Raw genomic sequence first — 72,089 nt, 5'->3', positions numbered from 1 at the left:
TAGATGCATACAAATTTCTACTTTTAGCCTTCATCATCTCCACCATCTCCTCTTGCTCGTATCTATGTCTCCACCCCCATCTCCACCCTCCAATACCACCACCATCTCTCATATTCTCCATTAATCTACTCCTCACCTTATCCCTTCCCTACTATCTCTTATTTTTCACTATTACCAATGCTCTTCCAATTCCCAACCAACTCAACCACTCCATTGCATTGTTATCTCTCTGCCATTGCCATCATAAGGACAACCACCAAGCTACCAAGCTAGAGGAGGAGCCACCAAATGGAAGGATCATTAATTTGGGTTTTTTACTCTTACATTAAAGAAGAAAGAGAGAAAGAGGGTGGGGGAAGTGCTGGTGGTTACAACAAAAAGTGTGTTTACCTCATAAATCAATTACTGCAAATTGTCATTTTGGGTTGTTGTCTTTAGTATGTTGTAGACTTTGTGTAACTGAAACCTATAAGTTATTAGCCTCAATTTATCAAACCAAAACTCATCAAAGTAAAACCTATCAACCCAAAACTTGTCATCTTGTGAACTTGTCAAATCAAAATTCACAAAACTAAAACCTATCAATCTAAACTTGTCATTGTCAATCCAAACTCATTAACCCAAAACTTGACAATCTAAACTTGTCAACACATTCAACCTGATCTTGTCAACCTAAACATCTCAATCTCAATGCAAATCATCCACCTTTGCCCGTCAGCTCTAACTCCTCAACCTATCAAACAAAACTTGTTGGTTTGAACTTGTCAATCATCCCAACTATCACACCAAAACTCTCAATTCAAAGCTTATTGATTGAAACTCATCAATGCAAACCTATTAACATAAGAATCAAAATCTATCAAACTGAACTTGTCAATCCCAAATCGTAAACTTGATCTTGACAAACTAAAAGTTGTCGATCCCAAACTTATCGATCCTGATTCGTTAATGTGAACTCGTCGAGATTAAAACTCATTAATCTAAAATCATCAACCTCACGTTGTCAGTCTTGGGTGAGAGAATAGTTAGGTGGTATGAAAAAGTGGTGTCACTGACAACATTTTTCAAGTGGTTTGTGGAGGTTAGTTTGAAGACTCTAAATGAGGAAAATATTTTTAAAAAGCAAAAAACTTATTATCCATATTTTTTTTCGTATGTTAACTATCCAACGAATTGGGCCACCATCACTCCTCTCACTCTTGTCAGCATAATTGAAAGTGTACACACACACACACACACACACTCTCTCTCTCTCTCTCTCTCTCTCTCTCTCTCTCTCTCTCTCTCTCTCTCTCTCTCTCTCTCTCTCTCTCTCTCTCTCTCTCTCTCTCTCTCTCTCTCTCTCTCTCTCTCTCTCTCTCTCTCTCTCTCTCTCTCTCTCTCTCTCTCTCTCTCTCTCTCTCTCTCTCTCTCTCTCTCTCAAATCTTCCATGTGTATGTTGCAAGTGTTCAACCCCAACAAAATGGATGTTCAACCCCTCTCACATCTTTACCTAGTGTTGAATGCTACTATCATGAAGGTGAAGCTCACTGCGATGACCAATATATGGTTAGCCTCTTTCCTTAGATGTAGAAGTAAGTGGTTCAAGTGGCAACAACAAAGGAGATATAGAAGCCATATGAAATTATTGGGCTACAAGGCAATAGGTGCATCAACCAGCAAAGAAAAAAGAATATAATTCCTTAACCATGGTATCAAAGAGAATATCTACAATTGTCTATAAATTGTTCGGCAGACAAACACAAGGCAGCATCGATATGGAGAATTAGAAATATATTTTCAAGGATCTCTCGAAACATCCTAAATTGAGGGATTTGCAACTGGCAATATTGCAATATAATGCAAGATTTATGGCCAAAATCAAGAGGACATTGTTTTACAAGAGAAAGGCATAAATCAAAAAATGAAATTTTCTTAAAGAGATCAGTTTATTTTTCCTTGGTCAACACTGATGACAATGGTATAAAGAAACTAGTCATCATAGCAAAGGCTGCAAAAGATATTAGTATCCACAAAAGAAATCTGATTGTAGCAAGTTCCCAATTACAATTTGAAGATGATGGAGTATTTCCCTTGGAGACATGCCAAAGACAATCACCCTTAAATCACATTATCACAATTGATATCTAGCATTTTATTTTACTTTTTGGACAACAAAGACACATGTATCCCCAAACAAAAAAGGCATTTGTTGTAAGCAGATTGGGAGGCATGCAGTTGTCACACATATTGTCCACTTGCTTAATGAACCTCAGGTGGTGATCATTTTTGCATGTTCTTACCCTCTTTCTATGGCTTCATATTTGTTTGGGAGCGCAAGTAGCAATACATTGTAAATTACATGTTAAGCGTGACAAGTGGAGAAAAAGCAACTAGAATCGATTATTATCTCCCAAATTCACAATTGTTTATTTTTTAGAAAGATACTCAACTTTTCAAACCTAATCCAACATCTTATTGGGCTAACGATATTATCGACACATTGACAAACAGACTACATGAATGCCCAATAGAAAAGGCTCACCTTACATGCTTACTCATCAAAACAAAGCCTTATCAACTAATCAAAATACAACTATATATGCTAGGGAATATGTATATGCAAGCATGAAATCAAAGAAGTGCTACAAGAAGCACATGTGGGAATAACTGAAGGCCACTTCAATGACACAACCATGATACCTAAGGTTTTACAATCCCAAATATGCTGGCCAACTTGATTCAAAGATACATTGTGATGAATGTCAATACACGAAATTTCCTATCAAGAAGGATAGAATGGAGCTTATACTAGTACTCACTCTCAACAATCCTTCGAAACATGGGGAATTGATTTAATGCGACCTATCAACCTTGCCACACAATATTTCCAAGAAAAACACATCAGTAACTAAATGACAAAATGGGCTTAAGCACACATAACCAGAAAGAACAATATTTATTGATAGACTACCATGTTCTACCAAGCCCAACCAACTAGTAATGGCTAGTAAGAACAATCTTCCAATAGCAAATTATTGCACTCATCTTGACAATACATTCAAAACACTCATTCAAGCATATGAAATGATCAACCTAAGAATGGTCGATGACCAAATGAGAGCTTGTCTCCCATTGGAAGAGTACTTGGGAGGATATTGAACTTATCTTTTGCAAGTGTGAAGCAATTCAAAAAAATATTGACATGATGCTTTCTAAGAAATTCTCTCTCTCTCTCTCTCTCTCTCTCTCTCTCTCTCTCTCTCTCTCTCTCTCTCTCTCTCTCTCTCTCTCTCTCTCTCTCTCTCTCTCTCTCTCTCTCTCTCTCTCTCTCTCTCTCTCTCTCTCTCTCTCTCTCTCTCTCTCTCTCTCTCTCTCTCTCTCTCTCTGAAATCTTCATTCTCCTTGTAGCTCCAACACAACTGGTATCAGAGTAGAAGAGAGTCTCAAGCCAGTGTTGCTAATTGAAATCTTCATGATCTCTATTTTGGACAAGAGTTGATGTACATAAAGAGATCAATAAATTATGAATCAAAATGTTTGTAGTCAAGGAGCAAAAGATACTGCAAATGACAAAGCATTTTCATTCGTCTTAAGGACATGTGTCTAAGGTAACAATGCTATAACGATACATGTGGTATGTCGGCCATAGCTAAAACATAGTTAATAGACCCATATACAAGCAAGAGATAGAGACTGCCAACCTTGGCACCTTGATTGTGTAAATGATATTCTCATTTACACAACTGTCCAATAGAGAGTAGGATTTTTGTCAAAGACAAAACATGGCATACATCATGCAAAACAAAAGTGTTGCCTAACGCAAATTGCAATCTAACATCACCAATGCTAGCAATATCCAATGCTAAGTCATTTTCTAGTCTCACAAAATCTATCGTGTTGAAATAGGAATGAAATCAATTTCTATGTAGGGTAACATGGAAAGAAGCTGCAAAATTAAGCAACCAATACTAAGAAAAAGTGGACGACAACTAACTAGCATTAAGAGAAGAAGCTACCAAGATATAATCATCATCAAGCTCAAACTCCAATGTATTTATCTCCTCAATTTTTACACTAGAATTACTAGAAACAATAATGCGATCATCAAACTTATCTTGCACTTTGCCCTTGTCTTTCTCATTGTGCTTATCATCACACATATTATGGCACTATGGCTTAATATGACCTTGGTTCCCATACCAATGACATGTGAGAGAGGCCTTATGACCACAGGACTTGCTGCAAGACTGAGACCTCTATGAGTTTCTACCACGGCAATCATTACTTCTCTTGCCATCATGTATGTCCCTAACAATTAGTACATGAGAAGTATAAGTTACATCCACGTTCTTTCTATTTATCTTCTTTGTGAGTAAGGCACCCTCAATGACTAAGCACAAACCACTGATACCAAAGTTTGTCACACACTCAAATTGTCAATAAGCCATACATCCCATAAGCATATACATCACTAATAGATAATTGATAGAGGTAAGTGCTAGTGTCCAAAGTGTATAAAATCAAATCATCCCACAAGTGGAGGTAACTACATCCAATAGCCTACAAGAGAACATATACGTGAACCAAGGTTCCCATTGTCTCAAAGAACCAAGCTCTGCCAAGTAAGTACAAGCATCTCCCACTAGAAATGAATCTAAAATGCAAAATGAGTAAGCAAGGCTCAATACATATAGATCAAAGCATCCAGGAAGCCCAAGCACATCACAAATACATTCAAGAGCACGAGTCAATACCCATAAGTGAGTAACCATAAAAGCTCAAAACAACTAAACAAAGCCCAAGTACATTAAATGTCACTCAAATCCAAGTTCCAAAGCATATCATGTCCATAAACGGGCTTATATATCAATGCCAAACATCACCATAGACATGTAGCATACCCAAGATACCATGTGGGCACAATAGGCATTCACAAAGCATAAGGCTCACTATTGTATACTTGTTGTCTAAACTATTATGACAACAATAAACCTTTGCAAAACTAAGCTAATCAAGCTCTAAACAATTCAAATAGCATCCCAAAGCATAACCATACTATACGGGCACCAAAATAGTATTCCTGAAGCATCAAGCATACATTATAAATTTTTCTATTTTCTATCCAAACCAAAACCATTTTATTCTATGTAAAATAAAGAATTGAAAATTATAGAGAATCGCTATCTAAGTGATCAAATGTATAGCTCATATGGACTTCATTTTTCGCTATATAGAACACTTAAATCTGATGTCATATACAAAAGTTACATCCAAAATATGAAAGTGTTGTCAAACTTTCATAGTTGTCTCCACAACTTCTACAACATGCTCTGTATCCACTCAAAATGGGTAGAATAGCCACCCCTCAACTCGATAAGCACTCAACAAGGCTCATCTAAGCCTTGAAAAGCTCCTCAATAAGTTGAGAACAAGTTTGAAAAAGCCGAGAGAAGGAAAGACTCAATACATACCTCAAGAGGAAGAAGCAATGGCTCCCATGAAACCTAGACCTGAAGCTTTAAATCCAAGATGAAGCAAAGAATGAAGAAGCTCCTTGAATACCCACTCTAATACTAGTTGATAGGTAAAGCCCGAATGGAAGCACACAAGCGGAAGCAAGACCTATGGCAAATAGAGTAAGAGAGCAAGAGAGAGAGACACCATATGTAGAAACTCTAATAGTCACAATATATGATCAGCCTTCCCTTATTCAACAATCATTGAAAGAATAAATAATAAAGTGACAGTGATGGGTGTCCGCTACTACAATATATAAGTATGTAGTCATGATAGGAAAGTTCACCTACCTTGGGCTTTGATGATGGAGATACCCCTAAGGACTAAGCTAATAAGAAAAGAAGTAAGAAGGAAGCAAAAATAATAAAAGTCAAGATGAAGGATCACACTTAGAATATTCAAAGGAGTATGTGTGCTAAGCAGAGATAGGAAATCAACCACACTCTTGTTTAACAAATTCAAGAAATTATGGTAGAGAGGGGAAAGGTAAGTCGAGCAAAGGAAAAGAACATCCCATTGTTGGGAGCTCATAAAGCCTTGACCTAGAAGTGCTTTAACAATTAATTCTAACTAAAAGTTCCATGGAACATATCCTTATTGTATATAGCTAATATTGAGCATAAGCCCCTCACATTTGTGTCTAAAGATAGCTACAATAATATTCTTATTACTACAATAATGTTTGAATTGAGGGTCTTATTGACATTAAGATATCTTATTAATTAAAATGGATTTGATAAAGGTATCTCAAAGAGAACAAGTTCAAAATCCTAACAACTTACCACATATGTCATGAAAAAGGTAATGTCCATTAGGAGTAAAAGTTTGATTGACTTAAATTATTATGGGCTCCCTTTAAGCTTAAAACATGAGCCTATTTTGGTTAAAATGAAAACTAACTAGGTTGACACATGCAGCTACGTTTAGGTAGTGGTATTTGTTTGTTTTTTATTGTTGCATATTATATTAGTATAAGAATGCATGCTTATGCATGAGAATAGTATGATTGTATAATTAAATATAGCTTTTTATCTTAGTTTGTATGTAATGTGTTTCTAACCATATCTATGAAAAATGAAATGTCTCTTTAAAGCTATGTGTTAGATAAACAACACTCACAAGTTTTTATTAAAGCAAATCAGCTTTGCTTTTACTTGTTATACAACCTAAAACACCATATAAACAAAGAGTACCTTGCAAAACATGAAACAAAAAACTAAAAAGTTGCTAAAGCTATTGATGACTTTCACATATCTCTAATTTATTTGTCAAGACTTATAAGTTCATAAAAGCATAGAATAACACAAAAAAGCACATAAATATGCTCTATAAGCAGTGTGTGGAAGAGCTAACATAAGTCTCTTCGTGGTTTTATGATTATGGGAAAAGGTGTCATTTTTCCATCTTTCAAGAAGATGTACACTTTTCTTTGCTTGTCTTTACTTTCCTTTATTGTTCATTATGAGAAAAAAAAAAGATTCTAACCTTACGAAAGATAACATATGAAGGTAGCTATTCCCTAAAGCCTACAATGATGAAGAATAATCGAATGAGTAATCTACATTATCTCTAGGTACAATAATTATGACTTTCACATTCAAAAATAACCACCAGTTTTATTAATTTCACATTCAAAAATAGCAATCAATTATGAATTACTTGATGATACATAACTAATTTGATTAAATAACTACATATCTATTTCTCTCTAACTCATGCACACATATAGACCCTCTCTCTTTTTTATCACATATTTATTTTACTAATTACACTAATTAAAATTAAATTATATTGAGTTGAATATCTCTATATTACACACACACACACACTCTCTCTCTCTCTCTCTCTCTCTCTCTCTCTCTCTCTCTCTCTCTCTCTCTCTCTCTCTCTCTCTCTCTCTCTCTCTCTCTCTCTCTCTCTCTCTCTCTCTCTCTCTCTCTCTCTCCAATGATCTTAACTTGAAGTCACAAGTTTTCAAACACAATGCAATTCCTTATTGCCAAGGAGAAGTAGCCCCCTTATTAGTATGAAAGAGATGTGAACATTACAACATTCCCAATAAATATTAATGATCTTGAGTCAAGATGTTTGACCCTTTGCCTTGATCAATATACACTAACTTTTACGTGGTAAGGTAATCTATGACTATCAACTAAAACATCCTCAAGCTTAGGCACCAATCTTAATTCACAATTGTTGCAAATCTACTTTTGCAACTACTCCTAGGTAAATTTCATTCAAAACATAATCTTGTTGAGCAATCCACTTTGATATCCACAAGAGATGAGTGCATCAATAGCCCATGTTGTACCATAAGCTATTTCATATCTTCAATTTGTAGGCTAAGCCAAAAAACAACACCTAGAACATATTCTCCTATCTTTATTCATCATAATCCTAGGATGCCAATCTCATAAAAGAGAAAGACACAACTGAAATTTCAATCATCCCATTCCGATTGTCAATATGTAGCTATTGTCTTGCTTTCTCAAGTACATGATATGATATATGTTGGGGGTAAAGGCACCTCTACCTAACCGCCCATGTATTACTACACTAACACTACCCATGCTTGCCAATACATTGCAGGTGACGGGTGCCTATCACTATCACTTCATTCTTTATTATTTTAGTGACATTTGAATAAAGGAAAGGTTGATCGTACATTGTGACCATTGGAGTTCCCACATTTGGACTCTCTCTCTCTCTCTCTCTCTCTCTCTCTCTCTCTCTCTCTCTCTCTCTCTCTCTCTCTCTCTCTCTCTCTCTCTCTCTCTCTCTCTCTCTCTCTCTCTCTCTCTCTCTCTCTCTCTCTCTCTCTCTCTCTCCTACTCCTTCCACCATAGCTCTTGCTTCCATTTATGCTTCCACTTAAGGGCTCACCTCCCTTCAACTAGTATCAAAGCCTTCTTCTTCGTGAGATCGAGCTTGGTTCATCACACTCTCAACTTCTATTCGAATACCTATAGCAACAGTCATCTCTTTGTTGGTAGCCATAGCCACTCCGTTTGAGCTTCCTATCGGTTGCATTCTTCTTGGGCACTCTTTGAGCCTTCTTGAGCAATTTGGAGCATCCCTCACCCTGTTGATGTAGCATCACGTTGTGTGGAACATGCCTTTTTTAGCAGCAACTCACGTTTTTCATCTCCTACAGCATATCTTCTTCATTGGGTAGCTATACAAGCACTTATATACTTTGATGCTTGGAATTGATCCTTCCACTCTTGGCATTCGATTTGAGTGTTAAGATTCAGTTTTGGACTATTATAATAGTCCACAAACTTTCATAAAACAGGGCAACACTTATCTTTGATGTCTACACTCATTGGCATTGGCTGGATGATGCTCGCTTATGCCCGGTTGATGCTTATATATTTGGGGATGCTATGTCATTGCTTGGAGTTGATTTTGAACTGATTTAACCACTTCATTTACTCTAGTTTAGCTAGGTTTGTTGGTTGGAAATACAAGGTAGCACCCTATTTAATGCTTCTATTATTAGCTTTGTTGGTCTTATGATTCCTAGTTATGCTAGGGTAATGTCTACATGTAGTACACAGGGATGCTATGCTCGTGTTATGGGTTGGATTTGGAGCTGATTTTGGTACTAAAATAGCTTGGTTTGATAGTGTATTCACTACTATATATAGTAGGGTTGAACCTCTTTTAATAGGGATTCTATATGCCTATTACTCCTGGCTATGATTCAGGTGTTCTATATGCACTACTGATGTGTACCATTCTTGAGGCTGGTACACTGGTATATCATATCCCCATGATTTGAGGTGGCTTTGAGCTTGATTTGAGGATGATTTACTTAGTTTTGACAGTGAATCTACTGTTGTAATAACCAAGGCTGGAGCCTATTTGGTCAATGTATGCTCTACCTATTACTTATGTGTGCTTCCTAGTTGATTCATTTGACCATACAAATGTATATGGAGGTTGAAAAATGCTATTTTTTGGTTCTAGAATGCTTTCGAGCAGTGATTAAGCTATGTTTTAGTCTACACTAACTGGCATTGAACTACATTTAGTATTTTTTGTGACAATTTATACCTTTTGCCTATACTTGACATCTAGGCTTCATGCTTTGATGCTTATGTCAAAAATGGATGCTACTTGGAATGTCTATGTCTGACCGAAATTTGGGGCTTCATTTGTGATTACATTAGAGCGTTTTGGAGATCTTTGATACTCTATTTGGTTGCCAACTACTTGACTTTGGAAGCTTCAATGCTTTAGGCTTCACGAGCTTGAGCTACTTTGGGATTTATGCTTCGGATGTACCCTACTTGGATGTCTGATGTTTGATGTCTGATGATATGTACTTGATGTATTTGATCAATGCTTCCTCCGTTTGCATTTGACTTTCCTTCCAATGGGAGATTCTATCCTATTTGGATGTACATAAAGCTTTGATTTTGCAGTTGAGCTTGAGATCGTGGGACATTGACATGTATCTGCCCTCTATGTGCTTCATTTATGCAGTTCATGCTTAGTGGGTTGATCTGACACTAGTCTTGGGCAGGCACCTACCTCTGTCATGGTGTTGTCAGTTATGTATGCATCTTGAATGGCTCTGTATTGAGCTTTACTTACACTTCTCTATCAAAAGTAACTGTGCTTGATATCATTTGTTACCTCAAACTTGTTACATGCATGAATTTTATGTCTATGAGATGTATCTTGTCTGACCTTGCTTGGTTGACAGTTCTTGGTGTCCATTGCTCAGTTTCACTAACTATTAGATGTATTTACTTCCTGGGCAGGTTGCAGTTGGTCATATATTAATGATAGCTCCACTTTTGGCTTCTTTTACCTTCTGTTGTGATTTCTTACATCAAGCTATAAATTGCAGACTATGAGCATTTATTGAGGGAAATCATTACTGTTTGACACCATTTTGGTTGTATTTGGTGGGTAGCTTGTCATTTTAGCAGTTTCTCTTATTTTTAGCTTATTTTGGTAGTGGTTTTGGCCTATTTCCTACTAATTACAATAGCTTGTTTTCTACATCATCTACCTTTGTTTGACTCATTATGACTAGTCATCTCAAAGATACAGCTTGTTTAACATTGCCTAAATTGGATGGCACCAACTATGGCTATTGAAAGTCTCAAATATGGTAGGTTTTGATGCAAAAAGTACATTTAAGCCACTAAGAAACAAGGGCATTAAACCTAGAACATGGATGATGATGACTGGGCTAATTTAGATGCAGTATGCAAGTCCACTATCATTTTATCACTATTTGAAGAGGTCCACAATAATGTTGTTGAAGATGAAGATCAGAGTGCATAAAATCTATCGAAAAACATTCAGGAACTTTATGCAAAGTAAAGCCCTGCTTCACAGATGTATTTGCTTAAACAATTGATGGATCTTCGCATGAAGGAGGGGATCCGATTGTCTACTCACTTTAGCCAGTTTCATTCTATCGTGAAGAATTTGCTTCAACAAGGTATTGCGTTTTAAGATAATCTACATCCTTTGTTTCTACTTGGAACTTTACTTGAGTCTTGGGATGTATTTCGCATTGCGATCTGTTCCAACAAACTTGATGGGTAAAATTGAAAGATGTAGAGAATGCTCTTTTGGCTAAAGAAATTAACAAGAAAAACAATGATGCTTTCCGCAGTTCACATGCTTTATCTATTAAAGGTAGCAAAAGTGGCAAGAAAGATAATGATTGTCATGGGAATGACTCTTAAAAGTCCCGATCTAAGTCATGTGGACGTAGCAAGTCCCGTGGACGTAAGTCTAATCTTACATGCCATTATTGTGGGAAAGCAAGACATATATAGCCGCAGTGCCATAGGATGCATAATAACAAGCGCAAAGAAAAGGGGAAAGAGAAAGTGCAAGAGAAGTACAATGATCGCAGTATTATACCCGCAAAGTCTGGCGTAAAGATTAAGGAGATAAATGTCATGCAGTCTAAGGAGTACAATGGTGACTACATATTAGTAGCCTCTTCATGTGATGCCTCTCAACTGACTGAGAGTTAGTTTATGCATGCATAGTGTTTGCTCTTGGATTCGGATGCCTCTTTTCATATGACCCCCTCCAGTGTGAGTGGTTTCATATCTATCACAATGTATCTAGTTATGTGCGTCTAGGTGATGATGAGTCTCTTACTATTGTTGGCATTGGTAATATCACTCTACAATTTCCCTCCGATAGCACTTTTGTTATGCATAATGTATGTCATGTACCCGTGCTAACTAAAAGCCTTATGTCTGTTGGGCAGCTTGATGATGTAGGTTATCATATACGCTTTGGTAATTCAATATGGAAGATAACTCATGGCAAGCCTGTCCTTGCAAAAGGTGCCAAGTCTATTAGCATCTAGCCCTTGGTTGTATTTGGTACTATTGACCATGTTTTGTCATTGGATTCTATCCCATATGTATCTCTCCGGCATGCTTGTATTGGGTATATGTCACTTAAGGGAATGAAAATGCTTAGTGTTTTGCAATATCTTCTGCCTTTTGACTACTTATATTTTGAGTCATGTGATCATTGTTTATGTGGCAAGCAGACTAGAAATTCACATAAAAAGTATAGTATTCCATGCATAGGTGAGCCTTTGGCTCTTGTGCGTTCAATTGTATGTGGACCCATGCCCTATCAGTCATTAGGGGGTGGGAAGTACTTTGTCACATTTATTGACGATTATTCACGTAAGGTTTGGGCTTATCCCATAAAGCAAAAATTTGATGTCTTGGCCATCTTTCAACATTGGCTTGCTCTAGTAGAGAATCGGTTTGGGCATAAGCTAAAATGCCTAAGGACAGATGATGGGGGTGAGTACGTCTCACGTGTCTTTGAGCAATTTTGTGACGAGAAAGGTATTAAGCGTCTGTTGACCGCCCCTTACACCCCTCCCTAGAATGATATGACTGCGCACATGAATAGGACTATCTAGGGAAGGGTCCATAGTATGCTTAGCCAAGCAAGCTTACCAAAATATGTTTGGGTTGAGACAGACTCTACTGCCGTGCATCTCATTAATAGGTCACCTTGCAGTGGTTTCGACTTTCAGGTTACAGAGAAGGTATGGACAAAAAAGCCTCCCTCATATACTCATTTGCATGTCTTTGGATATGAGGCCTTCTGCCATGTGCCCAAGGACCAATGTAATAAGTTGGATCCAAAAAGTATGAAATGTATTTTCCTTGGCTATGGAGATGTAGGTGAGATGGGTCCACGTCTTTGGGATCCGAAGGCGCGGAAAGTCATCCACAGCCATGTAGTCTTCCATGAAGAGAAGATACATAGGCAGCCTGAGAAAATGATTTGAGATACGTACGGTTGTCTTTCAGGAGGAGTCCCTTGCTCCCATGCAACCAGCTAGACAGTCTACACTAGTAGCCAATGCTCATGGCCATGATGTTCGACAGGATGTTGGATAGGCAGTACAGTCTGCCTTGAGGCGTTCTACAACAGATAGACAACCTCCTAAGTGTTATACGCCCTCTATGGATTATGTCTTGGTTACAAATGTAGGAGAGCCTCTCACCTATGATGAGGCTATATGCAAGGGTGACTATCACTCTTGGAAAAGGACTATGCAGTCTGAGATTGACTCATCGCATAAGAATCATACGTGGAACATGATTTCCTTATCTAGTGGTAAGAAGGCTTTGCCTTGCAAGTGGGTATACAAGTTGAAAAGTACCCCTAACCACCCCAAGCTAGCATATAAGGTCAGATTGGTTGCTAAGGGTTTTAAGCAAGAACATAGTGTTGACTTTGATGAAGTCTTTTCTCCTATGGTCAAGATAACTACCCTGCGCTTAGTCTTGGCTTTTTTTGCCCAACTTGACTTGGATCTTTATCAATTGGATGTTAAGACGGCTTTCTCACATGGGGACTTACATGATGAGATCTACATGGAGCAACCTCAAGGTTTTGCAAAGCTTAGTAAGGAACACCTAGTGTGCAAATTGAGGAAGAGTCTATATGGTCTAAAGCAAGCACCTAGGAAATGGTACAAGTTCGATGCTTTTATACAATCACATGGCTACAGTCATAATGCTATGGATCTATGCTTGTACATGAAGAAAGCCTGTGATGGTTCATTATTCATTTTTGTACCCTATACGGATGACATGCTTTTGGCAAGGAAAGCTCATGATGAGCTAGATGCTCTTAAGGCTCAGCTCAAAAAGAGCTTTGAGATAAAAGATCTAGGACATGCCTCTCATATACTTGGTATGCACGTTACGCGTGACAATTCTCAATGACTACTCTTTGTCACAGGAGTATATCCATACAATCCTTGAGCCCTTCTATATACAAGATGTGAAGCCTATTGGCTGTCCATTGCCTTCTCATGTGAAGGTTTCACAAGCCAATTGTCCGGAAACAAATGAGCAAAAGATTGAGATAGCCAAGATTCCCTATGCATCCACAGTGGATAGTCTTATGTATGCCATAATAGCTACCCATCTAGATATTGCTTTTGCAGATGGTGTTGTGACACGTTATATGGCTACACCTAGTAAGAGGCATTGGAATGCTGTAAAATGTATCATGAGGTACTTGAAAGACACTACTGATACGTGCATTTGTTATGGCAGCTAGGATACAGAAGTCATGGGATACACTGACTTTGACTGTGTAGAACATGCAGATAGTAGGAAGTCCACTTCTAACTATGTGTTCACTTTTACTGGAGGTGGTGTTTCATGAATGTCCAAGATGCAGAAATGCACAACCCTCTCCACTACAGAGTCCAAGTATGTTATAGCCATTGAGGCTTGTAAAGAGGCTATCCGGTTAGGCCGTTTGGTTGTTGACCTTCGTATGACAAGTAGTATCCCTACGCTGCATTCGAATTCTATAACTACTATTCAGTTAGCTAAGAATCCCCGATCTTTCATGCGAAGACGAAATACATTAACGTGAGATATCATTTCATTCGTGAGGTCGTTGAGGACAAGACTGTTGATCTTATCAAGATCTCGATTGACCAAAATCCTACAAACTTGCTCACAAAAGGTCTCTCAATGAAGTGTTTTGCCTTCCTTAAGAAGAAGATGGACTCAGGATGAGATGACATCTTTCCTTATCCTGTTGTACATGTGTACACTTGTACTTTTTAGTTTTTTCCCTACTCACTAAGGCAAATTCACCTTTAAGTGAAAGGTTGTTAGGGATAAATACACCTCTACCTAACCGCCCATGTATTACTACACTGACAATACCCGCACTTGCACACAAGTGACAGGCGCCCATCACTATCACTTCATTCTTTCAATGGCATTTGAATAAAAATAAGGGCGATCACACAATGTGATCATTGAAGTTCTCTCTCTCTTGCTTTTGCTTCTTTCACCATAGCTCTTACTCCCGCTCGTGCTTCCACTTCAAGGCTCACCTCCCTTCAATATATTTCTTATCTTGGCCAAATCCTCTAAATGAGAAATAATTCTCAAGTACAAACAATCATTATTCTCTCCTCGCACAATGCTAATGTCGATCCTTCGCTAAAGAATCTAAGAATGCCATAGATGCTCTTTGTATCAAAAATCCAAGTCATTTGCTCACTAAAAGGGTCAATCTGTTTTAGGTTACTTCCACGCCAATCCCCAAGAGACTTGGAAAACCTCAAATATTACAATGCAACTAAGTTTCCATGGTTACTTAGATCCACTATGACAAATTGCTAGCATGTCAAAGTGGAAGGGCTATGCTCTTGGATAGCATTCAAAGGATGCTTAGCCAAAGTCTGGAGCTTCTTCCTAGCTCTCATATTGAAGCCATGAATGATGTTTGCAAACCTCATACTATCCAAATCCTCTTTTCCATTGCCTACGATTGGTCTCATAGGCAAGAGAGACAAGGCCTCAAACTTGTGTGGGTGCTAAGGTGTATGGTTGCCAACATCTTCTTCTTTTGGTTAGCTAGGATGTGAAGAATGCAGCCATGAAGATGGCCCTTATCTCACTCTCTTGCTGGTGTTCATGCACACTATGCTTGAAGATCTCTCTCTCTCTCTCTCTCTCTCTCTCTCTCTCTCTCTCTCTAAATTATCCTTTACCTTCTCCACCAAGTTCATGTGTGATCTCTCTTCACTTATTCGAAGAAGAATAGCAAAGTCTTTCCAAAATAAGGCATTTGAAAAATAGCAAAGCTTTCATAAACCAAAAGCTTATTTTGATTTCAAAGAAGAAATTATCTTAAATTTATTATTCTGTTCTTTTATAGTCACTAGAGCAAAGAGCAATATCATTTATATTGAATATATAAACAAAGAAATTATTATTATTGAAGATTGGCAATCTAACCAACTAAATAAGATTAATCTTATAATGCATAAGTTGATTTTGTACATCAATAATGATTTTGCACATACGTAATGTTTTAATACATGTATTCTTGTAACAATCAGGAATTCCTGTATCATACTGGTTTGCCCAATCGGTAAAATAATCACACTAGTGTAGGATACATACAAATTTATTTGGGCTGGATCTGCGGATTTCTTTTTAACCATCATCATGTTTGTGTTAAAAATAAATCAAAGACCTGATGAAATATTTCAAGTCATGAACAAGGAATCGTACACAGGACCTAAGCTGGAAGTTTCTAGAACATCATACACGGTTTCATTGAATTGTGTGGGAAGTAAACACTTAAGAATCCCGTCTCATTCATTGTCACCCACCAAAATGAAAAGAATGGACCTCATTATTGTACAATCTCCGTCCTTTGGAGTTATCATATTTGGAGCTCTGCGTTGATAATCCTGAGTTTAGATCCCCTCAATTGCCTGTATGCACTCCAACATGGATGCTTTCTTTGACATGGCTTTCATCAGGGCATCATGGACCTCGCTGTTTGTCTTGAGAAGTGAAGCTGCAAACAGCACCTGAATGGTACATTCATGGGCAATTACATCATCAACATTCAGAATCAATGAGAAAGTTACGAAAAGCTTGTTCTTACACACCAAACATGTCCTTCCTTAGCTGAAAACAGTACAACAATACAAGGTTCTTATGCTTTATGTAATCTGAGACTCAACAGACGGAGGACCTGTGTATTTAGTACATATACAGGAATCATTAACCATAAATTCTATTCAAAGCATAGAATGTCCTCTTGGAGCAATCCAAGGGCCTTCCCTATCACTAGTATGCCTCAAATGGCAAGCATAGAGGTCCAAAACAGGATTCTTATAGGAAAAGGCAAATAGCCCTCGCTTAAGCTGCTTGAATTTCATCCTCTCACGAGAAGGGAGACACAAGCTTCTTGGCTGAAGGGATTGAGTATACCAGGAGAATCACAATCTAAGCATTGAATGAAGCTATGGGAACATATCTATTTCAACTGGCCAGGGCCAATTTAGCCTATAAATACACAAACACATATAGCAGTAAAGGTGAAGTTTTGAAATGCCTGCTCTGCAAAGACGAATTGATGCAGTAATTTGTGCTTTAAGTAAAGACTTACAGCCCATCTTGTGAGATTCTGCTGCTGATCACTGCTCAATTGAGGCTTGCTTCTGTTGATTAACCTCTGAGAGAAAAATAAGGGTCCAATCATGATATCAACAACTCAAATCAGCAACAAGCTCTAATAGCTGTAGAATGATACCACCAATACCTGCAATGAGAATAAATCTGCTGATTGACCTGTAACTTTATCATACTTCAAACCCTCAGCTGCCAAGCCAGCCATAGCAACAACTGCTAATCTACAAAAGCACGTGATATGTACCAAGAAGGTGTGAGTTGTCAATGTACTGTAGAAAAATGAAAAGAAACTTGGAAGGTCACCATACTTGTCCAAATCCTTTGCATCAATTTTCCCTTCATAGATGCGTTTCTGCATTTTTTCATCAACGAGATTAACATGTTCCTTCCCAGTGTCTAAAGAATAATCCACGATAGGCACACCAAGAAGATATGCAACTGAAAGACCCAAAATTCAATTATATTATTTGAGACATCACCAGAGACCATTTTATGTTTTCCAGAAAAATGCACGAACTTCAATCTATAGCCAACATGTCACCAACTATATAACCAGCAGAAAATATTATGCACCATATTGTGACATAATGCGTATCATATTTCTCAAACATTAAGGACCACTCCTGCTTCAATGTCTGAGAAATGCACTTGTATGCATACAGAACTACAAACTTTTGTAGCTCAACCATAGGGTGCATAAGACCTGTAATTGTACTCATGATGCATGAATTTAAGGAAGAATGCAACCGATCCCATATAAGATCTCCCTTGGCGTACAGAAGCATTTTATGGACTGTTTAATTTTGTTATGGTTGGAGCCTCATCCATTACAATATAGTAGGACTACAAAAAGCAGCTGGCAGTTTTCTGCCTTTAGGGTTTGAATCTTCCCAACTCAACCGGGGGACAGAGAAGGAACTGAAAATCGAAGGCACAGATAATAAGTTCAATCTTCATTTGTTTAATGAACAGTTCTTATTGAAAAACCCCCCTGAGTACAAACCGGAAATGCTGTGATATGAAAAAAGAGTGTATCCCAAAGGATTTCAGTTGGCACTATAAGCTCCTTTGGAACCACAATTGTACTAGAAAACTGCTGATAATCTGTTGAGAAATACAAAATGGAGAGAGAGAGAGAGAGAGAGAGAGAGAGAGAGAGAGAGAGAGATGTCACATGCCAAGAAAATGCGCTGCCTCATGCCTGAGAACCCGCTCCTGATAGTCTTCAAAAAGTGAAGAAAATTTCACAATGGCTACCTGCAGCAGACTGCAGAATTCACAAATCAGCACGGAATGTGTACACTTAAGATAACATTGCAGATTTACCAACAGCTATGTAACCTACAATAGCATCTAGTCTGTGTGTTAAACAGAAACTCTTACCCCGGTGCAATACTTCCAACTGCTAAAACAATCAGGGAAATGCTCCCTATTAAGTATGGTACAAAAAAACCCCAGTCCTGGGTGATCCAACAGCCAAAGACATCATTAATGCTCATCCTTGATCTATTATCACAATAATGTATGTAACCAAAGCACGTACTTCTTAAGCATCAGTAAGAATGTACAATAGCATCAAATCTTGTTCTACACATGGAAAAGATTCAAAATTCAAAAAAATAATTTCAATATATACATAATTTACCCAATCTGTATATCAATGGTCTATTTAAGGTGCCGCGAGGAGCCTAGTTTCTCACGAGAGACTTTTCCACTACCATACAAGAAAGAGCACCATGCCTTTGATACTGAAAAAACTTAGTACAACTGTAGTCTGCAGGACAGAAGCAAACTGTCTACACTGAGGGTAGCCCTGCATGTTGTGTGAGCATTCCATTGCTGCAACCATACTAGGAAGGGGAGAGACACAACCCTAAATGACTTGCTGCAGATGTAGAGGTGGTATGACTGGAATCAGCAAAGTCTTCAACGTTTTCTGTAGGTCCTTTGCCATCCAGATTGGAGGCCTCTTGATAAGTTTCAGTACAAGAACCACACTTGGATACCTTGATGTCTAAGTGGAGATTGATAAAACAATCAAGCAGGAGATAGCCCAACTTCTCCTGACCATCAAGGGAGGTTGTTGCTAGTATATGAAAAGCTTTCCTAGGCAGGTGAAGTATTGGTACAAACAAGGTTCTTAACAACACCTAATCCACTATCTCTTGTCAGCCTTTCTTCAAGTCTTGCATCAATAGGGTGGAAAGGCTTATCAGCATTTTTTCAGTCCAGTAAGGACCAAAGTATCTTGGCTCATAATGACACAGCCCCAAAGGAGAAGGAAGCCTTGACAATGTGACCCCATGAGTAAACTTTATGTTTAACAGTGGATTTTGGGAGTGGAACCTTGGAAGGAACGATCAGAGCTTTCCCACTTTAGTTCTTCTAGGAGTAAATTCTTGAAAGAGCTCTTGATGCACAAATCTCAGGGGTGCAGCCTCACTTTATGAGGAGCCTAGCATCAGATGGACTTTTTCCAAAGATAATTGCTAGGGGCGTCGCATCTGTTTTGTGGACAGATTTGAAGTAGCAACTTTACTTGAGGAGAAAAGGATGAAGCATCAGTAGCTTGGAACCCTCACGTTACTCTATATAGTCACATAGTGGATGCTTAGACCATATGCCAACCAAGTCTGCCAATTCCTAAATGGATTGGTTATAAATGCACTGCAAACACCCCATAGGCACACATGCAAGGGTCATGTTGCCTATGTATCTTCTCCTGTGCTAGTTTGTTTCAACACACTTTAATGTGCCATTTTGTGCATGTGAAGAATGTGTGAATGCACTCCCCACTTCCACATTTTGTTAAGTGCCTCATACAACATGCCATACTTGACCATTAAATATTCACTTATTTCTGTGATCAAACATTTCAAGGAAATTGAAAGAATAAATTTTGAGGCTCGAAATTCAATTATTGAGCAATGCATACAGCTATAGACACACGAAAGAGAGAGAGATAATTTGAGATTGAAGATGGGTAAACTCCCCCCCCCCCCCCCCGGCCAAACGAGGCAGCATGCAGAAACTATATTTCAGTTCAAACCAAGCCTCTCGGAGCTGATCTTAGTTACAATTGACTTGAGATTCAAGAGAAGTATTCGCCCTAATAGAGCATGCAAAATATGCAAGTGCACACATGCAATCACGGAGCAACAAACCACCTAGTTCTTTACAAATTGGAGATATATATATTTTGCATATAGAGAGAGAGAGAGAGAGAGAGAGGTGATGTGACCTACTCTGCTGCTCTGTCTGCACCCCCGCACACTCTGTCCACAACCCCTATCCCACCCTGCTGCACGCCTGCTCACAGTTACTGTCCGTGCCTGCTGACTGCACCCAGTCCCAGCGCAACTGCTCCCACCCTGCCTATTCCTGCAGCATGACTCCCCCACCACCTGCCCTGTGGTCACTGATCACTGTGCAACCGTCCTGGGCCCAGTCCATCATCTGCCCTGCAGGCCTGCCATCTGCTTGTCCACTGTGCCTGTGCTGCACAGGGAGCAATAATCTATTATATCCTCCTATGCATGTCATCAACATATCTGTCAAGCTCTAGGATGCTTGAATCAGCCCAACTCAACTGCTCAATCAATCAACATCATGGGAATCTGACGGGGCCTTCCAAACAATTGACGCAACCTTGCAAATCTCACACAACAGCCTTCCAACAGGCTTCTGATCAGTGCAACACCTCTACCACCACTAAGCTCTATCACCCACCTCACCTAGTCATCATCAGCAATCGCACCACTCACCTAGCTGAATTCACATCCACCTTACCACATCGCCACCCCCAGTACCTCACAGCTATCACCCATAGCTGGCTGCTAACACCCCTTACCTATTCACCATCTGTCAAAATATGACTGATCTGAAAGTAAACTAGAGAAACTGTAGGCTTTGTGGGGAAAAACAAAGTGTGTGTGCAACAAACACTGAGAGAGAAGAAACTCAAAAAACACAGCAGAAGATAATGATGAATGATGGATTGGTGAATCATGCTAAGTGAATCAAGCTGATACAATGGAGCCAAAGCTTTGAAGATAATTGCATTGACCTGTCTAAATCAAGCAGCAGCACCTATAGTGAATCTGCACAATGAAGGGAGCGAAACGCAGTTCTCTGGCAATAGGATATCAAAGGTAAATGTCGAAGATGAAGGACAACTATCGAAGGAGTGGAACACAGTCCTCTCGAGCCGTTGCAGTGGAAGAAGACGATCACCAACTATGAATGTGTACTCTGGAAGATGAGAATCAATAGGACAACCTGTCTGATGAAGAAATCTAACCTCTTGTGGAGCAAGAACTGCAAATGCAGTCTCCTAGGATAGCAAGTGCCTATTGGAGCCAACGTCGATGGTGGAAAGGGATTTGGCTGGCAAAACACCACCAAATAGCTAACGCCTAATGATGAACAAGGTCGCCACATGAAACAAGAGCCTCTAGTCTAGAAAATGTAAATTTGAAGATGACGCCAAATGAAGGAGTGCTGAAGCTAAGTGGAGAAACTGCCAAATGCAAGTAGAAAGATGATGCCAAGTGGAGCAAACTTGATGCTTGACGGAGGAGCGGTCACCTAAGGATATGTGTAGCTTGTGGAGGCCAGAAAACCCCAAATGCAAATACCTAGGTCCTAGAGCTGCAAAAGATGATGCCAACAGTGGAGTGAGGTCGCCACGAGGAAAGAGAAGGTCTGCCACCGTAAACACAAGGCTGAAGGTGATGAAGACAAGGTGCTTGGCAAGTGGAGGGATGGAGACAATGGAAGCCGTCCATGAATTATAATATCCTCCTGAGGGGTATGAATAGCAATGGAGAGGTTGGAGAGAGAAGGGAGAGATGTGGAGAGAGAATGAAAGAATGTCAAAAGACTGATTGATGATGTGTGATGGGATAAACCGGTGGAATCAATGCTATATTTATAGGCACAGACTGTCTAGAGTGTCACCCATTGAAGTCCCTCAGGTGGCTTGAGAGGCACCCAAAAAGCCTTTTTGGGGCCCCAATGTCCATTGTCCAAGATTGTAAGTTAATTTGCATCTCCCAACCTTTCTACAGCCTTGCTTCGAAGATTACAACGTTTACAACATTGAGTTTACTAGAGGTTGAGAAATTTCAGATTTCTTTGCTCTAAACTTTAATCTACAACAGAAATTAGGGTTTAGCAACAGCCTCAGGAAGCGTGCCAAAAATTGGAAGCTCCAAGACTTGGATTCAACAGCGTTGAAGCTGTTTTTAGTCAAATTCAAGTGGAGGGACCAGCAAATCAATGAATTTGGGGCACTTTCTATCTCTATCAAAGCGGGTTAAGGCCAATTGACTGCCCAAATCAAGGGGCAAATCAGATTGAAGATTTGTTGGTCATTTTGGATAGTAAGGGGAGTTGAAATACCGAAAGGGATTGGGAAAATCCCATTTTACATCAACTTCTTCTTCAATTAAGTTAAATAAATATTGAAAGCGGCACCAATTTTGGGGCCAACAGGGCGTCCATTGTCCAAGATTGTAAGTTAATTTGCATTTCTCAATTTTGTAATAAATGCTACTGCTGTAACTAAGTTGTAATTAGGAAATTACCACCCATCCACGGAAGGAAGGCTGGTTACATGCCCCAATGAAATCTCTGTAGCACATTGCAATGGTCTCTAGGACATTGGGGCACCTGATGATCCTCTTTTTGCTCATAAGGATTTAGTGCACATCGGATGTGTCTTATGGCCTTGAGCATAGTATTTTGATAGCCAATGTAGAATCATCTTTGTGGCATGTAACCAGCCTTCCTTCCGTGGATGGGTGGTAATTCCCTAATTACAACTTAGTTACAGCACTAACATTTATTACAAAACTGAGAAATGCAAATTAACTTACAATCTTGGACAATGGACACCCTGTTGGCCCCAAAATAGGCGTCGCTTTCAATATTTATTTAACTTAATTGAAGAAGAAGTTGATGTAAAATGGGATTCCCCCAATCCCTTTCAGTATTTCAACTCCCCTTGCTATCCAAAATGACAACAAATCTTCAATCTGATTTGCCCCTTGATTTGGGCAGTCAATTGGCCTTCACCCATTTTGATAGAGATAGAAAATGCCTCAAATTCATTGATTTGCTGGTCCCTCCACTTGAATTTGACTAAAAACAGCTTCAACCCTGTTGAATCCAAGTCTTGGAGCTTCCAATTTTTGACACGTTTCTCGAGGCTGCTGCTAAACCCTAATTTCTGTTGTAGATTAAAGTTTAGAGCAAAGAAATCTGAAATTTCTCAACCTCTAGTGATCTCAATGTTGTAAACGTTGTAATCTTCGAAGTAAGGCTGTAGAAAGGTTAGGAGATGAGAGAAAATGTTGAGGAGAGAGAAAATTCAAACTTTCTTTGCGAAGAACTGAAGAAAATCTGTCATATATTGCTACTGCCCTGTCTCAACAGCTTGTAGATGCAATCATCTACTGTTGATTGGTCTTCTCCTGCCCTTGGCTGCCTTAGAAGGTCCTCCAATGGCTGCAAATTAGACCAACAGCATCTCCTCCCTCTCTCTTGCAAGCTGAATACACTAAAAATGCCTTTCCAGCCTCTAAAGACGTTTTTCAATCTTGCATGGGCATTTTTGACAAGTGACAACCTTTCCAAATAGTTTTTCCACCATTATCCATAATTAAATATTAATTATCAGTCTTTCAATACTGAAAATTAATCTAATAATTATTTCAACGCCCTGAAAAATAATCTGACTACCCAATAATTAAATTGGCTAGGCAACTTCCATCCCCAAGTGTCTCTACGTCATCTTTGACCATTAAATTGGCGTTAGGTACCATTAGACGCCATCTCAAACAGGGAAAATAACCCAAACATGAAAGAACTTTGATTCCAATTTGACTCATGTCTCCCAACTGGTGCCATGCCATAAAGAAACACTTGGTTTATTGATAATGGCAACAACATGGTCATGCACACTAGATACATGCAATGGATACAAGGTATCACTCTTAGAGCCTCTAGCAATGTCCCTAGATCCCTTACATATTTTCCATTTGCCATCCCCAAAAGTAGTGTGATAGCCATCATCATATAGCTACACTATGCTTATCAAGCTCTTCTTGAGTTGGGGTACATGCCTCACATGATGAAGAGTAAAGGCTGAACCATGCTAAAATTCCAATTGCACACTGCCAATGCCTACAATATCACATGCATAGTTGTCCCCCAAGTGGACAATACCATGTCTGCCACCATTGTAACCAGTAAACCACTCACAGTGGGGTATAACATGAAATAAAGCACCCGAATCCAAGATCCAAGTATGCATGTCATCATTGGAATTTGTTAGATTCAATGAGTGTGTACTAAAGCAAGAAGAGACAAAGAGGATATCACCAGTGCTATCACTCTCATGGCTAACTACATTGACTTCCTCTATCTTGGCATTTCTCTTCTTTACATGCTAGCTCTCCTTTTCTCATACTTGTTGTCATCAATCTTCTTACCCTTGCCTTTCTCTTTCATCCACTTATAGCAATGACGCTTAAAGTGACCTTTCTTGCCACAATGATGACACTCTACATCTTTCCCATGACATTTACTATGCCCTTTATTTTCATATTTATCCTTGTGCTGAGACCTGCCTCTAATACCACCTCAAAATATCTAACACTGTGAAATTTGCTTTCTCAAACTCACCATTTGTCTGTGGATGGAATGATGATAAGAATTTCAGCATGGTACCCATATTCTCAAGCAACCCCTTCCAAAATAAACTAGTCATCCGAGGTCTTGATCACTAATGATCGACTCTGGCATACCATGATACTTAAAGATATGTTGCAAAAACAATTGTGCTATATGATCAACCTTTATTTTCTTCCTCACTGGAATGAAATGGACTTCTTTCCTTTAGAATCTCCCTGATTTTTCAATTTTCCACCTTGTTTCTTATTAGGACAATCCCTTGCAATGTGACCCTCTTGTTCACAAATAGAACATTTATTTGCAACCATCAATTCCCTACGTTGTGCCGATGTTTTCAAGCCCTTTCCTTGCTATTTTGGCCACTTTCAGGCTGTTTTTCAAATTTGTTTCTTTTCTCAGCCTTAAACAACTTTTCATTCGGCTTCTCCCCACTCTTTAGGAAGCCTGAATCCTTCCCATGCAGAAAAGAATCGGCTGTAGTAACAATCTCTATGACCTGAGACATGCTAGATACGATGGATTTAATGCAAAAATCCCTAATTCCTTTGGGCAGCCCACAAACATACTTTTCCACTTGCTCATAAAGGGATATGGGGCGATAAGAAGTAATAGGCAGCAATGCATCTCAAAACTTCTTATTACATTGCTCCAAATTCTTACATTCCTTAGTATCCAGCTTATTCCAAGCTGTCATGATATCCACCTCAAAGGTACTTATCAACCAATTCGATGCAAACATTTGCTTGAATTGTACCCACGTTGAGGGTGCTCTACCTTGCATCAAAAGAGTGGACCATCACCATAATGCATTTCCTTTTAAGAAAGTGGCTGCCTTTTGAATCTTTGAGGACTCCGTGAAGTTTTTCCCTGAATAATCTTGTTGAGCTATCAAAGCTTTTAACCTATCTTGAACACCACTAAAGGACTCAAACTTCACTGCTTTTCCACCCTCATCATAGTCTTTAACTCGCCCTTTGGGTGTCAAGTTGTCATACACTAGCTACTACAAAAAGGGTGCATTTGCTGAATCTACATCAAAACGAACAACAAACAGAGCATTTGCATGACCAATATTCATTCCTTAAGCCCCATAAGCATTCAAGGGTGCACAAGCAGTATCAAACATGCTACTTTGTGCCCCAAGCATCAAGACAATGCTGCCATACATAGAGTTTTGTATATTTCCAACCATATCCGAATACATTGGGCCTTGCACACCATGCATTGGTTGCTGTATACCATAGGGGTTTGCGTCGTGCGTTCTCGTATGCAGTCCTTGTCCAACTATAGCATAAAAAATCATGATTCCAACAAAATATCATGGCAGCCCCATCATAGCATACATAGCCACCTATCCAAAATCCATTGGATTGGCACTTCCGTGATGGCTTTGCACTTGCATTTCTTGCCCCATAGATACCAATTGTTTTATTTCATAAATATCTTTGGGAGCTTCAAATGAAAGGTTTGGCATTATCTTCGATGCATCATGATGTTCCTAAGGTTTGGCTTGCAATCAACAATAGCACAAAGCTTTGGCTTGCAATCAAGTGACTCGGGCCCACCAAATCAAGGGATTGAGTGGTAATTGCGGCAATGTAACCATGAAATAAACCTTCCTTCCATGGATCGTTAGTAATTCCCTAATTACAACTTAGTTACAGCAATAACATTTATTACAAAACTGAGAAACATGAATTAACTTACAATCTTGGACAATGGACACCTTGTTGGCCCCAAAACTGGCGTCCCTTTTAATATATTTATTTAACTTAAATGAAAAAAAGTTGATGTACAATGGGATTCTCCCAATCCCTTTCGGTATTCCAACTCCCCTTGCTATCCAAAATGACCAGCAAGTCTTCAATCTGATTTGCCCCTTGATTCGAGCAATCAATTGGCCTTCATCCACTTTGATGGAGATGGAAAATGTCCCAATTCATTAAATTGTTGGTTCCTCCACTTGAATTTGACTAAAAATAGCTTCAATCCTGTTGAATCTAAGTCTTGGAGCTTCCAATTTTTGACACACTTCCCGAGACTGCTGCTAAACCCTAATTTCTGCTGCAAATTAGGGTTTACAACAAAGAAATCTGCAATTTCTCAGTCTTTGGTGATCTCAATGCTGTAAATGCTATACTCTTCGGAGCAAGGCTGTAGAAAAAGCTGGGAGATGAGAGAGAATGCTGAGGAGAGAGAAAATTCAAACTTCCTTCACGAAGAACTGAAGAAAATCTGTCATTTACTACTAATGCCTTGTCTTAACAGCTTGTAGATGCGATCACCTGTTGTTTATTGGTCTTCTTCTGTCCCAGGCTACCTCAAAAGGTCCTCCAATGGCTGCAAATCAGACTAGCAGCATCTCCTCTCTCTCTCTTGCAGACTAAATACACAATAAATGCCTCTCCAACCTCTAAAGACGTTTTTCAATCTTGCATATGCATTTTTGACCAATGGCAATCTTCCCAAATGGTTTTTCTAGCATTATCCATAATTAAATATTAATTTTCAATCTTTAAATACTAAAAATTAATCTAATAACATATTTCGGTGCCCTGAAAAATAATCCATTTAGCCAATAATTAAATTGGCTAGGTAACTTCCATTCCCGAGTATCTTTACACCATTTTTGACCAATCCATGAAATTGGCAATAGGTACCATTAGACGCCACTACTCTGGTGTCACCAATTGATACTTATGGCCAACAACCGGTAGCAGATACCACTAACTACCTTTGCACCATAACTTATAGCAACTTTTGCCTTTGGCATCCCATGATTTCCTCAGGTCCTGAGATCCATGTCAAAATATGACTATTGTAAAGAAAACCAAAGAAACAATAGGCTTTGCCATGAGAAACTAGAGTGTGTGCGGAAAACATTGAGAGAGAAGAGAAGCACAGAAAACACAGAAGAAGATGATGAAAGACATGAATCAAGCTATTATAGTGGAGCGGAAGCTTCGAAGACAACTGCACCGTCATGTTTGAGTCAAGCGGCAGCACTTATAAGAAATATGCACAATGAAGGAAGAAAAATAAAATCCTTCAGTAGTGGAACCTCAAAGGTAAATGTTGAAGGTGAAGGACAGCTATTGAGAGAGAAAAATGCAATCCTCTCAAGCTACTATAGTGGAAGAAGATGATCACCAGCTATAAATGTGTACTCCGAAAGATGAGGATCAACAGGATGGCCTAACTAATGAAGAAATCCAGCCTTTGGTTGAGCAAGAACTACAAAGGCAGTCTCTTGATATAGCACGTGCCTATCAAAGCCAATAATCCTGGAAAGGGATCTAGATAGCAAAATGTCACCAGATAGCTAATATATGATGATGATGGAGGTCACCAAATGAAACAAGAGCCTCCAGTTTGCAAAACAATAATCTAAAAATGAAGGAGTCCTAAAGCTAGGTGGAGGAACTGCCACAAACGCAAGCAAAAAGATGACACCAAGTGAAGCATTGATGTCAGAGCTAAAGGAGCAGCCACCAAAGGGATAAATGCAGCCTGTGGAGACTAGAAAACCCCAAATACAAATGCTTGGAGCTGCAGAAGCTAACACCAACTGTGGAGTGAGATCACCAATAGGAGAGAGAAAGTGAGCCACCATAAACGCAAGCTTGAGGGTGATGAAGACAGGGCACGTGGTAGTAGGAGGGATGGAGACAATGAAAGCTGGCCACAAACTGTAATGTCCTCTTAAGAGGTGTGAACAACAATGGAGAGGTTGGAGAGAAAAAAGAGAAATACGGAGAGAGAATGGCAAATGTAAGAAGAGTGATTGATCATGTGTGATGGGATGAATGGGTGGAGTCACTGCTGTATTTATAGGCACAGACTCTCTTGAGTGTCACCTACTGAAATCTCTCAAGTGGCACCCCAACTCTCTTGAGAGGCACCCAAAAAGCCTTTTGAGGGCTATAAATGGAAACCAAAAATAGGAATGGAGGGCAAAATTTACTAAATGACTTGGTTACTCAACACCACCAACCTTCACTTCCCTACACACCTACAACACTTGCTTGTGGTCTTTTCATCCGCCATCATTGCTTGCACATTACCTCCCTAAACAGGCCTCGCAAACTGCTTCATTACTAACTACAGCCTTTCTTGCAACTACCCAACACTACTCCCGTCTTTAGCTACACACCCTCCCCGCCTCCTAACTTGTCTCAACTCTGCCTAAAAAGCCCTACTTCCACTTGCCTTCACCATAAAAGCCCTACTCACCACCATCTTGCTATAGAATAGCCCCGCCTACAACCATCCTTGCCTGCCACCATCTTGCCCTCCTCAATCCTCCCTCCACTATCATTGCCCTAAGGTGCTCCCTTCTATCCACGCCACACCCACGGTACACACATGCTTTCGCTTCTTCATCCACCCTCACAACCTTCATCCAGTTCCTCACTCCATCCATCTCCCCTACTTCGACACATCCCCCTCAAGTGCCAGAATCACCACAGCAAAGTTCGATGCCAATTGTCTAGTCAAAGCCAGCACCATAGTCACATGGAGCTAGTGTGTAGCACGTAATAACACCTAGTTCCTCACCATCACTAGGGGGCTCTAGTCCAGCCCCCCACACACACTTAGCTTATGCCTTCCCACTGATTTACTTCGCTCCGAGCTAGTGTGTCACACAAGATAGCACCCGGTCCCTCACTACCACCAAGGGGCTCTAGTGCAATCCCGCGCACACACTCAGCCAATGCCTTCCCGCCAATTTGCTTCACTCCAAACACGGAGTTCGTAGTCAAGGACAAAGTGACGACCATTGAGGTGTCTTCTCTAGCCTACTTTGGGCTTACTAGAGGAGACCACTAAAGAGATTACATTTAGATCCAAGAGAGTGGGTGTGGAGGGATTTGTTCCTTGATAGACCCTACAACATGGCCTTCTTTTGCTACGCTACTAGGCTGGGGAGGAGAATACGGATGGGCTAGCAGATCAGAGCACAACCAGCAACCACCCCCCCATTGGCACAAAGGGGGGATCATAGATGAGTTTCTATATGACTTTTGGAGAAGGCTACATGATAGCTTCAAGCCTAGGAAGATCTCCCTCTTCCTATGGCTTGTAACTCACAAGAGCCTAGCAGTTTGGCGCATGGCTTGGATATAATAGGAACCCAGTAGCATGCGTGAGATATAGTGAGCTAGTAGAGACAGAGAGACACTGCCTATGGGACTGCCCTAGAGCCCACAAGATTTGGAGGAGCACCCTCATGATGATTTTTCCCAGCATAGTAGAGACCATGGTGGCAACCTAGGGGCTATAGTACGGGTCACAAATAGTGGCCCAACATGTGGCTATGAGGTTCTTTAGAGAAGCTATTCTTTTCTCATCATTGGACAACATCTGAGTAGAATCCCCACTCCAGATTACCCATAGGCGTAATGGACCCAAGGACACTACCACAGACGAGAGTTGATTGCCAATATCATAGCCTATTATATTTGGACTATGAGATGTAGCCACGCTACTGACCTTTCAAATATATCCACAATAGAGACTCTACCAAGGATCTGGACTTGGAGGTTTGGCTACAACTTGATGAAGAGGCCTTCGAATTCCTTCCAGCATGGAGTTAGGGAGCTAGTGGCTTCTCTCTTGAAGTGGAGTTAGGTTCTACAGTTCATCCAATCTAAGACATAGTGCCCATAGTTAGACAAAAAGAGGGCTGGACTTAAGGCTTGGACATGCTTTTGGGGTTTTTTCAATGAGCAATGTTGCACTTGGATCATTCGATTAAGTAGTACTATAAAGGCCCTAGACTTTTGATTGGCAAGTCTTGACCATGTGGATGTCATCCTTGGAATGTCATGGTTGTTTGATAGTCTTCCTCACTCTCTATAGATTATAATTCTTATGTAATCTCTTATGAGTTTGATGGACGATTTTTTGTGATCAAAGGTTGTACACCCTCTGAGATCATAAAATCTAATGTAAATATGATATTAGCCTTGGAATTCAGCAAATGTTTCTCTGGTCCAAATATTGTTTCTCTGGTCCAAATATTGAATGATGATAATTCTCATGTTAATAAGTATTTGGATCCCTTACTACACAAATTAGTGATGCCTTTCTGTCTGAATCACCCATCGGAATTCTGCCATCTTGCACTACAGTAGCACACGATAGAGACATTGCTCAGGAGCCATGCTGTCTCTTGGCAATCACATAGGTTTAGTACAAAAGATAGCTAGGCAACTACATGACCATCTTGTGAAAGGATTTCTTGAACCTAGTAAAACTCTGTAGGGCACACCTTGTCGCAATTGACATCAGCATCCAACTAAGGCAACGTCACCCCCTACTACTTGCACATGTGCTACTTTTCATTTACAGTCACACCTGCTGTGTTTTACCCTGCTGGTCTGCTGCAGCAGCATATTGTGTGCACACAGTCTACCACCTCCATTACACCCTACTGCCCTACAACGACTGTATGTAGAATCATTACAACAGCTCATAGACCTCTATTTTGCTGCTGCTCAGAATCTTCTCTATGTCAGCAACACTTTCCTATCAGAAACTGTTGCATTTTGGCCCTCCTGCTGCCTTCACAGCTGTTTGACATCTCTTCCTCATTATCTGGCACTGAGCAGCTGTAGTTTGCTGCACTCAGGATCCATTGGAGAATGTTACACTCCATCCCTCAGCCCACTCCTGCGAGCTACAAGAGACAATGCCTATTGGACAGCCATCGACTCCTTCAGCATCTCGCACTTCATATACTCACTTTGTTCATTGAGTTTTCTTTCAACATTCTTCTTCATTGGCATTGTTGTCTAAGTTCATCATTTTAGTTGTGTTCATACACTCTCAATGTGCAAACCCTGGGGTATCCTCATATGGTATCAAACTTGCATAGGTCATAGGGTGTTAGTGTGATTTCCTCACACACTTGGTAAGGGAGATGGGCCAAATGACTACTTACAAGGGACTAAGACACATATTTGTCTAATTGGTTCACAAGGGCAGATTGGGAGCAGCTTCTTTCCTCTGAGAAAAAATCTAAGAGGGGTGTCTAACTGCATTTCTTCATATAGGGTCTATTGAGCTTCGAAATGCCAATTCATTTACAAGTAGAATTAGAAATAACAATTGCTTTTAACACGTTATTTGCCATACAATGAAAGGTCAAATTATTTGATTATCTTGCTTAACACAATCCTTCAGGCAAGAAGTCTATATAACTAAGATTATCCCATTGTTGAAAGGTTTACAAATTGATGTTACTTGGAGTGTATCATAAACGTGGTTTGCTAGTTTTGTGAATAGGTAAAGCTGCATGCTAGACCCGAAAGCTAGGTGTCCATGACAATGATTGCGAATACTTATTTTGACAATGCATCTGGCAGTCTCCATTTTGTAAGGCTCTTCTAACAGGCACAAATGCCTAACGTCCTCCAGCCACTTAAAGCCTCATGAGCATGACAATAGCTAGTGAGGGCAGGTATCTTATAACATACCATCTCAAAAGCATTCTAAAACATTGCTCGTTTTGAGACCATCCCAAAGAGTGGATACCAGCTTTCCACCACCACAAATGACCTTTCTGAATGTCCAATGCAGCTCATCCAGAAATCCGCCCCTTCAGAATCCTGGACTAAAAGGACACCTCCAAAAAATGCACATCAGAGACTATCAATCCACCAAACAGTATGCACAACTGTAGATACTGCCACTACAAACCCAATCAAGAAGGCAATTACCAGAAAGAGCAGCTAGTCCAGGGCCTTGCCCACTCGAACACTTTGTTCATCCCCTTCCTTGGTAATTCTAAAAGCATTCTAACGTTGCTCATTTCAAGACCATCCAAAGAATGGATATCAGCACCATACTGTAGTCTTTCCAATGCCACAAACAACCTTGCCAAATGTCCAATGCAGCTCATCCAGAAATCTGTGCCCCTCCAACCACACTCTGGACTAGTAGAGACACCTCCAAAAAAGGCACATCAGAGACTTCAAATACACCAAACAGAGCACGCAACTGTAGAAACTGCCACTGCAAACCCAATCAATTAGGCAATTGCCAGAACCAGCAGCTATTCCAGGCTCTTGCCCACTCAAACACTTTGGTCATCCTCTTCCTTGGTAGGGTCACTCAGCAGGCAGTTCTCCATGCACTCAAGCTCCACTATTCATTCAGCTTGCGAGCCGTTCTATGGTGCATAGGACCAATGCCAATGCGTGCTCTCTTAGCTACCATTTTTGATTGGGGGCACCTCCCCTTGTGAGCATTTGGGCGTGTGCTTGTCTCACAAATAAAAAAGGAATGCAGCAGCTAGAAGCAGCCATGGGAGAAAACCAACGAACAGGGATACCAATGTGTCACTATGCAAGTACAGGACTGCCATGACTCATAATGTTGAACTCGCAGCTAGTTACATTAGTCAGTAATCACAGCCACTAACACGAAATCTCAAAAGGCAGCACTTACTTCAGACAAAAAAGGAGCATGTCAGAAGCTAGCAGAAAGTGCAACAGATTGTCGCCATGAGATTGATACTGGAAGCTTCAGACCCACCATCACCAGCAGACTATCCATAGTCCTCCAGTAGGTAGTTGGGCAGTCTGCAGGATTGCTAGCAGCCCTGAGCAGAAGAAAATGCAAGAATTACCCCCAGCTCAAGCCAAAACTGTGATTTTCCCTCAGCCAGTGGGACTAAATGCAGCTATGACCCTTCTCTCACTTAAGATAAAAAGCCTGTCATCCGAAGTTCAAAAACTTGGCTGGGACTTCAAACATTCAAGCAGCACCAATCAGGTTAGAACCTTTAGAATATTGTATATTAAACAAGTCTGACAAGCACTCTACATCATGTCCAATTAACCGTCCTGTCGCAACATTTGCTGATAATCCTGTAGATAGCAGGTCAGAAATAAAAATAAAACCGTCTTCTAGAATAAAAGGAATTTACCCCTGGAAGTTGGCCAGCAAGTACAGCAAGAAGACCAGTGCTCCCAACTACTGTCCATAAAAAAGCTGCCTACATCAAGTCTTCCACAACTTAGATACCCAAGCATTTTGACAAAGCTAGGTAAAGAAGAAGATTGGCAACAAAGTAACAAAAGAACATCTCTCATCAGACTCTACTTACATCATCTCGCACACTTGGTATAGCAAGATTTTCAGCATTCTTTATGCCAATAGTTGTCAGCTCACGGATAAACGTCTGGAGAAATAGTTATTAAGGTTATGTCGCAAAAATCTCCTAAAAGAGGCTGCTGATTGCCGAGTAACTATACAAGTAGGCTGCTTATTCAGAAAGTGGTTGAGGAGAAATGGACCGTGCGGCGTGAGACATAAGGTTGAGAGTTCCACAATTTAGCCCATCCTGCTTGACTTAGCTGTGTTAATGCTTCTGTCACAGCATCTCCATCTTTCTGTAGTGCAATACACTGGAATATTCAGTACGTTTCACAAACTCTAAAGACGAAATTATACTTCTACACAAAATGTGTAAATGAATAGAGCTTTAAACATCCAAACAATTTGGCCATCTGTGAGCAACACAACCTTTCAATGTACCATTTTTTCTCCATCTACTACTAATACAAGTTATGACCCCTCCCTGTCCCCCGGTCCTCTCTCTCTCTCTCTCTCTCTCTCTCAAAGCTTTCATGATATAAACCCAGGCATGTTGCTCCAAACAGATGTCCTGTAAGAGAGCTAATCGAATAGCCACCATGTGTTGCTTGACATCCAAAGAGCAGCCCCACCCATATGCTTTGGAGTAGTGAAATGGCCCCAAGTTACCCAAGTTTAACCAAAAGACTTCCTTGTTCCTTCCAGAGGAAAATCAAATTGGTTGCACCAATTCATTCAAAGATTTCGGAGTCGAAGGTAAAAATGGTAGGAAGAAGGAAGTCATACTAATCATGACACTCTTGACCTCTTTTGAGACAAACATTAATATGCAAATTTATCCCTTATGCAACCAAGCATATGATACTAATTATAACACTTGTGCCACTTCTAGATGAACATACAATGGCCAGCCTTAAGATTTCCAATGCACAAATTCATCCATTATACAACCAGACATCAAGTCCAACAAATTCTAAGGTGTCACATCTACCCTAATGGGATAACCCAAAGTCTAGTAACCATCCCTCTGGGAACAATCCTGCCTTGCCATCCCAAGTCAGTCAAACCTCAAACCATGCAGCTAGTAAGAACTACTATGCAATCCCAATGCTAACCCCGACAAAGCCCAGGCAGCCATAGCCCTTGCCACATTATTTTTCTCAGCCCTGAGAAACATGAAAAAGTCATCACCAACAATTGACCAACAAACTTCACACCACTATGGAGGGTGTTGAGAGGGCATCCTTGCCTCAAAATTCAAAGAACAAGAAATAGTAATCTATTCAGAGACCCCTCCATTAAGCACAATTCATGCAGTCCCACCTTGACTAATAGCAATATGATGTCAGTCAACTGAGGGCCAAAACCCATAGCAACCATCAATTCTTATAGAAAGGGTCAACGGACATGATCATAGGCTTTTTCCATGTCAAGTTGGACCATTTCTACTTCCTGTCCAGATGCTTGTGCATGATCAATTGCACATTGAACATTTAAGGATGCAATGCAAAATACCCAACCCCTAATAAAACCATAGTGTTGAAGATGAATCAGCATGGGAAGTAATTCTCACAACTTTTTTTCCAAAACCTTAATAAAGATTTCATAGAATGACCCCATAATAGAAATTGGCCTCCACTCTAACTCCATTGTTGTAAGTACTTTAGGAGCAAACAAAGCGAGGTCACTTTTCAATCAAAAAGCATCACATTAAACCTCCATACCTCCGGATACATGAGAGTGAGAGGAGCCTTGAGATGCTCCACATACTCCAAATAGTTCATTTCACAAGCCGTCCCAACATGGACTCTTTCTATGAGGAAGATGCAATAAAACAGACTCTGCTTCATCCTCTGAAATGTCTACATTTCTGCCCACTCATGTGTGACTTGATCGTGGACAAATCTAATACATACCTCCGGCCTGCACTAGCAAAATCTGAAACAATCTCTACCAACTTCAAAAGAATAATCCATGCACATAGTATGAATTGTTTGTGATTGCATAACATTAGACCCTGAGAATCTAGCAAATGCACAATATTTTCTTGTGCATATATTTTATGCTATCTCGCAAAGAAATCATGTGATTGACAATTATTCTCTCTCAAAGCATCCAACTGAGCCAACAACTTACACATATTGTTATGCTTGCATAGAGGTCATTTGACATGTCAACCTCTACAAACAAGTCTCCAATTCTGAACAAGATGATCCAGCTTGTACCAATTCTTGTGATGCTGGCATGAGGCCAAAAGACCTTCCAAATGCTATAAATAAGCTCAATTCAGTAAAGCATGTTGCACCCCATATTCAGGGCTGGCTTTTGAGCATTTTACTAAAAGCAGACCAAGCATTTAAGCTCTCTAAATACACACAATGGTTGAATTGAGGAGCCACGTATTGCACACAATTAAAAAACTAATCTTGGTGCATGAAACTTTGATTGAGGCATAATGGTAACCATCCCAACAAAGCTTTAAAAGCTTCAATCAACTGATGCAACATTTCCAGCACTATTTGATAATGATCAGAGAGAACACGTTGTCTTTCCACCCTTCTACTAAAAATTTCTACTTTAAAAAATCCATTGGCATACATAAATCCTACCCAAGGAAGCTCAAGTGTCAACATGTTATTGGGAATGGTATGTATACCCAGACTATGAGGGGTGCAATCAAGAACATGTATTTTGTTTCGAACATAATCCTTCCAATACATCCCTTGCTTGGGGTTCCAAGACATCCCTCATAGAATAAGATGATGTAGCATGTGCTAAGCATTCACATGTATTAAAATCTCCAAACAGGAAACCTAACAAACCAAAGAAAGACATTTGAGATTAGCCCATAATTGGCAATCCTCCCTTGTAGAATTCTGAGCATAAGCATCCACCAACCACAATAACTCATTCTCAAACAAGACTTCCACGATGCAAAATTGAACACAGATGTCTTGTATAATCAAAGAAGACTGCAGTGATGATTGGATGGCAAAAATAAACCTGATACATTTGCCACTGTAAAAATATATATAATTCTAATCAACATATTTGCTTCCTACAAGACAATGTTATTTATGCTCAACAGCACAAAAAACATCCCAATTGCCTTCAAATATACCTAGGCACATCCTATCCTACTTAATTTGGTTGGGAATAAACTCCCTTCACATTCTATTGTGCAATCTTCATAATGATAAATCTACGTACTTGCATTGGAGTCTCCAATCCCTTCCCTATATTGTGAGCTTGTTTCCTCCAAATTTTTCTATTTCCATCATCAAAATTTGGATAAAATCCACCTTGCTGGTTCCCCTAGAGTCATCTATATGAGGATAAAAATCACATTACAAATGGAAAGTATCTCTACATGTCACAAGCTGCCTTGAGAATCTAACAAAATAGATGAACTCCCTTGACCTTTCACATGTCAAGATTAACTCATAGAATTAAAAAAGCCGCCTAAAAACTCCTTACATTAGTATTGTCTTCATTGAAAAACCCCTGGTATTGTATTGAATGAAAATCCTTTCCTTTTTTATGAAGATTTTTTGTCACCTTTGGAGCTAAAGAGGAAATATGTTGTTGAGGATGTCACCCTTAACAAATATTCCTCTTAACCACTATCACCCAAGCTACTTTCCCCAATTCACTTTTAGAAATTTTGTCAGCTCATGAGTGAGTTTAGGCATGTGCAATCATGGGTTAGGCATTGTAGACTACTTTAGGTATTTTTTATTGTCATCTTTCTAGTGATTTGGGCCATTACTAGCAGACCTATTATTTGTTGGCATTATTTTATGTGTATATATTCGGATCCCTCTTCAGTCTAGATTGTCATCTTCACTTGCAAATTCTCAATGTAGATCTTGTTGGAGAGAGCGAGCCAGTGCCAGTGACTCACTATATGCAATTGTCTTGTGTTTGGTATATGGATTCCATTTTCCGAGCATATCTCTAAGTTCTCCCTTTGCAATATCATATTTGGGGTGTTTAATCAGTGGCAAGAGCTTTCATGGCTATCTAAACAAGGCAATAATTGATTTCTTTCATTTTCTCATGATAGAAGTGTAAATTTTCTCTTCCACATTCTCTAGCCATTTCTCAAATTGTCTTAGCAGTTGTCACAACTCTATAGAAACAGAATTTGTATCCTTTTTTAATTTGTCTATATAATGATTTATTAAATTTGTTTCCTTTGCACTAATTAGATATAAAGAAAAGTGCATTGGAGCTGGCCACTGATGAGTGGTCACAAGTTATGGTGGACCCACGCGGTGGATTAGAGAAAAGATAGTTCACACTTCCACCTATATGGCCCGATTGGGTGCCTGTGACCAAAACTCACGCATATCAGGGTTAGACTCGCACACAGAAAGGATTGATGCCTTGGTGCAGGTATACTTAAAGGAATAGCTCGAGCACTGATCATTTGAGTCTACAACCCTCTACATGCATTGGAATGTCATGTATCACTTGAAAATGTATGGTGGATGCATGCAAGAAGGGCAAGGTATGCAGTCATGGAAATGGTTTCAGCAATAGAACTATGGATGCAAATTATGTATGGCTCTATGTGGCATTGAGAGCCACCGTTGAGGCCCTGGATGTCTTGGAATAAGCACCTCACCATTGGGATAAGGTATGCTCCTTCAAGGAGTCCTTGCAGGGTATTGCAGATAGCCAGTCCCACACAGTCAACCCGCAAAAGTCAATTACAGCAAAGCCTTCTTGTGTGACTAATCGCAGGCCCTATAGCTCGATTCAAAGAGGGCATCCCCCCCTTCGATCTAAACCAAAAATCTCCCCATTCCGCCCTACGGTTTGGGAAATAAGCTCAATTTTGTGCTCAGAGGTACTGTGGGACAGGCAACAGTCCTACACAGTCAGCCCATAAAAAGTGATTATAGCAAAGCCCTGATCAATTACTGTCAGACATATTTTTACATAGCCTTATAGAGGGGATCGAGAGCTTTAATTTGAATCATAAAGTTTGGCGATCGGAGCTTCCTAGCTCAAGATATTGTCATTTCTGTAACAAGGGGTCTGGTGGACTGCACTTGGGATGGCAGGCCACAAGGGTAAAGCAAAGGCCCAGGAGGACTCCCAGCGTGAAATAAGGGACTCCCGTGCCTCAATGAACGATCCTAGCTCAACCTAAGAGGATCGTGAAGACATGTTTGGAGAGGGTGCCCCCGAGATGAACCGCTTCGCTATGCTCAACCATACTCTATGCCAACATGAGACCCGTCATGCTGAACGACATCGAGAGATGGAACAACGCCATAGGGAGATGGAAACCCGCCAAGATCACCGTCATTCCGAGATGATGGCCAAGATGGACTTACTCATCGAGCGCATGGGCACCCTCATCCCCGCCATTGCACCCCCCTCAAATCGACCCAAGGAACATGTCCCTCCCCGTGAGGCTAACCGCCCTCCCCCCTTGGAGACCATGCGTAGCCCACAAGGTTTTGGTGGTACCCATGGCGTTCCCCATAGCACTTATGAGACGGGTGAACCCTCCACTCGACATAATGAACCCCTCCTTCCCTCCCCCATTACGAATCCTTCAAGCCCATCCATGGGACCACAATTCCCCCATAACGGAAGCTATATGCACACTCATGGGAATGGCCAGCAAGGGCCAAATGTAAATCTTGGGCAGCATGGAATGTAAGAGGTACATGGGCAGCATGCACATGGCAATGGGCAGCATGCATATGGCAATGGGCAACATGCACATAGCAATGGGCAGCATGCACATGGCAGTTTTGGGCAGCATGGTCATTTTGGACAGCAAGGTCCTAATGTGAAATTTGGTCCTCATGTAATGCATGGGCAGCATGCACATAGCGATGGGCAGCATGCACATGGCAGTTTTGGGCAGCATGGTCATTTTGGACAGCAAGGTCCTAATGTGCAATTTGGTCCTCATGTAATGCATGGGCAGCATGGCCCCCATGGAAATTTTGGACAGCCAAGGTTTGGACAGCAAGGCATGTATGGGCAACATGTAACACATGGCATTCATGGACAGCAAGGCCCAAATGAGCTGCGTGACAAGATTGTGTTTACTAAGTTTAATGGGCAGTCCTCATCCCCGGCTGAAATAGAGGAATCGACCTCTAAATCGGAAGCCTATTTTCTCATTTACCCCCGTACCGATGAGACAAATATTATTTTTGCCTCCCTTCATCTGGAAGGTTTTGCCCACACATGGTAGAGATTTATTCAAAGAGAAAATCAGCAGTTTCATGATTGGGAAGATTTCAAAATGCATATGATCCAAGTTTTTGTCTCCCCGATAGAGAAAGAACGTTTGGCTAGGCAATAGTATCAGTTTGATCAGCGAAATCTCACCGTGAGGGAGTATACCAACCAGTTTATGAATCTATCCATGTATGTTGAGGCAGTCAGTGATTAGGCCAAATTGCATAAATACATTTATGGGCTAGATGCGCATCTTTCAACTAATGTAATGGCTCAAAAGCCAACCACCTTGTTTGCAGCCATAGAATTGGCTGAACGATATTGCAAGAACACGAGGTAATAGCATTTGAGAGCCGGAAATTGGATGATAAAGAGAGAGAGTTGCATGTCTATGATCTAGAGATGTCGGTAGTCATTCATGCTATAAAAAAGTGACACCACTACTTGTATGGTAGTAAATTTAGGGTGAAAAGTGACCACCGTGTGCTCAAATACTTCTTAACTCAGCCCAACCTCACTCCCAAACAACGTAGATGGATAGCTATCCTACAAAACTATGACTTTGAGATTACCCACACTCGTGGCAAGGACAATGTAGTGGCTAATGCACTCTCTCGCATGTGGGCATGCAAGGTTTCATCTATCATTAAACTCCACCATGATTGGATTGAAGAGCTCCAAGAGGCCTACTTGCTTGATGCTGAATTCAACTCTCTTTTTCAGAAATTACAGCAAGGTGTTATGGATGACAACTCTCAATATCAGCTCCACAACGGCCTCATTTGGATCCATGGCCGTATTGTGATTCCCCATGCCTCTCCTTTTACCCAAAGGATCCTTGAAGAGATGCATTCTTCACCGATTGCTGGCCACTTAGGGGTTTTCAAAACATATAACCGCATTTCAAAAAGCTTCCATTGGAAAGGCCTATGGCGAGATGTTAAAGACTTCGTGTCTAAATGTATGCCTTGTCAACAAAATAAAGATAGCACTCTTAAACCGGGTGGATTGTTGCAGCTCTTACCTATCCCCGAAGGAAAATGGACCCACATTACCATGGATTTCATCACTGGTTTACCTACAATCAAGAAGGGTTGGGATAGCATCTATGTGGTAGTTGACCGACTCACTAAAGCAGCCCATTTCATCCCTACAAAATCTCAGTTTACAACATCTCAAGTTGCCACTCAGTTTATTGAGCATGTATTTAAGTTGCATGGCTTACCCCACGTCATAGTACATGATCGGGACACCAAATTTATGAGTCAATTTTGGCAGACAATTTTCAGCTCCATGGAGACTAAATTGGCTCCGTCTACAGCCTATCATCCCCAAACGGATGGGCAGACCAAGCGAGTCAACAAGTGGCTTGAAACTTATTTGCGACGTTTTTGTCATGATGTGCAGAATTCTTGGGATGTATGGCTGCACTTGGCTGAATTTTCTTACAACAACTCCACTCATTCGAGCATTGGAGTCTCCCCCTTCGAAGCATTGTATGGTTATCGGGTGCCCCTTCCCACCATGATCTTCAATGAAAAGCTCAACCCCCTTGGAAAAGAGGAGTTGGACCGCATACAAGCTTTACTTCAACAATGCAAGGCAAACCTCAAAAGGGCTCAAGAGTACATGAAGCTCCATGCTGATGCAAAAAGAAGACCCCTTGACTTTCAAGAGGGTGAATTGGTACTCCTCAGGGTCCCCAAGTTCCGTTATGCTACACTAAAGGACGGTTCTTGCAACAAGTTGACACACCGTTACTATGGGCCCTACACAATCATTAAGAAGGTCAGGAAATTGGCTTACCATCTCCAACTCCCTCCCACTACTAAGATCCATAATGTCTTCCATGTGAGCCAATTGAAACCTTTCATTGGCACTCCCTAAGATCATGTAGAGGAGCTACCCCCCATAGCTAAGAAGGGCCTTATCCAGTATATTCCTGAAGCAGTCATTGGGCAGCGTGAAAAGCAACTCCACACCCGTTCCATCCATGAATACCTGATCAAATGGCAAGGCCTACCAATAGAGGAAGCTTCTTGGTGCCCAGCATCTATCTTGGATGAGTTTCCACATCTCAAGGAGGCTGTATTGGCTGGAACTTAACCATGACACCTATTTTGGGCTATAGTCTACGTCTGGACAGCCAACTGTTTTGCACCAGTTTTGATCCTGACCCATTTTCAGCCCCATTTCCCATACATGGGCTGAAAGTACACCTCGACGGCTCCGCGCCAACACCTCACTTGCCCCAATCGAAGTTTCCTAGAGGAAGTTATGGCTATTTTTCTCCAGCCATACTATCTTGGACAACACACTAGTAACTCCTGGACAGCCCTCTATTTCGCAACAGTTTTGATCCTGACCTATTTGCAGCCCCCCCCTCTCCCACATGGGCTGAAAGTACATCTCATGGGCTCCGTAACGACACCTCACCTATCCCATTCGGAGTTTCTGACACAAAGTTATGGCTGATTTCCTACAACACACCCTTATGGGACAGGACAGCATCCCTTGTTTTTTAGGACAAAAACTTTATGAGACGAAATGGTTTGTAATGAGCGGGGATCACGAGAACATGGCATTGGAACATACCAGTCACACTGATGGTATATAAGGTGTAAGAGGGTATTTTGAGGCATCACAGAATTATCAAGAATCTCTCTTTTCACCTTCACAAGCTTTCATGGCTTCTTCTTCTTTTTCTTCCTCCCTTTCCTCTCTTTCTCTCTCTTCTCCTTGTCTTTCTCTCTCCTCTTCTTCTTCTCCTGCAGTCCTTCTCTCTCTTCTCTCCCTTAGTTAGGTCAGTTAGGTCTCTTTCATTACAGTCCAGTGAGCCTCATCTATACACATATACAAGTGCATAGGATCCACAGAGGGACTTCCCTATTGCCTTTGCCAAATGGGCATCAAAATAGTCCAGCTTAATAACATTCACGTGTGATAGGACGTAGGCAAAAGCCACATATCCTTCTTGTTATGGAAAATGGACAGCAATAAGTGTATTTAAATCCCCCATATCCAACCTCTCTTACATTAAATCTTGACGCTTTACAACATCTTCTACTTCGTTTGCAAAATCCCCTCCCTAAGAATCCTCCCAACCAATATCAATGCCATGAAACTAACATCATTAAACCTAAAGGAGAGGCTGATGTGCCAATATAGCTCCCTAGACCACCTTAAACTATGATCGAAGCTTCTTTTTTTCAATCGCCCCAACTACTCTAGAAAAAGAAACTTTCCAAAGTAGTAATCCATGGATCCTACCACCCTCATAGAAATGCTCTATGCAAAATAAAAAATGAAGTCATTCCTTGTAAACAACCCAAAAAATGTAGTATTGTCAACAATTATGATATTCACTTATTTTCAAGATGAACTATTTGAGAAAATTGAAAGTGTGAATACTTGAATGAATATGACAATTATTTAGAAAATTGCAACCATGATCGCTTAAAAGCAATGGAGACAGATTGAGTCTTGAAAAAGGCCCAACTCCCCGCCCCCCTGCCCCCCCCCCCACCCCTCCCCCAAGGAATGTATTTCTACTCAACCCAAGTCCCTAAGGGAAAGGCTCAGTTACAATCAACTTGAGAGTGCGAAAAAGTTACTCCTCACTCACACAAGATTATGTAAAAGATCTACATGTATACATGTATCATAAAATAACAATGAAAGAAGAGGGAGTATAGAGATATTTGATTATCAAGAAGTGGAGGATTATGGTAGAGATAGTCTATAGATGGGGCCAACTTTAGGCTATTTTCAGCTACTTTACATGAATTTACAATCAAGAAAATTTATGCAGAATGAGGAAAAACGAGTTCTTTTTATAGGAGAAAGGGGAAAGTTACTACAAAAAGAGATAGTGCATTAGCACAAGACAAGTATCCAGCTACATGTCATGAAGTAATTTAAGTATCCTAACATTTATCTCTTCTCTGTAGACTTCCTTTTTGGACTACATATTGTCAAAAATGAAAACAATCAAATTTAGTAAGCACTATCAAAACACAAAACTTACTATTTTTAAAATATCATCCCTAGATTTTGGGACTAGCATTATTAGGCCAATACGAAGCTTCTAAAATTTAGGGACCTGTAGTACATGAAAGAAATAAAAACGAGTAAATGCAAGTATTGAGTTTATCTAAATGTGCTTGAGCCTTTGCCAACTCCACCTTCACTAGAAGAGAGTCTGGACTCATCTCGTAAAGAAGGATTATGAATAGTCTCCATAACAAGCTCCCCCAAGTCATAGGACTCCAAAATGGCAAGCGTCATGACCCGCCACATGAGGTAATTCTCGCCATCGAGCTTTTGATCTGATGGAAGAGCTGGTAAGACGGGCACCTTCCAATCCATGGTTGCCCGAAACTCTATCTCAGCCTCACAAGACATCTTCACCTACAATGCTTGCACAAAACACAAAAAGTAGTCCCCCTCTAACTATGAGAATACAGCCTGCTAGGGCTCTTGACCACTCATCCCGCTCCTTCAATTTCCAGGGCAATGAAAAGGTAAAATCTGCACTTGAAGGCCGAAAACACGGCCTTCTTCCTTCTCTAACAGTAAAAACCAACAGTAACTTCAGCAAATCTTCTCCTTTCTCGCACGCCCACACTCGCCTCAGCCTTATTCTGATATGCAATTCTCCTATGCGCCCTTGAATGCTGAAAACACAACCTTGTGTCACACTGAAATCTCCACCCTAGATCAATCCTTCAATGCTCTGATACCATGTCAGAGTGAAGAAATGTGGAAGCGAATGACCAAGACAAAGAGGGAACAAAGAGAGAGAGAGAGAGAGAGAGAGAGACAGTGAAACGCAAAGAATCTGCAGTGAAGAATGCTATATAAGGATGCAAAAATATATATGGGTACAAAGAGAATGTCTATGTATGTCTCCACCTCAAAGATCTCAATCTCCGTTAGCCGCAAGGGCAATCTTTATGGTTTGTAGCCTGAAAACTAAGAGCACAACCAAGAAAAACTGCAAAAACCAAGGCCAATAAATAGGCCAGTAGAAAATGCCAAAAAATACCAAGTCGGTTGCGTCAGCAAACTGGCTGACCAACTATCCAACCTGAAAACTACTATCACTTGACATGTCAATTGCCACATGGCACTCATGTTGCACCCGTCACCTGCTGTACCTACTGCTCTTGCCTGTCCAAGGAATGTCCAACTCTAACAAAGATATGTGCATTTTAGACTTTCAACACATGCATGCATATTGTACAAACATTTCCTAATCATGCTATCTTTATGATTATAACTATTTGTTCTAGCGAATCTAGCCCATATTGTACAAACATTTCCTAATCATGCTATCTTTATGATTATAACTATTTGTTCTAGCGAATCTAGCCTATATTGTACAAACATCTCTTAATCATGCTATCTTTATGATTATAACTATTTGTTCTAGCGAATCTAGCCCATATTTCCAAGCATTAATCTTTTCTTGTGCAAGTCTAATCTTGATATGCTTGAGTTCCAATCACATGCGCTCGATAGGGTTGTATAGGTGAAAGTATATATTCTATTTTTTCTAACCCACGAGTTGGGTCTACCATAACCTATTAGAAATCTCCTAAGATTTTAGAAATCCCCTAACATTTAGAAGTCCCCCAATATAGGTGTCACATAGAAGCTCTTTATCACAAAAATAGTGCTAAAATCTTAATACAAGTTTTCTATGCAAAGATATGAGCATTTTAAGCTTTCACATGCATATTATACTAACATTTCATGATCATATCATCTTTATGATTGTAACTATCTGTTCAAGAAAATCTAGCCCATATTTTAAGGCATTAATCTTTTCTATTTGCGATTTTGACCCTAATATACTTGAGTTCCAATCATAGGTGCTCAATCGGATCGTATAGGTAAAATTGTGTAGTATCAATTTTCTAACCTACTAGGTGGGTCTCACATAACCTGTAACCACTAACTAGTGGCCAACTCTAAAGCACATCTCTAGATATCCAGTAACTACAAAAGAACCAAACTCAATAAATACTTAAATATGCAAATTCATCAAAAGGAAACAAATTCTTTTTCTATTGTCTTGTGATAGCCCTCTAGCTTTTACTCAATTGTCCTTTGAAAAGCTTCTTTATATGGTTGAAAAATATTTGGGTGATTCTTCATAAGTTTTCCATCTATCATAGTGTATCTCTTACATGTAAGTTTTTAAATTTTAGCAAGAATTTTCATGTCACAAGGCTATTTCTTATGGTTTGGTCCTTGTAAAACAAAATCTGTTTAAGTTTCAAAAGTTGTTATGTTGCTTCAACTTCTGGCAGATGTTCAATAATGGGCTTCCTTGGTTCTAATCCTATTGTATAAGGCTTGAATAGACTTACATGAAAAGTATTGTCTATTTTCCAATGAGCAAGAAGCTCAAGTCGCTAAAAAACTTAATTTATTTTGTCAATTACTTTGAAGGATCCAAAGTGTAAAGAAATGCTTGGCTACAAAATACAAACACAATCACCTGACAAATGCACAAACTAATAAAAGAGAACAAAATTAGGGTTAGGGTTAACACAAAAGACAAAAGAAATATAAAAAATAAATTAATGTAATACTCAATGCAACAAACACCCTATGCTAGATGAATTATTGATCCTCAGACTCTCATGTCTTTAGGATCGGGCAAAAAAGTATGAGCTAAAGAGTGTGTCATACTCTGACAGATCTCAAAATGCAGCATACAATCACCAAATATGTCTAGCAATAGCAAACGTAGCTCAGAGATGGTTGAATTAGAATCAAAGGCCGGGCAATGTTAGAACAGCAAAATGCAAAAGTTTTGATGATGTGGCAACCAAGGCGATGCAACAAACAGCAAAACACAATCTAGATGATAATGTAGACAAGCTAGATGATGAAGTCATATGTCCATACAAGCTAGTATGCGAAAACTCAAGCAGGCTGGAAATAGGTCGCCAATTGTAGGGAAGATTGAAACAACAATCACCAGCAGTAGAGAAGGACTAAATATCAGTCACCAACAATTTGGAAGTGTTTGGAAGCTAGTGCCAACAACATACAGTAGTAGGCAAGAACTCCAACTAAAATATCCTCTATGCAAGGTGTGGACAGCAAAGTTTAGGCACCAATAATCTACAAAAGCAATATTAAGACTAAGTGGTGAGCAACTTGTCTATATTTATAGATGGCTCGGTCCCCCAAAATAGGTTTGGCTTATGGGACACATACACTCTCTAGGAATGCATTTATTTTTAATGAAAGTTTTGTAATTTCATTAATTAAGCTTATTTTGGACTGTTTAATGAAAGTTTTGTAATTTCATTAATCAAGCTTATTTGGGGCTGTTTAATGTGGATTATCAATATCTAATGCATTTTTAGCTTAACATCCGCTCTTAAGTGTAAAACTGAAACAAGAAAGAAACTATACCAACCCAAAACCATATATTTTTCATGTCCCCAAGGGCAATATAAATCATCATGATCATGCAAAATGCTATGCAACAATGCCACTTGAACAATGCTCTCACAAGGGAATTATTCACTTGCCCAAGTAACCCTTTACAATCATAATCATTCAAAGGATGTAGATAATGATGCAATATACAAATAATAAATGTATGTGAAGCAATAAATGAACCAAAATCCTGCCACCCTCAAGAGAAGAAGTCTACCCCCTCTCAAACTAGAAGGGAAAGCCAGAGGGAATCACCCTCCCCATCAATCTAAAGTAGTTGGGGGGAGGAAAGGGGGTGCACCCACACCGATCTTGGGTGGCAAGTACTAGAGAATCTAACAATTGACCACCTTGGTCAAAATGGCTGCAAAGTTGCTTAATGAAAGCATAAACTCTAGGCGGATGGTGCCTAGCTCAACTTGCTCTCCAATGAAGTCATAGCTAACACCAATGTGTCGCATCTGCTGACTAATGATGGGGTTCACAACTAGTGCAATAGCACTGTAGTTGTCACAATAGAGAACAATCACAGTGAAGCACATGAAAAATATATTGCTAACAATAAGCCCCTCAAGTGAATTGCTTCTATGGTACTATCAAAGAGGGCCTGATACTCTACCTCAACTATGAAAGCAACCATTGTCTCCTGCAAATGGTGCCTAGCTCAACCTGCTCTCTGGTGAAGCAATAGCTAACACTAATATGTCATGTTTGCAGATAGCACTCTAGTTATCTCAATAGAGGATGATCATGATAAAGCACATGGAAAATGTAGCACTATCAATAAGCCCCTTAGATGAACAGCTTCTCTAGTGCCATCAAAGAGGCCTAATACTTTGCCTCGACATTGGAAGCAACCACTGTCTCCCACTTAAAACTTGACCAAGAAATAAGAGCCGTGCCTAAAGAAAAAATGTAGGCACTATGAGAATACTGAGTTGGAATCTCCAATCCAATCTGAATCAGTGTAACCCTAAAAAAGTAAACCCTGACTATATGTCAAACCATAAGAATTAGTACATTGAATATATATCTCAACACACACATACAAGCAATCCAATGTATCATCTTAGATACATTGAAATACTGGCTAAGTAAAGAAACTGAGTATGCAAGGTCTAACCTAGTATAAATCAACCAAAGTAATTTTCCTACAACTCATCGGTAAGTGTGCCCATCTAACCTTGGAAAAGCTTGGCAATGAGATCAAGAGACATAGCCACAAGCCGTGTCTGATCAATGCAATATTGCTCAACTAACTAAAGGACATACTACCATGTTCATCACCATCAGGTTTCTATGCTCTATGACTCCATTCTAGAAGGGAAGTTGGCAAAGATGAGCTAGTGAGAAATGTCGTACTCCTGTAGAAACTCGGTAAACTCGTGGGAAATAAACTCATCACCATTATCGCTCCTCATACAATCTATACAACAACCCATTTGATTATGCACCAAAAGCACCCATGGAGAGAAATAGATGAATACGTCAAATTTACACTTTAGAAAATACACCCACGTGTATCGCAAAAAATCATCCACTATCAGAAAGAAGTATAGCATACCATTAAGAACAATAGTGAATGTCAACCCACAAAGATCAACATGAATCAATCACAAGGGCACCTTAACTCTATGTATGGTTTGCAAAGGAAATGGAGTGCAATGTTGTTTCCCAAGCTGACACATTGGATAGACATCCTTCAACAATTTAAGCTACAAAAGTCCCTCAACCATCTACCAACATGATAACTCATAGAGTGAGTCATATCCAAGGTGTTCGAAGCAATAATGCCAAAGGCGCTCATTGTTCGTAGACTCCCGTGTCATGGCTAAAGCCTAGAAGCAGTGAAACTCTATGTTCTCGGCTTCCCAAGCTTTTAATAGTTTGCACATCTCTAAAGTGTGATTTGTGTTTGTGACTACACTGACAGCATTTATTGTCACTAGCAACTTGGACTTCTTGTTAGAAACTTTACTTTGTCCTTTGTTTGTACATTCTTTTGTTGTGGCTTATTTTTCCACATTTAAAATACTTCTCTTCTTTTATGAAACATATCTTTCTTCTTTACAAAGACTCTTGGCTTGTAGGTATAGCTTGGAGCAATATTAAAACATTCAAAGATACATACAACTTTATCTTCTTTTGATTTGATGGTCGCTTTTGCAACTTGCTGTTCTGTTTGTCTTTCTTTTTGGGTTGAGTACTCCTAATCATCAATCATCTCTTCTTACACTCTTTTGGAATGATTTGTTTCTATTATGCTCCATTTCTTATATCTCAACATGGTCGATAAGTTTCTTGAAACTAGAACAATGATAATGATAAAAAATGGTATGAAACTCAAAATGCAAACCTCCTTAACTTCATAAGCATTTTAAAATTGCTAATCTTCTTGAAATATTAGACCTTCAAAAGTAGCTTCCAAAATCTCTTTGTGTAGTCACCAAGTGCCTTATTTTTCCTTTGTCAAAGCAAATCCCATTCCATTTTTACATCTCTTTTGAAATGAACAGGAAAAGTTAGCCTTGTATCATGCGAACAAATGAACGCCATGGTTTTGAGGCAACATGATCATATTTCAGCCATGTCCACCAAGTCCTAGGTCCCAAATGTAAAGCTGCAAACTTAATCTTTTCTTTCCTTTACACTTGTCATAACCATATAAGATTTAAAATAGATGAATAAACATTAGAAAAACATTAGGATTTCATGAACCGATCTTTTGTTCGAGTTAAGATAGTGACTTGGTCTTCTTTTTCTTATGTCTTCGTCTATGACCGAATCTTGAGATTGAAGATTATGAAGTGAATGATGGAAATGAAAATGGAGATGAGGGTAAAGAATGTTAATATCTTTGTTATCAACAAAGTCTTTCATGAGAAGGGTGTGACTATTTCACGTTTAATAAGAGTCCATTAGAAAAGGCATTGGATGAATTTAAAGAAGAGATGGCTTCAATATGATCTCTTTCTCGCTCCTGAAGTAGAATGCAACCTTTCTTTTGTTTCACTGCGCCTTCTAGAAGTAGTTTGGCTTCTTGACCAGCTCTTTTTATAGCTTTGTCTCCTTGAAGCATATGGGCTTCTTTTCTTAAATTGGGCCCCTCAACTCTTTCTAGTTTAAAAAATTGCTCACAAATACATTGATTCTACTCTCCAAGGCTTTGAATGGCTTCAAGGACAGCTTTCAACTCTTCCATTAAAACTCTAAGAAACATATCTCAAGTACAAAATACAAAGGCTAGAAACAAGTAAACTTATAATTATAAGTACCATCAGTGTCGGGGTGAGAATCGAGCCATAGCTCTGATACCGAAAGAACAAATACTTGAGACTGAATATGATAATTATTTAGAAAATTGCAACCATAGGCACTTAAAGAAATGAAGATAAATTGAGGGTTGAAGATACACAACCAATCCCCCCCGCCCCCCCCCCCCTCAAGGCAGAAAACAACAAGACCAGATAGAAAGCCTAATGATAAAATGCAAACTCCCCAATTTCCACTGGTAAGGTAGACATTTTTTCAATGGATAAATCTAGCCTTATCAATTAATGCCTCTCCCCATTAAAAACAAGGAAGTTGAGTAGTACATCTAAAGTAATGTCCACTACAAGGCCAACATATGCGATTACATACCCAGTAAAGCCCCCCCACTCATCAATCTAGGAGTAGTAAGATCATTCAAAGAAACCAAAGCTTCAACCCCTCCTATTACCTTGTTTCTTTCAATGACTTGAACTGAATGGACTACATGCAACAAATTGGGCATCCAAAACCCCAGATTGTGACTATGTCAACTTCTAATGCTTACTGACATCTTGTCCTTTTAAATCTATGTTGCTCAACAAATTCCAATTGAGAAGGACAGATGCCTCCAAAGAGTGTCCTTGGATGATTGGGCAAATGTGAATGAATATTACGAAATGCACGACTTCATATGCATGTGTTTCCAATACGTAGTGAAGCCCCCCTACCTCCAAAGAGCATTCCTTGATTATTGGGAATAATGTGGATACAAGACTTTTTTTATAATAGGCAAAGAGGGAAAAATAAGGTATATGATCATGGGAATGATGAGGTATATGTTGCATGCTACCATCATACACTGCCATATAAAGTGCCATAAATATGGTGGATCTAAAGTCAACCACTTTATGAAGAGGTAAAAGGAAAGTGTGCTAACAAATTATAAGGAGTTTTCATCCTTGGTTGGGCACCTACATAAACAAGATTTCCCCAACCCAATGCACCCAATTTGTATGTAAACACAATGCCAATGAATGATGTATGCAAGGGGTAACATAAAGTGTCATGCTCAAACATTTGAGCATGAAACTATACTATGTTAAGATTATTTGCGCGTACGCCGACAGACAATAGTAAGAGATTAGACAAATTCATGTATGAAAGCAAAGATGATGATAGAGATTACATAGAGTAGAGACCAACGAGAGCTGAAACAACATACATGCAAGAGATCAAAGGCTCAAAGTATCCCAAAACCAATCCTTGATTAATAAAACCTATTTACAATGAGTCCCCACCTTCACCATATCCTATTTCACTCTATTATACCCAAAAACTCGTACCAAACACTAGCTTCTACTCTACTGCTCAAATAGCAAATCGAACGGTTCCATTGGCTCCAAAAGGAGGGTGAAACCCCAAGATAATTGATCAGAACTCTCTCGGATTGCTCCTTCTCCCCTTCTATCCGGAGTGCTATTTGCTGCCTTCAAATTGCGATCATGCACAGCACAAATTTGGGAGCCCTTCTTTTTTCATGAGATCTCCAAAACTGCCAACTCACCTTATGCATGACACCCTATTCTAGAAGTTTTCTATACTTTTTGAGGATATTTACAAGAAATAGTATCCAAAATATCAAAAATAGGCTAAAATTATCCAAAAATCCTATAATTTTGAACCATTCATACTATGGACACGAACACTAACAACTAATATGACATCGACTCTCTAGATTAATAAGAAAGCCAGATGATGATGCACTCGAGTGTTTTTCACATTGTATCCGCATAGCAGCACGACATCCACCCCCTCTGAACCTGCACATCCTCCAATATGTGCCACCGATGCATCCACCCAGATCAAACACCCAAATAACGAACACTTCTTTGATCATATACATTAGCAAGCATCCACCTAGATCATAGATCAAAATATCAACATCTATATAACTCTTGAACCACACCTAGCACCCCCTCTAGGGTCATAAGGCCTTAGGTGTGAAGCATATATGAGAGGCTGTGGAACCTCCATATATATGCTCAAAATGCACCCATCAACAAATACATAGCAACATGCTTGCTCTTTCAAAATCCATCGCATGGAAAGCTACTTCTGATAACCTTTTTGCTCCACATCCAACATAATCAATGCATCAAGCACACTCAAACTATCTCTGAAAAGATCTAAACATTCCAAATCCTGAAGCATCTCTACATTTCTTGTCAAGGCATCAGACAAAGCATCTGAAACATTCTCCATTTGTGAAGCATCACATCTAACATCCTCTATAGGCATATCCTCCAGCTCATAAGCTATCTCAGAAACTATAATTGTATCCTACAAATCATGTACATCCAACAAGTCACCAATCTCCATCTAAGTCCCCACATCAAGTAAAACATGAGCTTCGTAAGCCTCTTCATATACACTAAGAAAATCTACATATGCAATGGTTGACTCTTCCACTACAGGCTCTTCCAAGGCATCCATGGTATGACTAGTCAACACATCAATAGTCTCTACTACATCCAGTAGTACAAGAACCTCATAGGCTTCCTCATAAGCACACAAGAATCTACATGTGCATTGTCCCTATCATCCCCTTTAGGCTCATTCAAGACATCTTCTACATGGGACTCACAACATCAAAAGTATGTACATTAAGATCATCTATGTGGTGACTTAAAACATTCATTGTAACTGTAGAGACCTCATCAATAGGGTAAATCACAACCTCCGTACTTTCGACATAGTACTCACTGCATAAGAGCTCAACTCCTTAGTAAGTACAAAACATCCATAACATGTCGTCACTTAGCATCAATAGAGTAAGTAGTGAAGCCTGGGCAAAAGCTTGTGCTTTCTCTACACGTTTATCCTTCTCTGGTTGCATCTACATCCTTAATTCCTTATCTTTCCGCATCTAAAATGCCTCCTCTATTTGTCTTCTTGTTTCATTCTCATCCCACCTCCTTTGTTATTCCTCTTCTTGCTTCTCCCATTGCTACTATTGATCCTTATATGCTACAATAAGCCTCTTGCATACATCCTCAAATTTCTTCCAAAATCCGTGACATAAGTTACATATCCACTCATCTCTACACTAATATCCAACACTAGCTGTATCTTTCGCATACAAAGCATTATTCATCAAGACTCGTCCAATTTCATTAGGACTTATAAGCTTCAAGGAGCATCAGACATATAACCAAAAGTTGTGTCCCAATTGCATCATCTATGTATCTAAGCTCAAGCAGCTTTTAAAGATACTCCATAACCTGCTGTATATCTTGTCCCAAAAGCATCTGTGCATCTACATCCATACCTGACTCTTCACCCTAGCCTTCATGTCGGGTTTACCAAAAAGATATCAACATAGTTACCTCTGTACATCGTACAGTACACTGGCCGTACCATACAGTACCGTGCGGATCCATACGAAAAACAAGACTATTTTTTCCATTACGTACTACCACGTTCTGTCTGCACTTTAAACCGGCGCATTCTGCCTACGTGGCACTTTTGGGAGGTGGGAAACCTTGGATGCCTCATCTCACCCCTTTTTCCAACTATGCACTCCTCCCCTAAGCCCTCCTTGGATTCCATCCAACTGACAACCCTCTTTGATTGTTGACTCCTCTTTAACTATTTGACCCTTCTGAGTTCTCTCATCTACAAAAGGTGCTCCTCTCCTCTATACTTCCACATCAATTCAACAAGCATTTGCCATTCTCATCTCCCTCTCTTGGATCTTGAATTGATTTGTGATTTGATATTCTCATCTCCCATCCCATCTTTCCCGCACCCTATCAAAGCATTTGCCATTCTCATCTCCCATCCCCTCTCTCACTCTTGCTCTTTCAACTTTATCCCAATCCTCGGGCCTCCCTCTCTTTCAACTTTCAAGTTTCAAGAGTCAAGACTCAAGCATTTCACACACACACACACACACACACACACACACTCTCTTTCTCTCTCTCTCTCTCTCTCTCTCTCTCTCTCTCTCCTGAGCCTCTCCATCCATCATTGGCACCATGACTCCTGAGAAGCACAAGGCCTTCAATTTGAATGCGATCCATGTGAAGAGGGACACAAAGAAGTCCAACTCCCACCATTGGACATGCAAGTATTGCGGGAAGTGCTATACAAATGGTGCAACTCGGCTTCTCCAACATCTTTCCAAGATGGGGGGGCAAGTTGCTCCATGCAAGGAGATCACTCAAAACATTGCGGAGGAGATTTTTGCCAAGATGAGAGGGGGATCCACAAGAGGAGGAGCAAGTGGCTTATCGGCACCAATTCCTATGCCTACTATCAAGGAAGCATCAAATGTGAACATATCTTCAACCAATGCGAAAGAGGCCTCTACCATTGGTGATGGGGACTCCACATCCACATCCAGCTCTGGTAAAAAACAAAGAGTGGAGGCTCATGCGACACCGAAGACACAATCCTCTCCCTCTGAAGGTCCTGAACTGTGCATGGATCGATTGCCTTTCTTAGAAAAAGGCAACAACTTGTAAACATTGAAATTGCACGCACGGTGATTGAGTGCAATCTTGCATTCAAAGTCCTAAAGCTATAGCAATGAAAGAAGATGGTAAAAGCCATTGCCAATGTGGGTCCATGTGATGGATGGACCGATGTCACATACAACGACGTGAGGACAAAAAAGATTGATGAAGAGAAGGAGAGGATTGATAGAGCCCTTGATCCTATTCGAGCAACATGAATGAAATATAGTTGCTCCATTCTCACTGATGGATGGAGTGATCATAAGAAACGGAGCATCATCAACATACTTGTCTCATGTCCACTTGACGCTTACTTTTTACACGCCGTAGATACCGGCAAGAGGGGGTGGAAAACAGCAAGCGTATTCATCTATTGTCACATTTAGCAAGCTATCATTGAGGTATACATTGCCTTTTAAATTTTTTTCACTTTTTTTCATTATGATAATTGATTTATGCATAACTATCTATCTCCCTATTCTAATTTCTCTCTAATATCTATCTCAATTCTCTCTTTCCTCTTGGGGCCCAACCCCATCTCTTTTTATTCTTAAATCTTGAAAGTTAAAACTTGAAAGGCTCAACTCTCTCTAACCTTCACGTATTGTTAGTATACTTGCTTGTAATTTGTAAATTGTGGTCATAGGTGAGCCCCTTGAATGTGGTGCAAGTTGTTACCAACAATGCATTGAATTGTCAGTGCATGGGCTATTTGCTTGAGGCCAAGTTTCCCACAATTGTGTGGACTCCATGTGCAAGTCATTGTTTAGACTTGCTCATGGAGGACATTGAAAAGCTCAAGTGGATGAAGAGAGTGGTCCGCAAAGCTACATCAGTTATATCACCTTCTTCACAGTAAAGGTAAAGGAGCTTGCGATGTATCGTAAGCATAGCACATTGGAGTTGAAGAAGCCTTCTTCAACTTGCTTTGCTTACATGTGGTTATTACTAGAGTGCCTTTATGAGGAACGGTTTGCCAACTTGCGCCAAACAGTGATGTTCACTACGGAATGAGTGGGATAAGCATGAAATAGAGGAGGTCAAAGCCATGCAGCGCTTGTGCCTTCATGCGCAATTTTGGCAGAAAGTTTGTACCATTGTCATTGTCGTAACTCTCTTTTATTGGGTGTTACATATAAGTGATTGCGAGAGGTTCACCATGGGCTTTCTTATTCACTTCTTTAGGGTTGCATTGGTAGAGGCACGTGCTTATATAGTGATCAGAGACACAATGTGCACATGTTTTAGAGATAGCAGAGAGAAGATGGGCATGGATGCATAAGCCCATCCATGGTTTTTCCACATTGGCACATCTGGCCTACAAATCACTGACGATCATGGATGATAGAGAGCTCCATTTGGACCAGCTTGACAATTTAACTCATGTGGTCCCTATAAATGACCCCAATGCAATGCTAGAGGAGCTAGGATGCTAAGCAATTCAAAGAGAGCATACGGCTTTTGCTTCTCCCACTTGTTGGAGAAAGAGAGACACTTGTGAAGCCTTTATTTTGGTGGCAAAACTTTGGATAGCATTAAAGACCCTTTAACCCTCAGCCATGAGGATCCTTACCCAAGATTACTCTTCGAGTATATGTGAGAGAAACTAGAGTGTCTATTCTCTCATTCACATAAAGATTCGCAATCAACTTAGCACACGACAGTTAGAGCGGCTAGTCTATTGCCGCACTAACTTACACATGATGAGGGCTATGATGAGGATGGATAGTCCAAAGCAAGTAAAGTTTAAATATTTGACCATAAAATTGAAATTTTGTTGTTCTAAACTTTGAACTTTGAAGTTTATACTTTACAATTTAGACTTTAGTAGCATTTATAATCTTATGTGCATTGTGCAGGTGAATGTTGATACATTCAAGTTGACAAGTGACACACTTCTGAGTGTACATCAGGAGGTGGACAAGGAGGAGGAGATTTTTAGAGAGCTTATAGCAACAAATACTCATGACGCTCGCAGTCAACATGCTCGTGGGCGAGGAGTTCGAGTACATAGTAGCAGGGACATGGCCATTTAACGCCCTCTAACATTGAGGAGTGGTTTGAGTAGCTTACAAATATATGTAAGACGCCGCTCTAGTAGCTCACATCCAGTGCCTCATGATGATATTCCCTCCTTGCCTACATAGCTGCAATCTAGGGAGCCATCATTTAATGATGATGGTAACCTCATCAGTCAGGATGAGTATGAGTCTCATCATCCGATGCCAAATATTCATCTTCAAACTCTCTTGATGAGCATTCAAATGGTTTTGATGATAATGATGATGATAGTGATGCCTCATCATAGATTCATAGGTCTCTCTCTTTTTAATATCTACATACATAATACCACTATGATACACTAGACTATAGTAGTATCACATGTTTTGTGCAGCCGTGCGATCACGATTTAGAGAGATTCTTAAGCGAGGATTAACAGTAGTAAGAGATTAGACAAATTCTTGTATAAAGACACAGATGATAATAGAGATTACATAGAGTAGAGACAAGCAAGAGATGAAACAACACACATGCAAGAGATCAGAGGCTCAAAGTATCCCAAAACCAATCCTTGATGAAGAAAACCTATTTATACTAAGTCATCCCCCTCATTGCATCCTGTTGTACGCTATTATATCCAAAAACTCGTATCAAATACTAGCTTCTATTATGCTACTCAGACGATAAGTCCAATGATTTCATTGGCTCCAAAAGGGGAATAAAACCCCATGTCACCTACTCAAACCTCTTCTGAATCACTCCTTCCATCCCGAATGTTGTTTACTACCTTCAAATATCGATCGGGCGCGACGTGAATTCAAGAGCTCTTCTTTTTTCATGAGATATCTGAACTTGGCTGAAAAGCAACTTGCTATATGCATGACACCCTATTCTAAAAGTTTTCTACACCTTTTTAGGATATTTACAAGAAATAATATCCAAAATATCAGAAATAGGCTAACATTGTCCAAAAATCCTGTAATTTTAAACAAAATAATAAGAAAGGTAGATGATGATACACTCAAGGGTTATTTTGCACCGTGTCCGCGTAGAAGCACAACAACAGGTCATTCCCTGCTCTATACTTATCCACTTATTAGGTGACAATAGGGATTTTTTATTAGCCTCTCGAGCTCGGTGTCATTCCTAATCTAGTCTAGTGAAGATTAAAGTAGCTAGAGCAGCACTACTTTTTCAGCTGTTGTTGTATCAAGTAGCCACTTAATTAGAAGTTATGAGAATGCAAGATTTGTGTATGATGGTTCAGCACCCTCCGCCTCTTTCTCCTCCTAGATCTAGGATTTGCTGGACTTGTTCTATCTCCGTCTCTTTTCTAAGCGTATTGAACCTATACATATGTGTATACCTAGCCAATTGCTACAAGAGATCCTACCTAGCCTTCTTTCTATTGCTATATCTACCAATATTTCTTCCATTGGTCTCCCTATGTGCTCTATTTCATCTATTGGTCAGACTGTGCAATGAGCTATCCTATAACTAATCGAAATTCTGTGGGATCAAACCCCAAATTTCTGACATTTGAACTTGATTCGGGCATCAAGTTTGGCTCTTCTCTAGCTATTAAGGGCTCAATCAGATCTATAAGATCAAGCAACGGGACAAAAGTCATAGTTTACTCTTTCAAGGAAGACACTTCTTACCTTGAGTTTGGCGGGGACCATATCATACTGAAACCACATTGAGCACTTTGAAGAGGTCTACTAATGGATGTTGATCAACGGACTGATCAACGGACAAACGTAGCTAGATAAATTAAAGCACTAATCTGCGCACATTCAAACCTCTCATTTTACGTACAATCGGATCTAACAAATCCAATCCTCACATTTGCAGTTTCAATGCTAACATGTCCTGTTCCAATTTCGTTTGCTCGCATTTCCAGTTTCAATGGTGGCATTTCCGTGTGTTGTTGCTGCGAACTAACAGTAACAAGAGAGAAAGGAGAGAAAACCTTTGTGAGAGCGTCTTGTAAAGGCAGGAGGTCGACACTGTCATTGCCGGTAATGGTGGTTTGTACTGCCTCGTTAGAAGCGAAGACCATCGAACGAGTGCGACGACGACAACCGCACACTGAATGGAGGGAGAGGCGGCCATCGCGAATATTCTGAGAGAAGGACAATGGCAGTAAAACAGCAGAGAAAGAAGAACCCTGTGCATTGGCCACGCCCATTGCCATAGCCTCTGTCACGAAAACCCAGGTGCATGATGTTGTATTTAGATAGCATTTGAAACAGAGCCGTCAAAAATCAAAAAAACAATATCAAAAATATTTTAGTTTATCTTTTCTCTTATATAGCCACGTGGCAAAACAGGAGTAGGTACTAGGAAGTAACTCATCGGCCCTCCTGCTCCGTGAGAGGATGGGGCCACGTGGAACGAGAGAAAAAAGTGAAAATCGATCCATGGCTCAATCTCTACAATAGACATGTAAGAGCCCCGCCACACGCAAGTACATATACGTGCAGTGGCAATACCGTCAATAAACAAGCTAAGCAGCCACGCCAACAAATGATTTCAAATACCTAACTAACTTTAACACTTGGATGCATTATGCTTTTGGAGGAGGTGAGAGAAGATGTGTTAGTGGGGAGAGAATGGCTCAATCAATGTTGCTTTGATTGGTCAATGCAATATTCATTATTTTATATGCTACTTGGTTTACCCCAAGAAGTTCTATTTTTTCGGGCGATAAGGTCAAGTATAGTCAAGAGCTTGAGCCATGCGACCTATTTTTGAGCTCTGTTGACTTGTACATGTCAATTGACCTACACATGTCATGGCTTTAATGGAAGGTCTCAAGTTCAAAACTTGCAATTGAGTAGCTGTATGGTGCCTTAGCCTCTTTGAGGTATAGAGATTGTGATGAGACCCAATCATAATCATAATAATCACAACTTAAATGGTTGCAATTTTTACTTTTGTTTAAAAGAGACACGAAGTATTTTTTTTGTGCTCAATCACTCTCTTCAACAAACATTGTAAGGGATCAACATGTGGCAATACAAGTCAAATGCTATGTCATCATTTACACAAATAAAGTTTCATGTTATCACAACTTACTAAAACTTATGTTCAAGAGACACCCTTTATTGATATCAATCCTATAGATTGTAATTGATAACATTTTATAAAATGTAGATGATTTTAGCCCATCCTACTTGAACTTTGTTAGTAGAAAAGGTTTATAATCTTATGATATAATTATACTTTCTACAATTGTAAGCATTACAACAATCGTTCTAGGTTGCAAAGTTTTAAGTCTAACATAAGCCGTTCTAGTTTGCAAAGAGTTATCTTAATGAGATAGCAAGTATGATTATATAAAAGAATTAGGTGCATTGGAAGGTAGCAAGGGCTTTTTCAAATGATTTCATCAAAAAATGAAAATGTGACATGCCCAATTGAGAAGCCCTCAATGGCACAATTTTAGTGGCCCGTCAAGAGAAAACCCTAAGTAATGTTGCATAGTACTCCTTAGAATAACACGAGGTTTGTCACTTAGGTTCCCTTAAGTCCACTCTAGAATGGAAGATTCTAGTTGTATGCCACAAGGATCGACCTGAATTTGGGTTCTTAGAGTAGAGTAAGGTCACGTTGTCAAGTATATTCGTGTAAACTGAAAACCTCTAGAAAAACATTAGTTTGGTTAGATTTTTGCTAGTATCAATTTGCATGATTGTTTGAGTTGTTGTCTTGTATTTGAATTTTTTGTGTTTATCTAGTTCATGAATTGTTTTTGTCTTTTTGTTTGGATTTTTGAGTGTGAAAACTTAATAGCCTTGGTCAAGATTGGTGTTTTCTTGGACAGGTTGGAGCTAGAGTTTGTTAGTAGCCATAGAACATCTTGAAATAGGTATAATTTCTTGTTGACACTCTTGCACATCACAAGGATTATGGATTCACGAGCACTTCACATTGCACTTGTTGAATACACTACACTTGGGGGTCGTCTCCTAATTTTATCACTTACTTCCATGCCAAGGGTCGGGTTGATGCACGTTTTGCACCATTGTTGAGCACTAGCATGGCATGGTGCCCATTGTAGCTATAGCCTGTAAATTTTAGATACACACGCACTTGAGAGAGCACCTTCATTGTGCATGCAATGTTTTCTTGCATACACAAGAGTTGAGATTTTCATCACATCAATAGAAACTATTGATCGAGAGTGAAAAAGGAGGTTGGGTGAGTTTGAGGGTCATGAAGGAAACCTTCAGTTGTGAGATGGGTTGTTTTCTTGGTCAACATCTTGAGGACAGTATTTTTGTTGAGAGACATTTTGAGTTTTGGGTGGGTGGAATGGAGTACAAATTTTATTTTTTGATGAGTGATGAGAGGTAAGGTTAAGCATTGTAATTAAATCAAGGAATTGTGTTTGCATTTTGCATGACGCACAAGCATGATCATAACCCCAAAGAGTGATGGGTTGTTTTCTTGGTCAACATCTTGAGGACAGTATTTTTGTTGAGAGACATTTTGAGTTTTGGGTGGGTGGAGTGGAGTACAAATTTTATTTTTTGATGAGTGATGAGAGGTTGTAATTAAATCAAGGAATTGTGTTTGCATTTTGCATGACGCACAAGCATGATCATAACCCCAAAGAGTGATGTTTGCTAATGGTGAATCATATTCAATCATGAAAGGCATAAACCATGGAGCTTGTGAGTATAAAAGAACTCATGAACATTTAGCAGCATGTGGTATAAAGGAAAAGCAAGGATCTTGCTTTAAAAACAAAATGTGATGACAGCGCAAAGGTAGCCGATTCTCAATTAGAGCAGTTATCCAGTAAGTGGAAAGAGAAAGAGAGCATTATGGATATGGTGAATTGCAACATAGATGACGTTAACAACTTGAAGAAAGTAAGTGTATACTGGTCGGTCCAATTGCATCAGCAATTTGTAAATGCAATCAATCAACTGGGTGTGGAAAACTTTTTGCAAAGAATTGAGATTGTGCTTACATCCTGGCAACAATCTATGGGTTACCCACCATGTTTTTTTGGATAAGCTATCTCCAAGAGAATACTTGAAATTATGAACGTGCAAATGAGGCCTTCTCAGTGGTGGACCTTGTTAATCAGAAATCACTGGGGTTTAATTTGATCATGTGAATATCCATGGTGGAGAAGTGTCTCTTGGACATCCTATCGGTGCCACAGGAGCTCGTATCATCATCAATCTTATCACATGCCTTGCCTTGAAAGACAAGAGGATTAGCGTTGTTGTGATATGTAATGGTGGGGGAGGTGCTTTAGCAATTGTGATTGAACGAGACCAAAATTACAAGCTATACAAACATCAATTTGGCCACAAGCACAAAACTGAAGGTAGTAAAAAGTAACTCAATGCTGCAATACATCAATTTCATATAAGAAGATTGAAGTAAATATGCCATATGGACCCTATTTGAGACTCTATGTGTATGGTTCAATCGGTGGGACTACTTAAATTAGATAGGAGACATGCTTTTTGGTCAAGGTTCAAGCACCCAAGTTGAGGAGAGTGGAAGGACATGGAATATTACCTTCTTAGGGCAATAGTATGTTGAGAAGAATCAAAGGTGGTGGTGGAATGCTGTGTGCTAAAAAGGAGATCATAAGCAATGTGTGATGGAAAATGCATATGTGATTGATAGTCGACAACAACTGCATGCAGTACAAGAATATTTACGTGTTATTAGCTGGTTCAAGGGTTTAATGTTTTTGCCCTTTCCTGGACCAAAAGCAACATTTCTGCCAAGGAGAGGACTAGAGAGAGAGAAAGAAAAGAGAGAGACTGCAAAAGAGAGAGAATAAGAGGTGCAAAACAGACAGGAAGAGAGTGACGAAGAGAGAGAATAACTAAAAAAGAAGAGAGAAAGACAGAAAGAGAGAGAAGGCAGCCATGAGAGCTGAGAAAGAGAGAAGATGAAGGAAACTTGTATTATGATAATGATAATGAAAATTCAAGATCCTTACACCTTTTATACTAGCCAATGTAGCTGGTATTTTATCCCATTGTTTTACTTTCCCCTCTCTTACATTATATGCCCACCTAAAGGTTTTTGCCCTCAAAAACAAGTTGGGCACTCATTACAAAAGACAAGGTGAGGGGGGCAGACTAGAGTACTACTCTGTTATTGTAGACATTGCAAGTATTATCCAATGGAATGAGGGGTAATTGTTTTTATATAAAGGGTTATTGATCAAGTATGATATATGGGTATGATTTGCGAATGATAAAATTTAAATATTGACCCATATTCTCTAAGAAAATGAAGGTTGTAGGTAGCGGACATCATGTTGTCTACTACAGGACCCTGCTGTAGAAAATATGAGATAACTTTCTATAGAGAACTCTGATCAAGTTGTTTGATACATAGAGACAAGGTGCTTAATGATACTTTCAGCCTGCATGACACTCAATGCTGTCCATAATTTAGAATAAAATCCGGTTCAAAATAGAAGGCTTCCTACAAGCTGTCTAGAGTGGAACTGGCCACAATTTGTCAAAGTTTAGCCAAGTTAGCTTCCAAAAGATGGGGAAACACAACTAAAGCTAGTCTCGAAGAAGCTTCCTCAAGTGGTAAACCTTGCCACTTTATCAAACATTCCATGATGGACTGAGTATGAAGCTTCATTTCTCTTTGGCCAATGATTGCCTCTGGAATGTATTCAATGATGCTTTCTTCATCCATGGGAGGAAGCTCCTCTGTGTAATTCATTGATGATCTAATAAAGGACTTGAGCTGACTCACATGAAAGACAATGTGAATCCTAGTAGGAGGCAATTCCAATAAGTATACTAAGTCACCCACTCTCTTCACGATCCTGTAAGGCCCGTAGAATATGTGAGCTAGTTTGTTGTTAGACTCGTCTTTAAGAGTGGCATACCTAAACTTAGGCACTTTTAATAAAACCAATTCCCCTTTCTAAAATTCAATGTACTGTCTCTTCTCATCATCAGCATAAAGCTTCATTTGATCTTGAGCTTTCTTTAAATTTAGCTTGCATTGCTGAAGTAAGGCCCGCATTTGATCCAATTCTTCTTTACTTTGAGGATTGATCTTTTCATTAAAAATGATCGTTGGAAGAGGGACCTCCAATGCTAGAATGAGTGGAGTTATTGTAAAAAAACTCATCCAAGTATAGCCACGAGTCTTATGCATGCTGAACATCATGGAAAAAATGCCTCAAGTAAGTTTCTAGCCACTTATTAACCCTCTTTGTTTGGTCATCCATCTGTGGGTGGGTGATAGGCTGTAGAAGGAGCCAATTGAGTGTCCATTGAGCTGAATACCGCCTGCCAAAAGTTGCTCATGAATTTGGGATCCTAGGAGATCATGAGTATGGCATGCAGTAATCCATGCAATTTAAACACATATTCCATGAATTGGCTGGCTACTTGTGATGTAGTATACTAAACCTTCATAAGTAGGAATAAAATGAGTACCTTAGTAAGTCTATCCACCACTACATAAATGTTATTCCACCCTTTCTTAGTGAGAGGCAAGCCATGATAAATTCCATAGTGATGTGTGTCCATCCACCTTCAAGAATGGGCAATGGCTGTAGCAATCCATCTGGCTTTGATGTGCTGTCCTTGTTTTGCTGACATAGCACACAACTCAAGACAAATTTCTTAACATCTCCCCAAAGGCCTTTCCAATGAAAACTTTTGGCAATTTTATCATATGTTTTAAACACGTCCAAATGGCTCATTGTAGGTGATGAATGCATCTCCTACATGATCTTTTGCTTGAATGGGAAAGTATACAAAATAGCAATTCTGCCCTGAAACCATAAGAGACCATTTTTAAGCCAAAATGGGGAGTTCTCCTCACAATGATCTTGCTGTAAAATCTAAAAAATATGGTTGAAATCAACATCCAACAAATAGGCTTTCTGAAGCTCATCTATCTAGTCACTGTGAAGTTCCATGATGGGCTGAGACCTTGCATGCCCACATACTTGATAGGGAATTAGCCACCACTACATTGTCCCTGTCACATGAGTATGTGTGATATCAAAATCATAGTTCTACAAAGCTGCTACCCACCTACATTGCTTGGTAGTGAGATTAGACTAGGATAAGAAATACTTGAGTACCTTGTGGTCACTTTTGACTCTAAATTAGCTACCATATAAATAGTGGTGCCACTTTTTAATAGCATGGAGGATGGCCAACATTTCTTGGTCATAGACATTCATCACCATCTCATCTTTAGCAAGTTTACGGCTTTCGAATGTGATCACCCTATGCTCTTGTAAAAATACAGCACTTATAACTCTCCTACTAACATCACAATATATAGTGAACTCCTTGGAAAAGTCAGGGCAGACTAGAATTGGGACTGAAGTGAGCAAGTTCTTTAACTCGTTAAAATTCCTACTTGGAGTAGCATCCCAGAAAAAAATTCATTCTTAAGTATGTTAATAAGAGAGGCTGCAATAGTTACATAATGCCTGATAAACCAATGGTAAAAGGAGGAAATACCCAAAAATCCTTTTGATGAAGTAGTGTTTGCAGGGGTAGGCCCACTCTCTAACATGTTGCACTTTCTTTGGGTCAGCCTTAATGCCTAGCTCACTAACAATATGGCCCAAGTACTCTACCTCAAATTGCATAAAAGAGCATTCTGACTCCTTGGCAAAAAGTTTATGGTATCTTAGTACATCAAACACTTGCCTCATATGTGAGAGATGAGCTTCCAATGAATGGCTATAGATAAGAATATCATCAAAGAAAACCAATACAAATATGAATAAAAATGGCTAAAGTATCTTGTTCACTAAGCTCTGAAAAGTTGCAGGTGCATTGGTCAATCCAAATGGCATGACTAAGAAATGATAAATCCCCCGATCAGTCCTAAATGCTGTTTTGACCTCATCCCCTTCACATATACGTATTTGATGATAGCCAGATCTTAAATTAATCTTTGTAAAGTACCTAGCCCCCTTGAGTTCATCAAGCTAATCATCCACCCTAGGTATGGGATACCTATTCTTCACAATAATCTTATTTAAATCTTGATAATCAATATACATCCTTAATGAGCCATCTTTCTTCTTGACTACTAAAATATGTGAAGCATATGGGGATGAGTTAGGCTCAATGAATCCCCTATCCAATGGGTCTTTAATCTACTTAGCAACCTCTTCTCTTTCACATTTGGACAATATGTAGGGTGGTTTATTCATTGGCTTTGAATGTGGCTCTAAATCTATGGGATTGTCAACTACTCTTTTGGGGGGTAGTGCTATGTGTAACCGAAATAAGTCCTTATACTCTTCAAGGAGGCCTTTCAATGTTGAATTATTCATTGGTTTTCCGGATTGATCTAAAGTATCCTTATTTAACTGTAGCACAAAGAGTTGGGAACATCTCTTAAACTCTTTCTAGACTTGTTTGGTGGTAACAAGTTGAATTTCAATTTTGTTATGGATTCCTTGCAAATAAATAAGCTATCCAGCACTAACAAATCCATGTATAGAAATGAGAAGTCCATGGTAATTGTGCCCAAAGTTTTCAGCCAATCACAACCCAAGACTACATCTATAGGCCCCGTCTCTAATGCAATTAAATCCATTTGTTGTCCAAAAATTGTAGCCAACTGCATATGCACAACAAGGCACTTTTGAGTGCTTATTTCCTCATCCCTGTTGAAAACTTGCACCTTATGAGGTTGCTGAAATTATGTGGGAAAACACTTCAGCTTATCCATGACTACTCTATTGATGAAGTTATGCACATTGCCATTATCTATTAATATAAACACATCCTTGCCATGAATTTTGCCTTGAATGCACATTGTAGTGGGACTTGTTGATCCTATCCAAGCATCCAATGAGATAGAACAAACAGTGGTAGCATGTAATTCACTCTTTCCACCCATATCCAAAGACATAGGACCACTTGGGTCAAAGGGAAAGGTGTCTGTAGGGTCAAATAACTCTTCTTGACCAAATTCCTCATCAATATCATCAGTTTCAATAGCCATCATTAAGAGATTTGCATCCTCATGTTCATTCTTTGAATCCTCAAATACCAATATACTTTGAACCTTTACTTTTACATTTCGATAGGCACATTTTGTGGCATGTTCAACTGTATGTTTTTCACCACATTTAAAGCAAAGTCCTTTCTCTTTTCTTTCCTTGCACAAGTCCATATGAATGGATTTTTGGCTAACAAAAGCTATAGCATTTTATTCTTGTTGTCCCCTTGTCTGTTATCCATTCTTGCATTGTTTGTTGTCTTGAAATTACATTGCTATTGTGAAGCATTGAAGGTGGGATATGTGGGGATTTTAGGAGTGTTGAATGGTGTATTACCACCACCATAGCTAGTCCCAAAGTGTCTCTACTCCATAGCAGTTTTTTGTTGTCCAAAAGGTGATTGCACATCCCTCTTTGGTATTTAAAAGATGGCTAAGATACTCCCCTTTGCTATCCATAATGTGACTGAAATGAAGTATCCCTGCGATACTTCTGAGAGTACCTTTCAGCCAATTTGATGGCCTTGAACAGATCTGAAGGAGATTGTTTTAAAATAAAACATTAGATGACAATTGGGGATCCAGTCCATATATGTATTTGTGCAACTTGGTATCATCACTAGTTGATTCCACATACATGGTGAGGTTGAGAAATTGATTGGTGTAGTCTCGAACAGTGAGACCATGCTGCTCTAGGTTGTACCATTGACACACAAGATTCTCTTTTTCCACGGGTCACACAAAAAATTGCACCATAACTACCTTGAATAAATGCCAAGTGTCTGCTTGTTGATTTTGTCTTTTTATATACTAGCACCACAGTGTGAGCAAACCCTTCCAAATGAATACTGACAAAGTGAATTTTTTGGCCATTGCTCCTTAGCAAAATGTCAAAGTAGTCCTTGAGTTTTGAGAGCCACTCTTCAAGTTCAGTGTGGGATGACGATTGACCATTAAACTTAGAGAAAATAATATTATCCCTTAGTTCTCATTCATGGTGAGAGGGCTGTCCAAACTGAGGCTGATTAGTATGGTTGCTAAGGAAGGTGCTATTATTAGAATAATTTCTTCCAAAAGAGTGCTAAAATCTTGTGGAAGGCATGGGACCTTGTGGAACTTGAGAACTACCCAATAGTATATTGCCCATTGGTTCTTCTTGCCTATGTGAAGTCTCCCCATGCTCAAAATTGTTGGTAGGAATACCCATTTTCCCCAAGATACCTTGAGAGCTCACATTTACTAATGGGAGAGTCACTCTTTCAACATGTACATGTGATCTATCCTCGTGAACTTTTCCTTTCATTCGAAGTTCCATCCACTTAGTGAATTGGCCAACAATACCCATGGTGGCTCACATTTGGCGCATTTCATTCATTATTTTTGCATGGTTGATTGTGTTTACTACTATGCCCACCATCATAACTTCATGTTTTTCCATCATGGCTTCATGTCTTTCAACATGCCTTGTTTTGTCCAAACATAAGGTGCAATTTAGAGCACTTAGGCTCTCATGTCTTGCAAATACTCTTCATAATTGACTCTATGGTTGTTTCTAGCTTCTTAGTCCATGTCATACCTAATTTGTTGGTGTACATTCTCATTTGCCTTTGCTTTTCCCTTATTCCCTATTGCCATTGCAAAGTATAGTAGTCTAGCTTGACCCCCTATCACAAAAACAATAATATCTTGAGCTAGACAACTCCAATTGCATAACTTTCTAACTCAAATCGAAATCGGATCCCCTCTATGCAATGAGCATAAGCATGCAATAACAAGTCTTATATAGAAAATTATGTAATAAGAAATTTGTGGCTAAACTGTGTAATCTAGCACTCTATTTACAGTTTTGTAAGAGGTCTGTTTGGGTCTGTAACTACCCTGTGAGTCCAAATGAAGCTTTGAAACTGAGTAAGAGTCTTGGTAAGACATGTAAGCACCCTACGAGACCTCCACTTCCTCTATAATTGCAAGAAAAAATCTCACAACACCTTGTGGGAGTCAAGGGGAAGCTGGAAAGTTATCTATATTTAACTATATGACTAAAACCACTGTCATAATGACATAATACATTGCCAACATAGCCCAAATCATTGCTTACATTAGCACACTTGTGCTAACCATAAGCATAAGCAACTCAATGCCAAAATTACCAAGCATAGGAATCTCATATGCAACCCGAGCATAGGCATTCCATTGCCAAAGACTGCATATACATTATCATGAGTACATCTTATACATCTTTAGTCAAGACTGCATCCCATATATGAATACATCGGTGAATACATCAATGGCATACCACTTTCTTGTTGTCCAGGGTCACCTCTCTTTTGTCCCACATCTCACTGGGCATCCACTTTTCCTCGTGGGAATATACATGGCAATGGCATGCTAAGTTTAAAAATTACCATGAAGTGCATGATTTGAAAGGAAAATTTCAATCCATTCCATGAGATGCAAGGAAATGAGAATGGAATCAAATGAAAAGGGATAGGTGAAGGGCTTACCACACAGTGATCATTGGTTACTTACCTTTATTACAATGGATTTCTCAATAATTTCTTATGCTCAGTCAATCAACAAAAGCCCAAGTGGTTAAGGTCAGGAAGAAAGGGTGTAAACACCAATAAAATTTTAGCATTAAACAGCTCATTCCAATGCAAAGAAAGCATGATGATAGGATTGAGGTAAAAGGGCAATATTCAAGCAATCAAACCTTCACCTAATGCATCAATTAGCTCTTGAATCTCTCCAACAAGTGGCATAGGCTCATGAAGAGAACGAAACAAAAGAGAGATGAAGAACTAAATACCTCTTAATGCTTGATGAAGATGGGTTGCCAATCAATAACCATAGCCTCTAAGATTGCTCCATAATGCTCCACCATAATCCATGATTGTAATGCTCAACAAGGATTATTACCTTTGAGCTTGAAGATGAAGGATTCTTCAAATGGAAGGAATTAATGGCAAGTAGAGAGCAAATGTGCCTTGGTTTATGGTCAATTGAATGAGCCTCCTGGTGCTTGTGGAAGAGTTGGTTTAACATGTTCAACTATGGCTAAGCATTTTAGAGATGCTAAAGGTCGAGGTGTGCTACTCTTTATTGGCAACCGACCTGGGATGGCATTAACAGCAACTCTAGTCATTTGGCAAAACCCTCTGCCTTCTCCTAGATCCAAGACAATGTTTGTGGGTGCGGCCATTGTAGCTCCTTCAGCACCAACTTACTACACCAAGTGCTGCTCTCATAACATAGAAAATGAGTGACATAGACGAGAGATTCTCTCTTACATCAGATGGATCTAATGGAAGTAGGATCCGCATTCGATTACAAGATGTAGATATTCTTGCCTTTTCTGCTACCTTGGCTAATCATGGCACTAGTTATGTTCACAAGCATTGGATCTTCTGGTGTTAAAAAAAGAAGAGGTGCTACTTAGGCTTGTCTAGGAGTCACTATCAAGGAAGGAATCAAACACAAATAGGAATTAAAAAATAGTTAGGTATTTGGATTTGGATCCAAAGGTAAAGCATGCCCTTATTGCATGTGCAAGCTTCTTGTGGATCGCCCGAGAGGTGGAAAGGAACCTAATTCTCTAGAGGCTAAAAAGACTCAAGTATTTGTTGCTCAAGTGTAGATTTGTTGGTTGACATGAGTTGAAATAACTCCGATTGTGGCTCGCTACACCAACTCTTAACAAGGCTTTGCAATAGGTTATTACTATTGAATGCAAGCTTGGGGTAAAAGTTGTGGACCTCTTGGGTGCCACATTGATGGTTTCCCATCTGTTGTTGCTCATACGCATGTTATTCAAGAGGGGTGTATTATGGGAAGAGTAGTAGATGCTATGGCCACCACTAGCACAGCGGTGGCAGAAGTCGCTCTGAGGTTGATCACGCATAGAAAGAAGAACAAGGATGTGATTGATGCTCTGTGCAAGGTTGTTGCTACTTATGACTACAAGATTGCTAAGGGTGTTTTGAGTCACCAAATGAAATAGTTTGTCATTGATGCGAGCAAAGTTATACTCAGTGTGAGTAATCCAAAGACCAAAGTTGATGATGTTGAATTTGAGGAAAATGAAGGCTATGTTGTAGACATTGTCAAGAGTACTAGTGGTGTATTGAGAGCTCTTGATTGGGGTGTTGGTGGAGCCCAGACTTGATTGTCAATGATCAAGCTAGAGAGAGTTGCTAGTTTGGCATACCTTCCTCCATTTTTGCCTCTAGCTTTTGAAAAGTCTTCAATGCTGCATGTCTTCTTCTTGGAAATGTCTTGGATTTCTATGACTAAAAAGGGAGAACTAAATGAAATATGATTAACTAGATGAAGAACCTAAGAAGCTCTGATACCACTCGTCAAGGAGCGGAATGGAGAGACAGAAAGAGAAGAGAGAAACTACAGAAGATAGAGAAAAAGAGGTGCAAAAAAGAGACAAAGAGAGTGACGAGGAGAGAGACAGACTAGAAAAGGAGAGAGAAAGACAGAAAGAGAGAGAAGGCAACCATAAAAGTTGAGAAAGAGAGAAGATGAAGGAGACTTGTATTATGATAATGAAAATGAAAATTCAAGTCCCTTACACCTTTTATATTGGCCAATGTAGTTGGTATTTTATCCCCATTTCTTTATTTTTCTCTGTCTTATAGTTTCTAAGGAGAGTGGTGGCTACTTTCACTTGCAAGGGATCTGGGCATAAATAATGTGGCTTCTAATAACACATGCTGCTCTAGTTTGCAACAACCAAAGTAGATAACTTTGATGAAAAAGCTTAGAGTCAACCAGACTAGGCCGGAAGATATAGAAAGAAAGCCTAATAAGAAGAAGGCCGCTCGGAAGTAGATCACTTGCTCA

General features: G+C 39.7%; 1 protein-coding gene across 2 annotated transcripts; it reads right to left on the bottom strand.

The window, feature by feature from the left end:
• Nucleotides 1–15,867: 15,867 nt before the first annotated feature.
• LOC148040585 (uncharacterized) lies at nt 15,868–59,486 on the bottom strand. Of its 2 annotated transcripts, XM_087701085.1 has the most exons (10): nt 59,212–59,482; nt 33,993–34,088; nt 33,803–33,877; nt 33,623–33,691; nt 18,373–18,449; nt 18,168–18,256; nt 17,298–17,427; nt 17,120–17,210; nt 16,967–17,032; nt 15,868–16,382 (listed from the first exon to the last, which is right to left on the bottom strand). In XM_087701085.1, the coding sequence occupies exons 1-10, from the start codon at nt 59,434–59,436 to the stop codon at nt 16,266–16,268; spliced, it is 1,035 nt and encodes a 344-aa protein (XP_087557211.1). In that variant the 5' UTR covers nt 59,437–59,482; the 3' UTR covers nt 15,868–16,265. The 2 variants fall into 2 exon arrangements, with proteins under 2 accessions (XP_087557211.1, XP_087557213.1); XM_087701087.1 differs by lacking the exons at nt 15,868–16,382; nt 16,967–17,032; nt 17,120–17,210 and adding an exon at nt 17,075–17,119 and having other exon boundaries at nt 17,234–17,427; nt 59,212–59,486.
• Between the last annotated feature and the right edge of the window lie 12,603 nt (nt 59,487–72,089).

The sequence above is a fragment of the Lygodium microphyllum genome, chromosome 2 (genome assembly GCF_053477565.2).
Source record: "Lygodium microphyllum isolate KBCC chromosome 2, Lygodium_microphyllum_v1.1.10, whole genome shotgun sequence".
NCBI classification, from domain to species: Eukaryota; Viridiplantae; Streptophyta; class Polypodiopsida; order Schizaeales; family Lygodiaceae; genus Lygodium; species Lygodium microphyllum.
This window is presented reverse-complemented; position numbering and strand designations above follow the sequence as displayed.

Coding starts and splice junctions, on each gene's coding strand:
- LOC148040585 (XM_087701085.1), bottom strand. CDS start 59,436: ATGGCAATGGGCGTGGCCAATGCACAGGGTTCTTCTTTCTCTGCTGTT. Junction 18,450..33,622: donor TTGCTGGCCAACTTCCAGGG/GTAAATTCCTTT, acceptor TGGATCACCCAG/GACTGGGGTTTTTTTGTACC. Junction 17,428..18,167: donor TGAGGCAGCGCATTTTCTTG/GCATGTGACATC, acceptor TGGGTCTTTCAG/TTGCATATCTTCTTGGTGTG.